The 72089-nt window shown below is 38.0% G+C and overlaps 1 protein-coding gene and 1 pseudogene across 1 annotated transcript; both read left to right on the forward strand.

The window, feature by feature from the left end:
* The first annotated feature begins 12714 nt into the window (after nt 1-12714).
* On the forward strand, nt 12715-24056 carry RAD50 (DNA repair-recombination protein (RAD50)). The gene is made up of 27 exons (XM_079054852.1): nt 12715-13068; nt 13308-13394; nt 13742-13909; nt 14142-14317; nt 14429-14543; nt 14619-14847; nt 15894-16072; nt 16177-16347; nt 16585-16689; nt 16763-16870; nt 16980-17191; nt 17263-17355; nt 17770-17897; nt 18472-18586; nt 18675-18804; nt 18885-19094; nt 19177-19385; nt 19507-19708; nt 19786-19955; nt 20036-20360; nt 20543-20668; nt 20760-20812; nt 22901-23051; nt 23168-23230; nt 23323-23456; nt 23533-23661; nt 23825-24056. Exons 1-27 carry the CDS (start codon nt 12946-12948, stop codon nt 23862-23864), a joined length of 3951 nt encoding a protein of 1316 aa, XP_078910978.1. The 5' UTR covers nt 12715-12945; the 3' UTR covers nt 23865-24056.
* A 19359-nt stretch (nt 24057-43415) lies between these two features.
* LOC145119308 (UDP-glucuronate 4-epimerase 6 pseudogene) lies at nt 43416-45452 on the forward strand (annotated as a pseudogene).
* Nucleotides 45453-72089: the final 26637 nt, after the last annotated feature.

Consider the following 72089-nt stretch of genomic DNA (forward strand, 5'->3'; position numbering starts at 1 on the left):
GAGGATATTTCTAGCATCTGTCAGGATATCACTGACATCCGCACCGATATCGGCCATATGAACACCAATTTTTGGAATTTTTAAACCGCTTTCGACTCATTCCAGTAGGAGGTGCTCCGCCGACTTCCGCCTCCACCTCCTCCTTAGCAGACGTTTCTTTCTCCTTCCCAAGCATTGAGGACAAACCTTTATTTTAAGCTTGGGGAGGGGATTTCATCTTTTTGTATAAAATGTTTTATTTTCTTTGACTTTAGTTTTTTTTTAATAAAAAACAAAAACAACAAAAAAATCAAAAATTAAAAAAAATCCGAAAAGATTTTTCGTTTATGTTATTGGTTCAATTTCTTTTCTTAGTTTTTCTTCACAATATATATATATATATATATATATATATATATATATATATATATATTATCATTAGAGTATTTTCCTCAGATAATAGTGATTTTATTTTATAAACAATCACCTATTATTTATGATAGTCGTGATTATTATTTTATCTTATCAAAAATCACCTATCATTTACGAAAGTCATGATTATTAATCCATTAGTCAATTATTTATTGATGTCTAGAGGGGATAGATTACTTATTAAGATTTTAGAGTGAGAGTGATCTCTAAGTACTACTGATACCAAGAGTGAGCGTGAGAGTGATCCTTCAGTCAAGTACTTACTAATACCAAGAGTGAGAGTGAGAGTGATCCCCCAGTCAAGAACTTACTGATACCAAGAGTGAGAGTGGAAGTGATCCCTCAGTCAAGTACTTACTGATACCAAGAGTGAGAGTGAGGGTGATCCCTCAGTCAAGTACTTACTGAGACTTTAGAGTGTCTATAATAACTAAATTGTTTCTTAATAATTCTTTTCAGAATTTTCAGAGGATCCTAATATTACCACAAGGATCCTTTTACCTTTAATTGTCATTCGTTCTAATGTTATCTAATTATCTGATGAATACCATCACATGATCCTAAAATTAGATAGTTTTTTCGGCCGTCTGATTCCTCCTTATTACGGTTAGACTAAGACGAGAGCTATGCAGTAGGGCTGAACCATACTTTCTAAAACTATTTAATTCTTGAATCATATAACCTATGTATCCATACTAGAATTAATAACATGTGTTTCTTAGATTTATATTTTAGCATGTTTTTATCTAATGTTTATAAAACTATATCATTATCTAGTTTGCTCATAAGTTATGAAAAAGGACTTACTAACTCTTAGGGGAAGATTTCGGGCAGCGTCACTCGTGCCAATGACAAATGCTCTTCCTTGAGCATTACTCCTTTGATTTTCCAACCTTGGGAATTCTCTTTTGAAGTGGTCCACTTCTCCACATTCACAACAGTTGTGGTTCTTGCTAATACCAATTTCTTGGGTAGTGGTGAGTGGCAGACTCCTACAAGACTTAGTTATATGGCCCTTCTTGCCGCAGTTATTACAGATTAACTCTCTACATGCACCTACGTGATGGTAGTTGCACTTATTACATAATAGAAGATCTCCTGCATACTGCCTTAAAGGAATGGGTGACGGAATGTTTGCTACAAAGACTTTCCCTAAGTCTTGCTTCTTGCTCTGAATATTCATCAGGATTTCTTTTGCTATTTTCTGATCTTGGGAGATCAGATTTTATAACCATGGTGCCCTGGCGGATTACCTGATTGGTCAGGGTAAAGGCCAGTCTCTTGGCACTATCGTAAGTAGTTGGCCTGGAAGCCGTAACCAGTCCTTGGATAGGCTGAACTAAACCCCATATGTACCTTTCTACTTTCTTGTATTCTGGGGTGACAAAATTGGGACAGAAGATGGAGAGATCATTGAAGCGACTAGTATAAGCTGCAATGTCTATATCTTACATGGTAAGATTCCAGAGCTCTTGTTCTAGCTTTTGCATCTCTTCTCTGGGACAATACTCTTCAATTAGGAGTTTCTTTAGATCATACCAGGAGATGACATTAGATGTCCTAACTCCCATGGGCTTGGCATTGCCATTCCACCATGACATTGTTGCATCCTTGAAGGTACAAGCAGCAAACCTAACTTTTCAATCTTCAGCGCAGAAGCTGATCTCAAATACTGACTCCATCTTCTCGATCTAGAGAGTCAGTCCTACTACTCCTTCATTTCCTAAGAAGGGTTTGGGCTTGCAACCATGAACTCCTTATAAGTACATGCTCTTGGGCGGCTTCCACTACCACCCTGTGTACTATCTCCTACGGTTCCTCCACCGTGTCCGGATTCAACATTCCTATCGGCTAGGGCTTCCGTGACTCGTTAAGTGACCAACGCCTCGATAGCTACTGCACCAAGGTTTGGCTGTGCCCTAGGGTCTATTCTGACAAATCTTCTCTAAGGCATGTTTGGATCCTAATACAGTTATTGAAAGAGAGTGTGTTAGTCGCTGACTCCTTGTACGAATGCGAGTGGTAATGGCTAAGCACATTAGTTAGTGTTGAAAAAAATATCACAAAAATTTCTACGTTAGGATGGGAATGCTTTGATGTACTAAAGGGATATCGATGATACACCTTTCTTGTATAACCGAACTTCTTATAATCTGTAGACTTAGGGCATAACTTGGAAGCCTACCATACTAGGTTAGGGATATATTGCTAAGCGGATCAAGTTCTTATCTTTATCGCACAAGCACTCACCTCTGCGGCGATGACTTTTTCTCTGCAACTTATGCATGGAGCTTCAATCCTTCTATCCAATCTTAGCTCCTTATCTAACCTTTGGGTCATATTAGATCGACTTACAAATCTTATTTTGATGATTCCCAACTCATCATTGACTTGCGATACGTGTGGCTAGGTATGGCAGAACTAAATGACATTTCGAAGGACAGGAATAGGTAGTGAATCCTATGTTGATTTATGACCTCTTATCCTCATGATTCGAGAAATCAACTTCCTACTTGGTGGGATTTGTCTCCTCTTCAACAAGATCGTTCACCTCAAAGGACTTTGAAGGGTCCTTGGAGGGCTCTTATGATGATTTAGCTGGCTCTCTAATTATTTCTGATAAATCATCCTTCTTGTGGGGTTCCTCGTCAGGGTTAGGGAAAAGTATGGGCATCTTTGGTCTTAAGAGGGGATGTCATAACTTGATCTTGCTCTGGAAATGGTCTCATTACCCTGTTTCCAATATATGTCATTCTTGCATGACGACAGTGCTATCTTCCCTAGATAGTACTGGTCTATATCGTTGGGTTTCTAAGCTCTATGGGATTCTCAAGAGTTTAGTCCATCAACTGCCATATTCAAGATTAGTTATATGTCGGTCTAACCAAAATTAAGCATATGTGTACATGCTATGCCTAGTTGTGGTTCGGCCCACATTTCATGCTAATCTTAAATATTGTATTCGACCTAAACTCTTGAGTTTGGGTTCCTATATATTTGGTTGTATATATTTAGGTGTTTCACATTAAGGGGATGAGCTTATAAAACTCTTTATTATAAGTTTTTTTTGTTTATTTTATTAATTCTTGTTTTGTACTTCAATACTATTAAGTAAGGATCGGCCAGGTAGGAAAAGTCGGAGAGCAGAACCATTTTGGTGTATAGCTGTTTTGAAATCCAGCAAACCAAAACGACAATTTCCATCCTAGGCATCTCTCCCATAAGTAGTCTATCAGTAGGGTAATTAACAATAATACTTTTTATTTGTAGGTTTGAGGACAAACCTAATCGGAGTATAAGCCCCTAGGCTGTAGTCGTATTTCCTAAGGAAGTACTAGTTTGCTATAGCCAAAGCTATGATACCAATCTGTCACACCTTCGGCCAGCGGCGGAAACGCCGAGTTGTGCAACGTAGGGATATTGGATCATAGTTATTGAACAATACAAAACAATATAAAACATAAATGTCACTTTATTGATAGGCATAACGATAAAAGTGTTACATCGGATTATCATAATTCCAAAAGGTGTCTTAAAAGGTAGGCATAATGATAACCGATAGACGACTTCCAGTTGCTTCCTCGATCAACTGCCGCTTTAGGGAGTACAAGCTTTAGTCTCATGGTTTCCTAGGGATACATGTGGTTTTGAAAATGTCAACATAATGTTTATGAGTTCACAGGTTTGAATGTTATATCTTTGAAAATACTTTTTATACTTAACTTTATTGAGTTATAAAAATATCTTGATTTATATCGTTAAGGTATCTTCTAATAGTATTTTACTATTTCTAGACACTAAACTTTTAATGCTTTACTTTTTATCACATACTATCATTCTCTTTAGGTTTTCTCCTATCAAATTGAGTATAATATAATCTTATCCGTTGTGTTATTATCTTATAGACACATACCGCCTATACTTTATATTCCAGAAGTATGCCCCTTAAATACTTCTATTAGAGTGATTATATCTTTTATATTTCTTATTGAGTGATTTCCTATAACTATTATAATATAGACCCCTTTAGTTTTATATTTGATAATTATGTCTTTTAGATCTCATGATTATTTTGTGTGTGTGTGTGTGTATATACATATATATATATATATATATATATATATATATATATATATATATATATATATATATCCTAATCATGGTTATTTGGAAACAAGATATTTGGGCAGAGTAACAACTAGGTACGGTGCCTTATCCTAAATTTGGCTAGTGCTACAGCCGAGTATAATGTTGCCCTAGAGGTTTGTCCAGAGTAAAAATGATGTATACTAGATATCACTATTTATACGGGCAGAGTATCGACGACGTATATTAAATATCACTATTTATACGGGCAGAGTGACGACGACGTATAATAATTATGGATATTTATACGGGAAGAGTATCGACGACGTATACTAAATATCACTATTTATACGGGCAGAGTGACGACGACGTATAATAATTGTCACTTAGAATTGGCCATCATAACGAGTAGGCATGATAGCATTGCTTAAAACTAGGCAGAGTAACTACCGACATATTAACCTAACGTATTTATCGCATAAAATACTTAATATATTGCAGATAATAATATTTTGTTACATCGATAAAATAGTTTTATAACATATATGCCCCCAATATTTTATAAAACGAAAGAAAAGGGTCGTGAACTCACTTGTAAAGTGTGAAACCACTAAAGTAGGGTAGAATCGGGACTCGAAGATCGCCTCGGGATTGACCGGGCTCGAGAACTAACTTACTAACAACTAGAATACATAAATAATAACTTTTCTAAGATTTTGGAAGGAATTCTCGAATTAGCTAACGAGAGAAAGGAAACAAGTTTGGGGTGAGGAATAAATGAGCAGCAACAGGCTCTATTTATATTGAGAAAGCGTGCTGCGCAAGGGAGGTGCGTGTCACGCTCTTGCGACGTAGCTCTATTGCTTGTCTGACACGTGTCTATTTCCTATTGGTGCATCGTACCTTCTTCTAGAAGCATGTGCGCGCCTTGCGTACCTCTTGCGCCGGGTGCTCTTCGTGAAACTTTAAAAATTCTTATCTTTGTCATACAAACTCCGTTTTCGACGTTCTTTATATCCACACATAGCTATCGACGGGTACTACAACTTTCCTTGAGGTTGTATTGGCTAATCCCAACTTCTCGTAAGGACTCCGATCTTGGCGTTCATTTTACCACAATTCCTATTTTAAAGAGTACTACGATTATCGTTTTGGTGACTTTACCTAAAAGTCAATCATTCTCTTCGTACCTTTTGACGTTGATAACTTTTACTACACGACTGATTTTTACATCTTATAAAATTCATATACCCTTCATATGAACTCATATTTTTACAAAGTTTATATTTATGAGACCGGGAAGACACGTACTTTCTAAATATATAATAAATTATATATTTTTCGGCGCACTAATTTTTACGACTTATGGACGTTTTGTTTATTTTTTCCTGTTTTTCATACTACGAAACTTTATATTTCTATCATATGTTGATATATATATATATATATATATATATATATATATATATATATATATATATATAATGTATTAAGTATATTATATTTGAAGTTGGTCACTTTTCGTAGTTAACGATCAATGCGAAAAGTCACAATTGTTATAGGAGTCTGTCTCTGCTCCTCCACCTGGGCTCCATCTCAATCTTCTGCCTCATAGCGGCCTCCTGTAGGTCCACAAGTGTACCATAACACTGAGTGGACACAAACTGGCGGATGTCCGTCTTGAGAATGCTCAAGTATCGGGTCATCTGAGCTTGCTCAGAAGTAGCAAACTCATGACAAAACAGATCCCTCTAAGTAAACATCTTGGTGTTCTCAGTCACTGAATCAGTCCCCTGCCTCAGATCCAAATACTCCTGGGTTAGCCTCTCCCTCTCCACCAATGGAACATATCACATGCGAAACATCTCAAAAAACTGCTCCCATGTCACAACAAACCTCTGCTCAGGGCGTACGAACCAGTCACCAATTTCCACCAGTCCTTCGCTCCTGACTGAAGAAGGTTCAGGGCACACTTGACCTATTGGTCAGCAGGGCAGGAGCACGTAAATAAACACCACTCAACATCGGATAACCACCTCATTTAAATGATTGGATCTCGAAATCCATCAAACACCCGGGGATTCGTGTTATCGAAGTCCCGGTACTGGAAGGCTCTCTCTCCATGAACCCCAATGGTTGCAACAGTCGTGGTAGCTACAACAACAGCAGCCTCAGAAAGCACCGCATAACGATCGTCGAAAAGCTCAATCATGGTAGTCTTGATAGACCCAAACAACTCTGGTATCGATCCCCGAACAACAGTAACAACCTCAGCAGAAATCAACTCCCTAATCTGATCCCCTCGTGAGCACCATACTGAAAATAAACCACAAAATATCAGACAATGCACATTTCATACCATAAGAGCTTTTCTAAATAATGAAATCCCAGGGGTTGTGATTTCCATGCTATGCGTACGGGTCCTGTGCTTCCGGTAGTACGGGCCCATACTACCTTCCACACATACCCGTATTTGTCTCAGAAGATCATCACAATAACCCTAACAAAACACACTAGAATATGCAAACATCCTATTCTCACTCCCTAGAGAAAGGTTAGACATTCCTCAATTGGTCGGTTGCTCACACATAACCCATCCATGAAACTTCCACCAACCCTGCAGCACTCGCGTATGCTAATCATACATAACACTGTATCATGTAGACAGTCGAAATCTTGATTCTACCCTATCCCTTCATCAAACAAGAACAAGAAATAAGGCCAAACCAAACATTCTCAGGCTATAGAATCTTAGTTATGTACAACTATGATGCATACACTAGGCAACTACAGTAATGATGTCAACTCCATACAATAAATAATTCTAGGCTATCAGGCATCACATATCAGCAAATTCTATCATGCAATTCCTGAAGATCCCTAGCCTACCACTAGCATGTGGTTCTAACATAAACATAATATCAATAACAATGTGGGTAATTTGGGGTATACTTTCTTGCTCCAACTGATCGTACACATCACATCCTTCCTTGGTCACTTTTGAAAACAATTTTGAAAACCAGTTTAAAACTTTTGCACTTCCCTAGTTTGAGTTTTGATTCACACGAATGTTCATCCAATTCTCTCAAACCAAGGCTCTGAGAATCTTTTGCACTTCCCAAATCTTTTTTTCTATGAACTTTGACCAATAGACTCATAAATGCTTAGTTTAATTTAGTAGAGTTCACCTCTAGAATCATCTTAACCTAGTAAAATACAACAAAAACACTTAAAAATTTGAGTTAATATTGTTAATAAAAAGAATGGATGGTTTACTTTACTTACGTTGTATTGGGTTAAATCCATTTTAGCCGAATTAGCTAGAAAATGGTTTTCTTTGACCACACACTTAGTACCCAGTTGCCCAAATCCAGGTCTTCGATGAAACATGAGTCTTCTTCCAGAAGGAAAGTCGAATCATGTAAAATCACACGCGTTTTTCCCAACAATTTTCATTTCCTTTTTCTCCTTCCATTTCTTCTATTTGAGATCATATGTTTTCCATCGTCTCTTTAATTAGCTTCAACTGGTGCATGATTAACGATTCTTCACCTAAAATTGTTTCAGAAAATATGAAAAATAAAAACTCTATGCATATGTATAATCAGCAACCCAAAGTTACCAATGATGCATGTATTGTTCTCATCCATTAGAAAAAACCTACTTGGGGGGGGGGGGGGGGGAAGACAACAAACATTCAATATTGGATTTACCAGTTCCCTTGTTGATCTTGTAATGATGAAGAATTGGTCGGTCTGTTTTTTGATAAAAAGAATATCCAAATAAAGAAATCACCTGATCTAGTGTTTTTGATGGTCGTGGTTGCGGTGAGCCATGATGATGGTGGTGGAAACTTTATAGCAATTAGCATGGTGATCAACATGATGGTAGCATCGATGGTGAAGGTCGATTTGGGTGGCAAAAATTTAGAGAGGCGTAGAAGGATTGAATTCCATGAGAGAGAGCATGAAATGGCTTTGTTCAAAACGAAGACATTGAACCGTGGTTGTATGATCTGCGTCTATGAGTTAACGTTTTCCAAATGGAGTGTGAATTCTCAACACTCGCGACAAGTATTTCCATGTACTATGCTAAAACCCTTCTCCTTCTACTTATTGGCATCGTCTTTAGAGATTAAACTTCTTAGAGAGGGAGATGCATAATGGAGGAGCTTGTCGTTCCTTTCAAAACCACATTATAGAGAACTGTTGGAGCGATTCGACCTTATCAGCAGTGAGCGACATTTGCGATGGTGTTCACCGTGTGGCAGCAGCAGTGGTGGTTCGGTGCAATGTTGAAGACAGAGGTTTTCTAGGGTTTTTTTAGGAGAGGTGGGGTACATACGATAAAGACTAAAGAGAAAGAGATACGTTCTTGAAAAATAGTGAGCGTGTATGTACCTCATTTTCAAGCCCATACCACCATCCTATTCCTTTGATAAAATAAAACAACCTAAATTACCCTTGATAATCCTGTAGAATGAATTGACCTTAGGAACATTGTTTAACATTTTGTAAAATGTTAGTGTTTATAATAACATCGACCCACTATTCACTAGGTAGGTAAAAGTGTACTATGCGAATTTATGAAAACAACTCTTTCTTTGTTCCCTCTTACGCCTAGTTCCCGAGTGTAACAAAATAAACGAAAAGAAGAGAAAGGAAAGGGAAACAAAAATTTCTTTTGTGTTCCCGAGTTGGAGAGAAACGGAAGGAAAATTAATCATTTTGTTATTTCTTTCATCCTCCCAAATCGGAAGAAAAATTAGGAGGGAAAGTGATCATTTTATTTCCCCCCACTTCCTTCCTTTAATGAAACTCGGGAACACCAATTTTTTTTATTTTCTTCTCATTTCCACCAATTTCCTTTATTTTCTCGTTAATTTGATATCGGGAACAGAGTGTTAGTGTCGTACCATTTTATGTATGCAAGACATGTAACAATCACTTGCTATTGGGTAAGGCCTTGCCCATCATCACCTCTCATATTTTTGCTAGACTTTTTCATGGACCTGCCACCCGTTCGATGAAATACCTAGGAGAACTCAAAGCTTTTGTGTTGTTGTTTTTTTTTTTTTTTTTTTTTTTTTTTTTTTTTTGTTTTTTAAATTTCATTTTGAGTTATGTAAAGTGAAACCTGATTTTAGAATCTCCCCATTTCCACGTCTCTTATTATAGCTTGTGCACGAGGACATTATTCTTCTTCTTTGACACTTGGGAAAAAGCCTTGTAGATCAATTACTACTATTTAATTTAAAAAAAGCCACATAAACTAATTGTAACCATGAAGTCGGGATGAATTTTGATCTTTCCACTATTTGAGAGCTAACACTTTAGTGATCTATTGTAGAAAAAAAATTAGTGACCATATCGAACAAATTACAAGATTTTATTATGCTATAGCAACATTTTTCCATTTTAAAAAGTGGCTAGATTTGATAAAATAATTATTATAGACTATTCTAAAAAGTTAACGTAATGACTCTATTCACAATTTACATACCATCCAAATTTTAATGTCCCTTTATAAAGGTCGTATGTATGCTCCACAAGCTACAACGTTGTCGGTCACAATAGCCAACAATTTCACAATAATGTTATATTAAAATCCGATTAACCTATCAATTTGAAGTCTTTAATAAATATAAGATCATCAACTTTTATAATCAATGTGATGAACGATGCATTAAACCTATCGATAAAATAATACCTCGTCTCACCAAGTTTGTTCACCATCCGAACAATATAGGGCTCGAGGTAGTATCTTTTAGTTAACGCGAAAGAAAACATCAATCAAGCATATATTGTGTTGGGCCATCGACCAAGTTTGAAACCGATGACTAGGCCTTATAGTCCTAATCCGAACACCATCAAACTTACAAAACATTTCTTTATAAAATGAATATCACTCATTTCTATCTTTTCGATTCCTATAAGGTTTTCTAAATGAGGTTTTCTATAAGTACCCCCATCATTTTCCAATTCCACACCCTATTTGATTTTTTTGTCTTTTATTGTTTTTTTTCCTATTTTGTTTTTTTGTTGTTTTTAATTCTTTTTTAATTTATTATTATTATTATTATTATTATAAATTTCGCATAAAATTTTAACATTCGGACGACATTATAAATTCGAACGGCTATATAAAATCGTTTTTTAAATATTTTTTTATATTTTATTATTATTAAAAATTTCGAACAACATTTTATAAATCGTACATTATAAATTTGAACGGCTACATAAAATCGGAACAAAAGCAAAGTTTGTCCCTATTATTTATGGATATTAATTGGTACGGTATTACAATTGCATGATGTGTTATGCAGATTGAAAACATTTAGACGAACATTATACAATACTTCCGATTTTATATAACCGTTCGAATTTATAATGTCCGATTTATAAAATGTTGTTCGAAATTTATAAAAATAATAATATTAACATTAAAATATAAAAAATATTTAAAAACCGATTTTATATAACCGTTCGAATTTATAATGTCGCCCGAATGTTAAAATTTTGTGCGAAATTTATAACAATAACAACAATAACAATAATTATAATAATAATAATAATAATATAAATTAAAAAAGAATTAAAAATAACAACAAAACAAAATTGGAAAACAAAAAAAACAACAAAAGACAAAAAAAGAAAAAAAAAATAATGTCAAATCAAATGTCAAAATTTTGATTTGATTGATTTTTGAAGGTAAAAATGATTAAGATACTTATAACACAACCATTTTTAAATATTTTTTTTTCAATAACCAAGCCCATTATCAATCATGAACCTTGCAATTGTTTTTTCTCTTATACCCACCCACCATGGACACTTTTGCACCATTTTCTCTAATCCTTTATAGTTTCCTTTAATATTTTAATCCTTTATAGTTTCCTTTAATATTTTAAGTTTATTCTCGAACTTCACAAATTGCCAAAAACCACTGCTCTATGTTGGATTCAACCCACCCTTTCTAGACCATATCACCAAAGTCTTCACAATCCACCCAACATTTGTACAATTTAATTTGTCATTATTATTTAAAGCATTAAAGTAGTTGCAAAACGCCCCTATAAATATCGAAATATCGAAGACCATATTTTTCAATATTATGAAATTTACAACTAACAAATTACGATATTGGTGATTCCTAATGTAAGATTGTGCGACTATTTTTGTTGACAATTCGTAATGTAATAAATAAGACCCGTTTGATAGACATCTTTCCAGGTCCAAACATATCTTTCTGGCTGAATGGACCGGAAAGACTGTTTGATATGCACGAAAAAATAGGTCTTTCCCGGTAAGATATGTCTTTCCCAGAAAGCTCCAAGACCATATCTTTCTGGCTGAATAGACTGGAAAGACAATTGTGCCCCAAACTCTGCCTCTTTTTCTTTCTTGCATTATTAATTTCTTTTAAATAATTTTTTAATTTCTTTTTTATTGAATTATTATATATTAATAAATATCATTTTTAATATATAATATTTATGTATTAATTAATATTATTTTATAGGATTATTAAATTCTTTTAAATATTTTTTATTTCTTTTTAATGGATTAATTCTTTTTATTGGATTATTATATATTAAAAAATATTATTTATAAATATATAATATTTATATATTAATAAATATTACTTTATTGGATTATTATTTTCTTTTAGTTAATTTTTTTAATTCATTTTTATTGGATTAGTTCTTATTTTCTTTAGACAACACTACCATCATCCTAATATATTTTGAAAAAATTCATCCATCCCACCACTATCGGACATAAACCGAGTCAAAAATTGCATATTGAGTTATAAAAAAAATTAAAATTGCTAGAAAGAATAACGACATTAACTTGAAAAAAAAAACTAAAAACACTTAATCGGCATTCTATTTGGATTTTAAATGATTATTATGTAATTTGATTTTGTATGACAATTTGTAAGTTTTTATAATTATTCAGCAACTTCATCCATCACAGTATAGAACAGCAGGGTAATATTGTCATTTTTCATCATTCAGCACAGTCAATCAGATGTACAATCAAACAACATGGTTTATTTCTCAGTCAGAAAACTTTCTCATGCAGCACTTTCCCACTTTCCCAGACATCACTTTACCGAACACACACAACCAATCAAAGGGGCCTAAAAAAAAACTCGCGGACCAATATCATTTACAACAAGCCAACAACTGTTTACAACTATAAATAAGTAAAATCGAGAATTTTTTAAAAATAGTCAAACACCCGCTTCCTTCACCGGAATTCCTAAACCCTACCACCACCTTCAACCTCCATCACTCTTCGCCGGCGTTAGCGAACTCAATCTATTGAATCACACACTCGGATGCCCTATCATGTGCTCGTGTAGTATCTTCTGTTGATTCATTTCTACTAGTGAAGCCGTAAATCAACCAGAAAGAGGGAAAACGAAAGGAAGGGTTTCAAAATGAGTACGGTAGACAAGATGTTGATAAAAGGTATCCGAAGTTTCGACCCGGAGAACCGAAACGTCATCACCTTCTACAAGCCGTTAACGCTCATCGTCGGTGCTAACGGTGCCGGAAAAACTGTAATACGTTTCTTCTATTTTAACGCCTTTGTATCTTCCCCTCTCGAACTGGATTAATTTGTCTAGGTCTTAGTTGATAGAGTGATTGAAACCTTTATACGTCATACTCTTTGTATTTAACTTACCGGTTGATGTGTTTTGGTTATTTACTAAGTAGGGTTCATCGAAAGTTATGTGTACTTATGCTGAAGTGTGTTTGTTGGTGATGTTCGTTTGTAACATGTTGGTTTGGTTTACAGACTATTATTGAGTGCTTAAAGCTATCCTGTACGGGTGAGTTGCCACCAAATGCTAGGTCTGGTCAGAGTTTCATCCATGATCCCAAGGTTTCTCTCTTTCTATTTGTCTCTATGCATACACAAACATGTTTATTAATACTGGATTCATGTATGTTGTTTTTTGTAAGCTGGTTTTCAAGCTGTGTGATGGTTTCAAAATTGACTAACAAGCGAATTTTTAATCAAATCCAACATACCGAAAGCTTTGCAAAGGCATCATATACAACCTCTTAACATGAAAACTTTGTATTCATTGTTTGTCTGAAAAGAGAAATGAGAATAGCCTGAAGATGATTTGAAGCTATGCTAAATGGGCCTTGAAATGCTTATATACTTATGTAGGTGTGGTTAATGGTTATGAAATGTTTTTAAGTGGATGAAATGGGGGGTTGTAGGTTGCAGGGGAAACAGAAACGAAGGCCCAAATAAAGCTGCGTTTCAAGACAGCAGCAGGTAAAGACGTGGTGTGTATAAGATCGTTCCAGTTGACTCAGAAGGCTTCAAAGATGGAGTACAAGGCAATTGAGAGTGTTTTGCAGACAATAAACCCTAACACTGGAGAGGTACTTTAAATGATCCCTCAACACTTGGAACTGTAGCTGTGTATCTTCATAACTGTTTTAAGGTCTTTATTTGCTAGATTTTAGTCAACCATGTCATTTACTAATGTATTGTTCAACTTCCTCAAAGTTGCTTGCTAATAGAATTTATTTTGGTGTTATGTGAACCACAGCTGGTGCATGTATGTTGATAATTATATGCTCAAAACAGTCTTCTATTATTGTGTAAATGCAGAAAGTTTGCCTTAGCTATCGTTGTGCAGACATGGATCGTGAAATTCCTGCTCTTATGGGTGTCTCTAAAGCCATTCTTGAAAATGTCATATTTGTACACCAAGATGAGGCCAATTGGCCACTACAAGATTCTTCGACTTTGAAAAAGAAGTTTGATGACATCTTCTCAGCTACAAGGTACTTCCTTGAATTACATGTTTCTAACTTGGCTCTTTGTTTTCATTGTTACTACAACTGTTATCTTGAGTAATGATTTACACCTCTTTCTGTTGTAAATTCCGTGTAAAGATATACAAAGGCATTGGAGATTATTAAAAAGCTTCACAAGGATCAGGCTCAAGAGATTAAGCTTTCTCAGAAGGATTTAGAGAAGCTTCAAATTTTGAAAGATGCTGCACTCAAGGTTTATATCTCTTCTTCCCATGTTTAAGATAGCCGATTCAATGCAACAACTTTAGATTTTGGTGTCTTCTTACAGCTTCGACAAAGCATCACTCAAGATCATGAAGAATCAGAAAGACTGGGGAGTAAAATGCAGGACTTGGATAGACATATTCAAGATGTGGATGCGAAAATTCGTCAAACTGAAGCTATACTGAAGGAAAAACGTAAGCTTGAAGACCAGGTTGCCACCAAGACTGCTGAAAGAAGCGCTTTGTTTAAGGAGCAACAGCAGCGTTTTAAAGATTTAGGAGAAGAGAATGATGGTTTGTAATTTAGCATCTTAATTATATCAGCAATCTCTAAGACCATATCCAACCCATATCACCACACCATTTTGCACCAAAATCGTGTAATATTGAGTGCCAACAGTTATTCATCTCTAACCCAATACACCATTTTTACACCAAAAAGAATATTCCTTTTTTTAACTTATATATATATATTCTATAATTCTTGTTATATTTATTAGCTTCTAACATTTTTTTTCTTACATCAGTGTAATATATAACATAACATTACAAGTAATAATTTAATATATATGATTATTACAAAAGTTTTTAATATAAAACATGTTAAGTTATTAACAAAATATTACAAGTAACAGATATTACATATAAATTATAAAAAAACTAGTAAATATAAGGGGAACTATAGAAAATCTATATAAGATAGAAAAAAAGGAATATTCTTTTTGGTGTAGAAATGGGTTGGAGATGAATCACTGTTTGCACCCAATAGTACATGATTTTGATGCAAAAAATGGTGTTATGGGTATTTATTAGCTTTTTACAAATTTGTCATGCATCCGTTTGATATATAACATAACATTACAAGTAACAATTTATTATATATGTTTATATTAAAGCATCTAATATATACCATAATATTACAAGTAACAAATAGTAAAAGGTATTTAAAATTTTAAATACATTTAAAACATAAAGATTAAATTTAATATATGTGATTAATTAATATCCGTTTAATATATACCATAATGTTACAAATAACAATTATTGCATTTAAAATATAAGTATCCGTTAAAAGTAACTAGAAATAAAATCAAACTTGAAAGACCAATTTGAACACATGAAAATTCAACACCAAATGTGGTGTAAAGGAATACCAAATTACCAAATTTGGTGCTGTACTATTCCTTTACACCATTTTGGTTCAACAAATGGTGCTGGGTTGGATTAAAGTGGTGTAAAAAATGGGATTTGGTGTTGTGTTGGATATGCCCTAATTGGCTCTTTTACGAGTTATATATTTTCTCTTTGTTTGTTCTAATTATGTGGTAAATATTTAATAGATACTGACAAAGATTTAAAGGAATGGAATGACAAGTTTAATGAAAGGATAGCAGTTCTTCAAGATAAAATTAACAAGTCAAATAGGGACATTGAGGACTTAGAGATAAAAAGAAATATATCTCAGCAACAAATCAATAAGTACAATGGGGAAGTCGGCAAGCTTAAGAAGGAAGCTGAAGTATCTTCTTATCCTACACTGATACTGCTTTTTTTTTTTTTTTACAATATTCAACCTCCAATTTTGGTCATTGTTACTAATTGGTATTGCTCTTGTTGCCTTAGATTTATGAGTCCTTGAAGAAGGAGAGAGACTCGACAATCCAAGAGCTTTACAGACAACACAATCTGGGTTCTCTTCCAAAAACTCCTTTCAGCAATGATGTTGTTTCAAATCATATAAGTCGCCTAAAGTCAAGATTGAAAGATCTTGAGCGTAACTTAGATGAGAAGAAGGTATATATAAAGCTATAAAAACATTTCTAAAATAGAGGATATTTATAGAGCACATGATTTAGAAACTGAGAGACCTTAAAACCCATGATTCTTGGGACACTTGTTTTCTTTTATGGCAAAAGTTGAGTTTTAATTTCCGAAGCCTTTGGAATTTCATCTTTTTGCAATGAATTGATCATATTCATAATTGTCATCGTATGTTGTAATTAATATAATTTGGAATGATTGTTTTCTCAGAAATCTATGGATGAAGAGCTTAGGGTAGCATGGGATCTTTACAGTGATTCAAGTGACCGATGTAAAAATGTTGAGGCTGAAAAGCGTGCTAAGTCAGAGATACAGGTAATGCAATTCTTTAGGTGCTGTTTTATTCACTAACATTAAAAGGATTTCACTAATTTGTAACTTGATACAGCGTGGCACAATGGCCCGAAAAAAAGAAAAAGAAAACGAGCGTGATAAATTGGAGCGTGATATTTCTGATGACAAATTGCGTCTGATTGATCAGAAAGAAAAGAGCCTTGTAATACTTCAATTCTCTTTCTTTCACATTTCAAGAATCAAGAGATAGTAAAAGCCAATTCCATTTTTTTTTAAAACTTTTTCACTTGTGGGTTATTTGGAATTGGCAGAGTATTGAGGTTGAAAGATTGAGTAAGCAGCTTACCGAAGGAGATTTTGAGACTAAAATACAGAGAAAGGCAGCAGAGGTACAATCTCTTGCAATTGCAGTTAAAAAACTTGTTGATGAGAAAGACGAAATGGCTGCGGATGCGGAAGAGAGATTTTCACTATCTATAAAGAAAAGGGAGTTGGAAAGTCACAAGAAAAAACACAAAAAAATGTAAGAAGTCTATGCTCCTCATTTTATTTTATATAAACTCATTGATGATATCAATGTCTTTTGCTTTGTAGTCTAGACGAACACAAGAATAAAATCAAAGGAGTCTTGAAAGGGAGGCTACCTCTGGACAAAGATTTGAAGAAAGAAGTCTCTCAAGCTCTAAGGTTACGTTGTGTTTCCTTTACTTTTTCAATTTTATAATCATCATCATATTGAACATTGATACAATACACAAATTAGAATATCTATCTATCTATCTATATATATATATATATATATATATATATATATCATTAATAATTGACAGAAATATAAAGTATGTTGCTATACGTCTAAAATGATGAAAATACACTGCCTTGAATTATGTTACAACTGTGCACAAAAAACACATTACCTAAATTAAAAATTGGGTTTTGTGAGAGTTACCTACTATATTATATCATTATATGGTTTGCTTAATATGAATGAGTACCCAACCCAACATTTTAATGACCCCAAAATTCCAATATTATGGTACTTATAACATTGATTACATTTATTAATAGTCAATTTGTATTGATGATTAGCTTTTAGTGCAGGGCGCTTACAACTGAGTATGATGATTTGAACTCAAAGTCGCGTGAAGCTGACAAAGATGTTAGTGCAATGCAACTAAAAATACAAGATGTCAGCAATAACCTGGCCAAGCTTAACAAAGATAAAGACTGTAAGTCTTCATAAAAGCTTTAGAAGTTATATATATATCAAAGGAAAATTTCTCCATCAGCACTTAGTTTTGCTTCTAGTGAAATAACGAGTTAAATTAACTATTAATTTTAAGTAACGATGTGTGGTTTTAAGGAGTAAAATCTGTTCAAAGGAATTGTAATTGTCATGCTTTTGTTTGGCAAGAAATGGACTGAAATTCAATAATCAAGATTGAATAGTTCTTAAGTTTTTTATTTTTATTTATTTCGTTATATAGAACATGTATAATGAAGGTATTTTGGTCTTCCAATGAAAAGAACGAAAGAATGTAATTGATTCCTTCCATCTTCCCCTAATGATGGTGAAATCTATTAAGCATGGAATTCAACGGAATTGAATTCCACCAATATGGCAATAAAACACGCCATGGAATGGAATCTAAAACTCCAATTCCCTCGGATTCTGCCAGAATCCACTAGAGCTAAACATGCCCTTAAGAGTTTTCTTGTAGAAACCAGGTGCAGTAAACAAGGATAAGTCTTTGTAACACCTTTTTAGAAACTTAATTGTTAATGATTTCGGTTATATTGCAGCTAGAAGGAGAGTTATTGAGTCAAAGCTTCAAACTCTGGGTCAGAATTCTGCCAACATTGAATCATATGTCAAAGTCTTGGATGTAGCTAAAGAAAAAAGGGATGTCCACAAAAGGTTCTCTTCTTTCAACTTTTTTTTTCATTTCAGAAACTACTAACTCAAGATATTAATTAATTACTATAATACCCTTGACTTGAGACAGCAAGTACAACATTGCTGATGGTATGCGACAAATGTTTGATCCTTTTGAACGAGTTGCTCGTGCACATCATATTTGCCCTTGCTGTGAGCGTCCTTTCTCAGCTCAAGAAGAAGACGACTTTGTTAAAAAGGTTAGAATGTTTACTTGAATGAGGTATCAGTTCCATTGTCTTTTTACCAAAACACCCCTATTGTTGGATTCAATTTTCAGCAAAGAGTCAAAGCTGCAAGCTCTGCAGATCGTATGAGATCGTTAGCTGTGGAATCTTCAGAAGCAGAATCAAACTTCCAACAATTGGAAAAACTTCGATTAATGTATGAAGAATACAACAAAATTTGCAAAGAATCAATTCCCCTTGCAGAGAGGAGTTTAGTCGAGCTGAAAGAGGAGTTGGACCAAAAAACTCAAGCTCTTGATGATGTAATTCTTTTTTTTTTTTTTTTTCTTTTTTCTTTTTTCTGATAATAATAAATTGAACTTATTGTTAAAATAAACAATGTAGGTCTTGGGTGTTTTAGCTCAAATAAGTTCTGATAAGGAGTTAGTTGAATCTTTGATGCAACCCGTAGACACGTGTGACAGAATTCTTAGTGAAATACAACAGCTGCAGCAGGAAGTTAATGACTTGGAGGAGAGACTTGATTTGTGTGGGGTAGGTGTCAAATCCAAGGAAGAAATGCAACGTGAGATTCGTACTGCTGAATTTACAAAGTATGATTCTGCATATACAAACTCTATTATGTAGTAAGTAAGACATGGCATAAGGGTTTTTCTTTCATGCATTAAATTATAAATAAATTCTATGTTGCTTTGTTGGTTTAATATAATATAGGGAAAACTCAGAAAGAGAGTTGGAAAAGTTACGAGAGGAAAGAAGGGATCTGGAGCTTAATTTTCAAAGGGTTTCTTCCAGATGGCATCTTGAGCGAGAACAAAAAACCAAATCGGAGATGGGCTTAAAGAATCTAGTGAAGTTGGAAGAGGAGCTTGAGCAAATAGCTGAAGAGTCAAATCAACTTGACATTGAGATGAAGGTAATTTGGTTTTATAAACAAATCAAGTACATTACATTGCTATATTTCTCATGTTTTCTCGTTGTATCTGGTTTCAGCATTTACAAGAGTCTGTTGGCCCTTTATCCAAGGAGATGGAAAAATATAGAAGTGCTCATGACAATAAGAAAAAAAAACTCAGCCAAGAATACGAAGAAGAAGCTGAACTGAAAAGAAAGTTTCATCAGGGTGTTGACATGCTTGATAAACTGATCTCCAAGATTGAATGGCAAGTTCCGTGATCCTCAAGGGTAAATTTGTCATTTTGTTGTTACTGTCTAATGTCTAGTATTCTTGGATTCCTATCAGGTATGAAAAAGAAAATATCCTGGACAAACTGAAAGATGTGGAAGAAAAACTGCATGTAGAAAATTCCAAGCTTCAAAACTACAAAATGAGAAATCAGGAAATCTCAGCTGAAGTGAGCAAAACTGAAAAGCTGGTGCTAAATCAAGATAATTTAAAACGTAATATTGAGGACCATCTGAGGTATAGAGAGGTAAAGGCGAAAGTAGAGGCGTGTACTCTTGAGATTGAATCCCTGGAGGAAAGAATACTAGCCATGGGTGGCATTTCTGCCTCCGAAGCTCATCTTGGAAAGCTTACTAAAGAAAGAGAGAGGCTTCTTTCTGAGGTATGTTTCAGTTACCTACCTACCTACCTACTTCACTTCCATTTCTTCTTATTAGGACATTGCTATAATTGGATGGCTCTTTTAAACTACATACATTATCAACAAATGAAAGTAACATGCTATAATATAGTTTGAAATGGAATCATATAATTGATTCTAAAATTCTCTGCTTTATTTTGCAGCTGAACAAGTGCCATGGTACATTGGCTGTATATCAGAAGGCTATCTCAAAGAATAAACTTGATCTTAAAAATCCTGAATATAAAGAAATCGACAAACGGCATTTTGATCAGCTACTCAAGCTCAAGGTGATAATACCCTTTTGTCAACAAACTTCTCTTACTTATCATTGTGCCATGAAGATAATACCTTCTTTTTTTTTTGTATTTTTTTTAATAGACTACTGAGATGGCGAACAAGGATCTGAATAAATATTACAATGCACTTGACAAGTGAGTTTTTCTATTCATAGCTTGTTTTTTGTTTCTTGAAGCCATAATATAAATTAGGGTTTAGGGCATAGTCACATAGTTCGCGGTACGGTCCGATACGGGAACGAGATTCGGCAGTTAGGACGTATCGGATACGGCGGGGGTAGGTTCATTTCGGGTGGTCCTGGTACGTTCCGATACGGTGTATCGTGTATTTCGGTACGTTGTACCCATGGTTAATACAAAAGTTCCAGCCATATTTTACTTCAAAACACATTAACAGGAAACCAAAAAACAGAATTTTAATATTTCCCAGCAAAATTACTTTAAAAAACAGTTAAGTAATAAACTAACACTTCAATACATCAAAACAGTTCTCCAGCAACACATCAAAACAGATTCCAAGTTTCCAACACTAAAAAACAAAAAACAGAATTCCCAAAAAAACAATTTAACAGAAAAGTTTTCTTCAATCCACGCGTTGTCTTTTTCCTTGCCCATTCTCCACGTCTTCATCTAAGTTCTCCCAAAGCATTTCTTCTAATCGTGAACTTGAGCCTTCAATGTAAGTGTTTTCGGGATTCATGTCCCACTTTTTGTATGGGCCCGCTCTATATGAATCCGAGAAACGAGATAGGAGTCGAATATTAGAGTGAATGAAAACCAATTTGTCGGCTCTTTTGCAATTTAACCTATTTCTTTTCACATTGTGAATGAAAACCAATTTGTCGGCTCTTTTGCAATTTAACCGCAAGAACATTGATGAGTGGCTTATGTTTGACATTAGACCACCCATCGGAAACAATAGAAACCCCTTGCGTGTACCAAGTATCTTTGACTTTGACTTGGGTTAGGTCTTGCTCAACATCTCTCATGCACTCATCTAACAATACGGTTCTTCCTTTTTCACTAGACGGAGGTTTGCATCTCTCCGGTGCCTTCTTGAGTGCATTGAGCATTTCAATAAATTGTGGATTCCGCAAGATGTTAAACGGGATACCATTAGCACACAATCCTCTAATTATTTTCATGTCAACCACATTTCGCTCCATAAGACCAAAAGATTCCTCAATTCCTTTTCTTGATGTTGCTTTTTTCGAAAGTATAGAATTCTTTAAAGATTTTGAAACACCTCCGCTCTCGGCTTCTTTAACCTTGCTCAAAAGTCTTTGTAGCTTCTCCTGGTCCTTAATCATAACCGGACATCTTCTTATTTCCGCGGTCTTCCCAGGTTGAGCCCCAAAGAAATGTGTGTGAATTCTGGTATAGGAGCTTGTGTACTGGACTTTGCAGTGGTTGCAAATCCATATCTTTGTCCCCCTGCATTTTTACCAGTTCCAGAACCAGTAAAAGTGACTTCTTCCAACAGAGGCTGCTAGCATCCTTATCATTCGTTTTCTTGCTTCCTGATGTACCTATATCTGATGCTCTTTGGTCCTCATTCTCAAGATCAACAAAAGCTTAAGGTGGTGGTTGTGTTTCACTATCTTCTGTGCGGTTAAAAGATTTGCCAAATACCATTTTCACACCAAACAAATCAATAAAGAAAGAGTATATTGGAAAGGGTCTGTGATGAAGAAGCGTAACAGAAAAAGAACCGAGCAATAGAGAGAGTAATGTGGGTGAACCGGTGAGTAGTGATGTGGGATAAGAGGCATCTTAAATAATTATTGGAATCGAGATTCACTGGAAGAATCGGATATAGGAATCGAAGAAACATACCAGGAATCGATGAGATCGATAACTTTATCGTAGCGTCAAACGTTTTTTCACAGATAAGCAAGTTCCCGCTCAAACCAAAATCGGCGACCCCAAGTCCAAAATTGGCGATCCTAATCACGTTTCTGAGCAATCCGGATCGCCGATTTCATGGTTCCATGACCGAATTGAAGATTAAACGGGATCGCAGGGTACCCGTATCGGACAGCGAATCGGCCACTGACTGGAACGCAAACGCACCCCGTTTGGGAACGGGACGTTCGGAACGGGGATCGTGAGTCATATGGCGATCTATGTGATTATGGTTTAGGGATTGTTATGTTTACTTCTAAGTTCTAACTAACATAGGCTTTGGTTTGATACTTTGATGTTATTTCATCATCCTAATAGGGCACTCATGCGGTTCCACGCGATGAAAATGGAAGAAATAAATAAAATTATAAGAGAATTATGGCAGCAAACGTACAGAGGGCAGGATATTGATTACATTAGTATCCATTCAGATGCTGAAGGTGGTGCTACAAGGTCTTATAGCTACAAGGTAAATTCCTAACTTTTTTTAAAATAAAATTAAATGAAATGAAAGTATGTTGCTAAGTATATCTCATTTTATTTTTAACCCAACTCTAATGTTTATGGGTGTGATTGTAAGTTCAGGTTGTTATGCAAACTGGTGACGCTGAGCTTGAAATGCGAGGAAGGTGCAGTGCAGGTCAAAAGGTCTGCCATCATCTCTAATTGCCCATTCCCATTGTATTTTGGAATGAAGGGTAAACCCGTAATTTCACCAATCCCCTTTCATTCGGTCTCAGGTGCTTGCTTCACTTATCATTAGATTGGCATTAGCAGAAACCTTTTGCCTTAACTGTGGAATACTTGCACTTGATGAACCAACCACCAATTTAGATGTTCCAAATGCCGAAAGTCTTGCTGCTGCTCTCGTAAGGTACAATTTTATTTTCGTTTAACTTTTGAATTTTTTACTGCAGTAATTGGATTATATTATAATTTTTTTTGTCCAGAATTATGGAAGATAGGAAAGGGCAGGAGAATTTTCAGCTGATAGTAATTACTCACGATGAGCGATTCGCTCAACTTATTGGTCAACGCCAGCATGCAGAAAAATACTATCGGGTTGCAAAAGATGACCAGTAAGTCTAAACTATTTTTACCTTTATTCTTCATTTTATAGGGTCAAATGAAAAGAAATAGCAATGTACTTTCATTTTTTTCTGTTTATTATATTCATATACTACTTCCTAATAAAATAATATAAATAAATAATAGATGTACGTTGGTATTTCTTGTTTTCAGCCAGCATAGCATCATTGAGGCCCAAGAGATCTTTGATTGAACCACACGAATGTTTTGGTGGTAATGGGAAACTGTGAAAAGTGAAAAGCATCCAACCATCATGTACTTATTACTATCATCATTAGAAAAAAAAACCCAATGACGTCAGCATGACTAATTTAGTAATGGAGTAGAAATGGGGTAAATATAAAACCCTCCCGACATATTTATCGCATATCAATCATTTTACGTACGATTCTTGTTCAATTCAGAAGGGAGATTTTGAAAAAAAAAACATGTGCTTTTCAATCAACACCCTATACGCCACCATGTGCATAGGCCCACCATCAACACACACTCTCTTTCTAATAATGACAACCATGTGGTGGTGATTACTGATGATGGCGGTGGTGTAGAGGGTTCTGGTGGTGGGGACCGGTGGTGGTGGTATAGGATCCCTATACGTCCCCCTTTGCAACTTGACATAAATCATTTAGCTCTTAGTCTTTAGATCTTATGACTTATGTCCCTCCATGTCTTTTGGCTTTATGCTATCTTATCCTTTCACCTACTTAGTAGATGGTAAAATTTGTCTTTTCGGACAAGTTGGGTAGCAGATCAAACATTTTTTCATAAAGATTTTTTGATGCCATGTCATTAAAAGGAGAGCTTGTTTATATACATACTCGTCGAACTGATTTATATTATTCTATTGTTTTTGTATAAGGTGGTTAATGAGAAGAGAGTTTTTTCAAAATGAAAAATCTTTAAGAAAGCGGAATTAAAAAGCTCTCATAATAAGAAGCTTTCTTGAAAAAAGTGGAATGTAAAAGCTCTCATAATAATTCAGGGTTTTTTTTTTTCAAAATGAAAAATAAAAAACTTTTATTATGAATTCTGCAAGTAAAAAAAATGTTTGGACCATTTTTAGATTATTCATCAACATTTAGTATCTTATATACCATGAGAAATTTTAATAATAGAAAAAATGCAACTATTGCCACTTTCTTTTTTAAGACTAAACGAAATAGCAATTTTATTATTATTATTATTTTTTATAGAAAAAGAAAATAATTGCTACTTTTCTTTCAAGACATTTCACAAAAAAGCCATTTATTTTATATATTTTTATTAGGTCGTAACCCGTGTGTTATAGTGTGTTATAGACGATTAAACGATGAAAAAAAATTCTACAATAAAAAATAAATTTTAATAATACATATGTAAATAATTTATTTTATAATAATTGATGTATATTGATAAGTTTACGATTGTTATGTATAAATATATTTAAATTGGTTATTAAATTTAAATAATGTTATTTAATTCTTAATTAATGAGAAAAACATAAAAAATATAATGTGTAACTTGACATATTAAATATGAAAATAATTATACAATATAGAATGAAATAGTTGTTAAAAAACATCTAAAGAAATAAGGATTATGCTTAGGGATTCGAAGTTTAATATGAATTAATAATTAATACTGTTAAATATAATAGAAAAAAATTAATTTCTATGTAGGAAAATCTTAAATGAAAAAACAAAGAAATAAATATGAGAAAAGATCGACACATGTACAACTTGTTTAATAGAAGAAGAAGTGACAATTTTAAATTATATTTATTAGAAAGGTAGATTTTTTTACAACAAATAATGGTTTCACAAGTGGCTTCTCACAAAAATCAGCGGTTAATTAAGAAAAAAGTAGTACCAAAAAGTATCATTTATCCATTTTTGAAACCAAGTTACTGAGACATGTGAAATTAAAATGATTTAAGAGTAGATTAAAATTATTGTTTTGAAAAAATTTAAGAAAAAAATGAGAAAACGACTATTTTGTAAAAAAGCTTTAAGGAAAATGTTATCTATTTATTATTTTTAACTATATAGCAATATTATAATATAATTTTTTCTATAAAGTGTTTTCGCTTGAATTATTTTCTAAAAAATTAATTTTATTGGTTTTCGATTCAAATGAATGGTTTTGTTAAATATAGTATATAGACTCGTTCGATAATTAAAATTACTCGAGTTTCTATTAGGGTTAGGCCATTAGAAGTATCCATCAGCACACTGCAAGGTGGTGAGCTATCAACGTGGTGAGCGGTAAACACCTCACCGACCGATGTGCGGTGGATCGGTGTCCACCCGAGGGCGACATACCTTCACCAAATACAATTCTTCTTCATTCCAATGGTTGTATTCTAAAACAGTTATTAGCAACTACTTTTCAGTTTTATTTTATTTATTTATGTATTTTTTTTTTAAATTAACCGCTATAACACAATACAACCTAATACTTTATCTCACACAACTAGTATACTTTCTACTATTCATTCACACAATACACTAAACTTTCTACTACCAAAATGAATACAAATAACCCTCTTACTAAAGTCACTCTAAGGTCCGACTACTAAAATGAATATAAACAACCCTCCTATCAAATTTACCATAATATTCGGTTGAAATAAGTCTCATGTGAGTGGTTAAACAACTCTGGCTCAGTCAGTTTTACACATAGTTCTAAAAAGCGAGTCATGGCGCGCCTCAAGGCGTGCCATGGTGCGAGGCGTGACGTAGCTGTTACGAAAATGTCCAATGCGGATTTAGTAAGCATGTTGCCCAAATAACGTGTCAAGGTGCGCCTTATCGCGTTATGACGCGTTTTTTTCAAGACGCGAGTTTTTTTTTTTTTTTTTTTTTTTTTTTTTCTAATCGGCTCTAAAATAATTGAGTTTTTGTTAACCTTTTGATACTAAATATTAATATAACACTTCTAAAAACTTGATATGTTTGATAAAATTCAATAATTGTATGATTTATCTTTTTTAATTTATATAAAATAGTCACGCCTTGAAAAACGTCATGGCTCACAAGGCTTGTCATGACTTAACTTTGACCTTGCCGCCAAGTTCAAGCCTCACGTTATTCTTGGTTTTACATACTACAACTTGATGCTCCTATTTTTTCACCCCTCTTCAACCCAAACAATTTTACTATAAAAAAATACCACAATATTACTCTATGCTACCCATTAGCCCAACCTATTTTCACATTTTTTCGCTCTCCTAAAATATATCCCCGGAAGCCCACCCCAACCAAGCCGGAAATCGTATTGTTCGGGAAACAAAACTTGAGCCGCAGTTCCCTTACCATCCGACTCTAAAGGAAAAGGAAATGGAAAAAACCAGTCTAAAATAGGAAAAGCAGTCCTCGACAATGGGCACCAAAAGAAGAAAAAATATTAGCAAAATCATGGAACGACATTTCCAAGGAACCCATGTATGGAAATGCGCAAGAGCAAGAATATTTTTGGCGACACATTACCGAGCGGGTTCACAACGAAATGGGTCTTGGCGAGTACCGTTCAAAGCATGAATGTACAACCAAGTTTTGTGAAAATGAACAAAACAATCACAAAGCTGAACAGGGTGTACAAAAGCTTGATGAGCCAAAGAAAAAGCGGGCAAAGTGATACAAATGTTTTTGAGATGATGCTTGAAATATTTAAAATTTAAAATAATCGGAAGTCGTTCAAAGTTCTCGATGTTTGAAAAGTTTTTATACGGTCACTAAAATGAAAAGTTTTACTGAAAAAGAACTAAAAAATCCGAAACAAGTTTTACAACTTCATCAGATGGTCGTTTCGGGTTTAACTTGAACCAAAATGACGAGTTTGATCTCGGAGAGATAGTCCGCCCAATTGGTAGAGATAATGCAGAAAAAGAGGGTCTTCGTCTAATGCATTGAGAGCCAACAAAGGTGATGACATACGTAAGGTGACAAATAGCTTCGAAATATATAGTTTGAATAGTCGTTTGCAATTTGAAAAAAAAAAGAAATTAACTGAGAGAGAAAAGCGCGAGAAGAGAATCGAAAAGCACGAAAAGAAAAACAAAAAAGTCACAACATGTAATTTTTAACGCAAAATATCGATCATCTTTCGGGGAAATCGTGATGAAATTTTAATTGTCGTTTTTATGTAAGTAATGGTTTTTAATTAATTAATGAAACATTCCTTTTTTATTATTTTAAATATATTTAATAAAAAAAAAAGTGAGTGAGTGAGATGTGTCAATTTCCTATAAATTAAGGAGTATAAAAGAAAATGAGGTGACAATGATATACAAAAGAAAATAGTAAAGTACCAGCCCTTAACAGAACATTGCATGCCCACCATGCGGTTAAAATTTTGTTGTTTTTAGAATGTCATTAGCTAATTTTGTTATTTTGAATGATATGTACACATTTCTTGAATCATTAATTTATGTTGAAACTCTAAAGCATGTTCAAAAGATCAAATCTTGCCAACTTGAAAGTATAATTTTTTTTTTCTTTCTACTGTGGTCTCAAATCAAAGTTGGTATAAGGGAGATATTGACAATGACTCCTGATTTGTAGTGTTATGACTTTCTTTGGAAGCTCGCTATCTCGTCATTCACTAAAACTAGCGACAATTGAAGGAATAAAACGTCTGTTCATACAACATGCTTTTGAAACTAGCACATGGAGAAAAAGTAAACTTAAAGCGACCGGTTGTAAAGCTAACTTTTAATGAACAATGTCATAGAAAAATTGGTCCGAATGCACCATATTTGTGGACATAAAATGACTTTTGAAGTAACTTTTTTCCTTAATCCCTGATCATTAGTGTTTTAGGTTGCATTTTAACGACTAAACCAATTAAAATGGGTATAAATAGTTATATATTAGAATTGAAGAAATTTTGTAATTGGGCTAGAGGTGCACAAAGTAGATAGTTTTTTTTGCAAAATTCAACATATGATCTTAATCAGAGCTTTTGAAACAAGTCTCGCCTATTAATAAAAAAATAATTTTGTTTGTACATGTGTCATTCTTCTAAAACTTCGTATTTAATGTTTGCCAAATGCTAATATTATAGCTCTTTTAAGAGTTTTCCGTATGTAATATTTGTCGGGTGTTATTATATTATAGCACTTTTAAGAGTTTTCCTGTATTTAATGTTAGCTACCTATCTTTATGATTGATTTATGCAATATTTTAACAAGACATTGAATTACCATTATATCTTCCGTTCATACCATAATTACCTCAAATTTTATTTTTACTATTTAGCTTACGACGACTTATACAATCCCTGCATATTAGACATATAATTAGTTCATATATAATATCAAATTTAAAAAATTAAATGTATTTACGATATAAATATATGTTTATCTTCCTTTTTTAAACCACCGTTTCTATTTTCTGTGTAACTATATCACGTAAATGAGGAGATTTTGATTTCCATTTCATTTTTTTATCCTGTTAAAGGAGATTTTTATTTCTACGATAATATAAACTATCAAACATTGAAGTCCCTCAACCATTCTTCATCTCAGCTTGTACTCTTTCTAATTGACGATAACTTATGCATCAGTTTCATAAACACAAGTACATGACTTAGCGTATTCTTTTCTTCTTTAATCTTTAAAAACGGTTAATCCAATCTTTCTTATTGCATCTGTAAACAAATAACCATTTTTTAGTTTAAACCAAATTGATGAAAATATGTTCTGAAAAAGTAGTAACACATAACAGTCGAAATTAGTATACCCATTTGAGAATAAAACAATTTATGTTGCATAGTTGTTAACACAGTTTCAACTTTATACACATACTTTGAATTAACAGAATTAATATAAGTATTTTTTTTTCTAGACATCTATCAAAATTAGTACGTAATATGCAAAGTATATAAGTCGTTGCTATGTTAACCTATTTGCATGATTGTGTATTGATTAGATCAATCCAACGGTCTTTTTATAAGTGTTTTATTCACCATTATTTATGGTAAATTCAAACATAAGAATTTTTTATGTCACGACGACGTGGCATGTCGCCTATGTGCACTCAAATTATCTTGGTTTAATAGTTAAATCATGGTTAATTAAATGTTTCTATTTATGTAAATCAAAAGGTTTTTACAAATGTTGGTTATTCTTATTTATTGATATGTTTTGTATGTCATGGTTGTTTATATGCTCTTTTGCATGTGTGAACATAGAAACAATTGCATGTATACTTGTTTTTGATCTTATGGTTGTTGGATTTGGTCAATGATCTAAAGATTGTAATTCAAGTTTAATTGTTTTTTTGAATCATATGGGTACGGTACACCTTGCTTTTCCCAGACATATGTTATGTTGATTGTGTTTGGGTTTTGAGTTTGTAATTTTCATGATCTGCGTGTCACTTTAAATTTTGGGATCATGTAATATATTTTTCCTTTCAATACATATAATAGTTTAGTTAGGAAAAATGTATTAGATTATCAAAACTTTGTTATAATCCGAAGACCGAAGATTTCAAGCTAAGGATAATGTAGAGTTAAAGTCCCATGGAGTTGGACTTGGACTCAGCATCAAGAATTGGTGGTAGATCAAGTGGGCACTTCAAGTGTCCCATTTTATCCTTATTTGACATAGTCTTTCCTATGTTGGCTCATGGGAAGATGCATATGAATGGGCATGTGTTACCATTATTGTTTGTATATGTGTTTATATGATTGTTGTGATTGTTCTATTTTTCATGATTGATAGTATATAATTGGAATAAAAAAACTGTTACAAGTTAATAAAGAAAAAATTAGAAATGATAAAATTGTTTCTATAACATGAATTATAAAGGTTAAAAGGATCATCTTACCAAAAAGGAAATGTTAAAATTCTTTTTACTAAACAAATGAAAACAAAAACCTATTTTATAAAATATAAATATCATGTTACCCATGAAAAACACACACTTCTTTATAATCTGTTGGCATAGGGAAGTGCTTGTAGCCAACAAGTATATTGGATTATAGTTGAGGTGATGTGATACTCGTGATAACTCATGTGTAACTTGGTTCGGGGACCACATGATTTTTGTAGTTGATTTACCAACCAAGTTTATGATCCACAACAACCCTATCATGAAAAAGGATGTGATAAAAAGTACAATCTTAGCTTCCCTTCCATAACTAAGGGTCTGACCAAAGTCAATGCAAGTCAAAAGTCAAAGTCAACGGTCAAGGTTGACCCTCCATGTTGTGGCCATCCTTGGCCACGTTCTGGCCTTCAAATGACAAAATAGACGTGTTTTCCCCGGTCACCACGTCGTGGCAACCTAGGCTACACCGTGGGAAATGGATTCAAAGTGTCTTAATCGGTTAAGCCGAATCCTTTAATCCTAGAGGTTCTAAGGTCAAAATCTGATCATTATTATGGTCGAAATGGATAAAGTTTCCAACTTTATCCCTTAAGACCCACCATGAGGTCTAGATCTCAAGTCTATAGCCTATAAAGCAGAACTATGGCATAGACTTAATCAAGAAGCACTTAAGCCCTTAAGTCTTAAGCCTATTTTCTCCAGAAGATCTTATGCCACTAAAACCATCCTAAAGATTGGTGCTTTTTATACATGCATGTCCAATGCATATCTTGGACTCAACTTAGGTCAAAATGGGGGTTTATGGCCAAAATCTCATGCATGGCTCAAACAATCCACCAAACTTCATATCTAAATCATGAACTACTCCAAATGATCTAGAGATTCATAAAGTTGCAAACTGTATGAAATCTCACCATCCCATCTAACAAGATCAAGAAGAATATGAGACAAAATACAAGATCTAGCACTCTACAATAAAAAATGTGGAACCTTGAACACTTATAAGGGTCCATAATTGAGCTAGGAAGGGAGATGGGGACTCTCTTACTGATCCTTGGCTTACTCTTTCTTGCTTCTTCCTTCAATACCTCTCAAAAGCACTCAAGAAAGCTTCAACAATGGATGAAAAGATTTAGGGTGTTCTTCTTGATAAAAGAGGGTGGTGGAGGCTAAGGGTGAGCAAACCCTAGCCTCCTCATTCCTTTAAATAGGGTGCAAACCCAAAAATTTAAGGTTTAAGACATCAGTGGCGGCCATGCCGTGGCCTTCCTTGCCACGTCGTGGCGAGTCAAAAAGACTCGCGACTAAAAATGCTTTGCCATGTCGTGGCCATCCTTCCCACGCCGTGGTGACTCCCTAAAGTCAAATCAAATTAATACGTACCTCAGAACCTGATGCTACAAATATTTTCTTTGAGTTTGAGTCCAAGTTAATGAACTTGTTTGAAGATCATTTCTGGAAACTTTGATGTGAAAAGAGAGCATGTATGAGCTCTTTTTGAATCATGCATGAAGTTTTATTTTTTTAGATTCATTTTGGATCTAGGGTTAGTGTTTGTAATGTAGAGGCTTACATGTGGATAAAGTTGGAAACTCTATCCGTTAAGAACCTCACTAGAAGGTTTCTGAAAAGTTATTGCCTCTGGCTTAAAGTATTAATGACTTATTAAAAGAGGTTGGTTTGCAACTAGATGAAGTACATAGAGGAATATCACAATTGTTTTAGCTGTAGTTGTCGCGACGCGACCATTTGTTGGTCGCTGAGCATTTGGCGTTGACCGTTGACCATTGACTTTTGAAGAGTTTTACTTTTGTTCAAAGTTTGGTGGATATGAGTATTGGATTGGGGAATGGTTTCTAATATGTATTAGGTAGTTCGTGCTAGCTATTTCATTTGTTGAGCCTTTAGACTTGGGTTGCTAGCTTCATGTGGCTTTTCTCACTATACTATGTGTGACATTACCTGTCCTTTGTATTGTAAAATGTTTTGTGGATTATTAATATACAAATATGTGATTAGAAGATAATAGTCTTTTGTGTGTTGATCAGAAGGTTTTATAGAATGTTGGTGAAATAGTGTGAGTCTGTGACCCCTCAGGCTTAATAGTTGGTAAGAAGGAAGGGTGTGAGGTTGAGATCCTATAGGTGTTATGGTGGAACGGTGTGAGGTTGTGAGTCTTGAGGTGTTTGGCGAATCAGGGTTAGGTCATGAGCTCGCAAGGTGGTATGCGCTGTATGTGTGATGAAATATATATGGTATCTTAGGGAACTCACTAAGCTTTATGCTTACTCGATATATTTAAATGTTTTAAAGTTATTATGGTGAGAAAGGTTAGGGCACAGTGTGACTGTACTCACATCGGTGTTTGATTTTTCTTTTGAAACTTCTGGTGATATTATGATATGACTTTGATTTGATACTATGTTTTTTACGACGTTTGAACAAATTATATTTTTTTTGTACTTTTTAGAATATTGTTTTGGTGTTTCTTAATTATATTTAAAAAAAATGAAAACTTGGTTGAAAATTTGAAACGTTACAAATTAGTCGTTCATAATCAAACTTCACTACAATCTAAACATGGCGCCATGAAATCAAGTCAAACTAGAAGTTTGTTTCAATTCGTCATGAACACTTGTTTAAGAAAGTTGATGCATTCAATCATTGGTTTACTTTCAATTTTACAAGATGGGAATCTCAGGTGGTGGTGCGAGTGTATCATCGATGAAACAAATCATATCATGTAACACCCAAAAATTTTCAAGACAAATTTGAACTTTTAAAACATTTCAAACCATTAAAATCATTACAACTTTGTTTTCAAAATGTATAATATCAGAGTTTTCCCAGAAACATAAACAAATCATGAGGAGCTGTACGATCATGCCTTCGCCTTGCGGCGATCCCCCGATGTACCTGAAACAATAAACTAAAACTGTAAGCCCGAAAGCTTAGTGAGTTTCCCCCCAAAATACCAATCGCATATAACCATAATCATATCACATCCACAAATACGAATCAGCATGCATAATGAGCCTTCAGTCTGATTGGACCGCCTCGCAGGGCCTACCGCATATCTGGACTGCTCTCGAGCCTTCGGCATGACTGGACCGCCTCGCAGGGCCTACAGCCTATCCGGACCGCTCACCGGGTATGTTGGCCTTCAGCACAAAGCAGGACCGCCTCAACCCAACCCCCAATCAAACCAACATGTGCACATAAATATCATACGCTAGCTCATATCATATAACAGTCAAACCAATCTAACAGATCATAAATCATAGCAACATCCCAATAATCGGGATACAGACCTAACCTGTCACTAACATAGCATCATCCTATAACCAGGACACTGACCTAACCATATCACTACACATAAGCATATCACCATCCTAACTACCCGGATGTAATCAATAAACATATCATGCCATAACCAAATACAATCCATAAAGGGCCGGCCTTGGTGCCTTAAACCCTATTGATATAGTGAGGATAACTCACCTCGCAAGTAGCTCAGAAGGTAGTGTCAAACTCTTCCAGATGTAGCTCCAACTCCAACACCTATATTCACCAATTTCCTTTGCTATCAATATTCAATTTACCAAAATACCCTCAGAAGTCAACTGGTCAACCCTTGGTCAAAGTCAAAGTCAACTGCCACAGTCAACAGTCAATGTTGACCTCAACTCGTCGGGTACCCTTAGCTACTCGCCGAGTTCCTTGCATAACTTGCCAACTCGCCGAGTCACTCGTCTGACACGCCGATCCTAAGGTAATCTTCATCAGACTCGCCGAGTCACTCTACTGACTCGCCGAGTCTACGACAATCTTCATCGGACTCGCCGAGTCCCTTCGGTCCTTCATCCATACAGATGCTTTTTAAGCCAGGCTAAGGCTCCATACTGCAGATCCAAGCTCCTAGGGCATGTATATCACGTAAAGTTGCAAACTTTACGTGCATGCAAGGTGCTAATGACTTAAATCAAGCTAAATAAGAGGTTCTAGGCAAAAGAGCTTCACCAACATGCTAAAGACTGAGACTTTATGATGATTAGAGCCAAGATGAGCCTAGATCTAAAGTTGCAACTTCAGATCTTGGTTCATCACTCGAAATGCAACACCAAATGCCCAAAATGGTCCCAAAACTCAAATATAAAAGGGATCTAGCTAGAAGAAATTCAAGGTGATGACTTGATACCTTCAAATGATGATAAACTGAGGTAGATTTCAGATCCCCAACTGTTCCTTGCTCAAAGCTTCTTGATCTTCAAGCCTTTCCTCACCAAGATCCACCTTTCAAGCTTAAACACACAAGTATGGAGAGAAAATGGAGATTTAGGGTTTCTAGACTCACATGGGCTGTAAGGGAAGGCTAAGGGGGAAAAGGATCCTTTAAATAGGGTGCAAAACCCTGGGGATTAGGATTTCACCCTCCAGCTCCAACTTGTCGAGTCACTCTTCCGACTCGGCGAGTTGGTCACTTAAATACGTGGCCCAATCCCGCTCCTACTCGACGAGTCAGGGCACCCACTCGTCGAGTAGACCTTGAAACTTGAAATTTAAAGTCGTACTATCAATACCCGAGAATCGGGGCGTTACAATTCTCCCACACTTGAACTAGACTTCGCCCTCAAAGTCTGCTGCGGTGAACAACTCCGGATAGTGCTCCCGCATCTTAGCCTCCGGCTCCCACGTCCATTCGGATCCCCTCCGATGCTCCCACTGTACCTTCACCAAAGATATCTCCTTGTTCCGTAGAATCTTCACCTTCCTCTCTAGTATGGCCACGGGCCTCTCAACATAGTTCAGACGCTCATCGAACTGAATGTCATCCAAGGATACCACCGCCTCCTGGTCCATAACACACTTTCGCAATTGCGAAACGTGGAAAGTGCTGTGAATCCGACTAAGCTCCTCCGGAAGCTCTAGCCTGTATGCCACCTTGCCAATCCTGACAACAATCCTGAACGACCCAATATATCGGGGACCCAATTTTCCCCTCTTCCTGAAGCGGATCACACCCTTCCAGGGCGAGACCTTCTGGAGTACCATATCACCGACCTGAAACTCTAACTCGGATCGGCGCCGGTCGGCGTAACTCTTCTGCCGACTCTGAGCGGTCTGCAGTCGCTGCCTAATCTGCTGAATCTTCTCGGTAGTATGCAAGACTACCTCCGTCCGTCCCATCACCCTGTGTCCGACCTCACCCCAACAAACCGGGGTGCGATATCTCCGCCCATACAACAAATCGAAAGGCGGGGCGCCAATGCTGGAATGATAACTGTTGTAGTAGGTGAAGTCTGAAAGGGGTAGGTGGGAATCCCAGCTCCCACCAAAGTCAATGACACACGCCCTCAACATATCTTTGAGGGTCTGAATGGTCCGCTCGCTCTGACCGTCGGTCTGCGGATGGAATGCTGTGCTAAAGTGCAACTGCGTGCCCAGTTCCTCGTGGAACTTCTGCCGGAAACGAGAGGTAAATCTAATATCCCGGTAGGAGACAATGGAGACTGGAACCCCATGGCGAGCCACGATCTCGCGGACGTACACGTCGGCCAACTTCTCGACCGATGAACTCTCCTGTATGGCCAAGAAATGGGCACTCTTGGTCAACCGATCCACGATGACCCATATAGCGTCAAACCCCTTCGCCGTCCTCGACAACTTGGTAATAAAGTTCATCGTGATCTGTTCCCATTTCCACATGGTAATCTCCAGGGGTTGCAGCTTGCCATGCGGCCTCTGATGCTCGGCCTTGACCATCCTACAGGTCAAGCACCTCTCAACGTACCAAGCGATTTCTCGCTTCATGCACAGCCACCAGTAGCTCAAACTCAAATCCCGGTACATCTTGGTGGCCCCCGGGTGAATAGAGAAGTGAGACTTATGAGCCTCCTCCATCACTGTCTGTCTGACCCCTCTAGACATTGGAACCCATACCCGACCGTATCGGGTCGATAATCCTCGGCTATCCCGCACAAACCGGGTGTTCTCACCCCTAATCCTTTCCATTTTCCAGTTCTCTGGTCGCATGCCCTCCACCTGAGCATCCCTGATCAAACTCACAAGCGGAGAATCCACCGCTATCCTCATACATACCGCTGGGGTGGAAGACCCAGCGGACTTGCGGCTTATAGCGTCCGCCACCACATTCGCTTTACCGGGGTGGTAAAGGATCTCGCAGTCGTAGTCCTTGACTACGTCCAGCCACCTGCGCTGCCTCATATTCAGGTTCGGCTGATCCATGATGTGTCTCAAACTAATGTGATCCGTGTATATGGTACAACAGACCCCATATAAGTAATGTCTCCATATATTGAGAGCGAACACCATCGCTCCCAACTCTAAATCGTGAGTAGGATATATCGTCTCATGCGGCTTCAGCTGCCGTGACGCGTAGGCTATCACCCATCCTCTCTGCATGAGGACCGCCCCCAAACCTGTGATGGATGCATCACAGAACACCACAAAATCCTCCACTCCCTCCGGGAGTGTCAAGACTGGAGCCTTGCACAAACGCTGACGGAGGGTCTCAAATGTCCTCTGCTGCTCAGGACCCCACCGGAAATCCACCCCTTCCTCATCAGACGAGTGAGGGGTACTGCAATCTTAGAGAAATCCCGAATAAACCTCCGGTAGTACCCTGCTAAACCCAGAAAACTCCTGATGTCTGAAGGTGACCTCGACACCTCCCACTACATGACTGCCTCGATTTTGGCCGGGTCGACCAAAATCCCCTCCTGGTTAACGAGATGTCCTAGGAATTGAACCTCTCGCAAACAAAACTCGCACATCGAGAACTTGGCATACTGCCGTTCTCGTCTCAGAACTCCCAACAACTCCCTGCGGTGCTCCTCGTGCTGCTCTCGGGTCTTGGAATACACCAAGATATCATCTATGAATACGATGACCGAGCGATCAAGCATCGGTCTGCAGACCCGATTCATCAGGTCCATGAATATTGTTGGCGCGTTGGTGAGCCCAAATGGCATCACCACGAAATCGTAATGACCATAACGAGTCCGAAACGCGGTCTTCTCCACGTCCTCCTCTCTGACCCGGACCTGATGATACCCCGACCTCAAATCGATCTTGGAGAACCAAGATGCACCCTATAACTGATCAAAGAGATCATCAATCCTAGGGAGTGGATAACGGTTCTTCACCGTCAACTTGTTCAACTCCCTATAATCAATGCACATCCGGTACGAACCGTCCTTCTTCCTGACGAAGAGGATCGGTGCTCCCCATGGAGAACTGCTAGGTCGAATGAACTGCTTGCCCAACAGTTCCTGCAGCTGTGAAGACAGCTCCTACATCTCGGGTGGCGCCAACCAGTACGGCGCCTTGGCGATAGGAGTCGCACCCGGCACCAGGTCGATCCGGAACTTGACCTGTCTCTCCGGAGGTATCCCTGGCAACTCCTCCGGGAATACGTCGGCAAACTCTCTAACCACTGGAACCTCTGAAACCGAAATCTGATCCCTGACCCGCGTATCCACCACATACGCTAGATAACCCGCACACCCGTGCTGAATATACTGTCGAGCCCTGGCAGCCGAACAAAACCCTGATCCCACTCTGGTGCCCTCACTATATACAATCAGTTCTCCCCCACTTGGGGTTCGAACTACCACTCGTTGGCCCTCACAGTCAATCATAGCACCGAACCGACTAAGCCAATCCATCCCTACAATCACACACACCTCCCCCATAGGGATCAGAATCAAATCTATCGGAAAGGGCACCCTGAAAATCTCCAACTCACACCCTCGGCAGACCGAAGAAGCAGAAACCCCGTGTTCGTTGGCGATAGAGACTCTCAAAGGACACTCTAACTCGCCCACTGGCACACTGAACTCCATACTAAATGACTGAGATACGAAAGACCGACTTGCCCCCGAGTCAAATAAAACCAAAGTAGGCAAGGAGTTCACTAAAAACGTACCTAATCACAGGTACAACGGATAAGCATAAAACAGATATAATAAATGAGATAAAGGATAGAAACATACCAACAACCACATCTGGTGCTGCCCTGGCCTCCTCCGCTGTAAGTTGGAAGGCACGCCACTGAGCCTTCGGAGGCTCTGCCTTAACTGGCCTCCCATCTGTAATCCTCAATGTAGCCGACGCTGGAACCTGCGCCGGCCTGGCTGCGAGCTGCGGACAGTTGGTCTTCACGTGACTAACCTGATGACAATGATAGCATATCCTCATATCCGATGCAGGGGCGGACTGGCGACAGTCCCTAGCATAATTCCCCTCCTTGCCACACTTGTGGTACCCACTACTCGCTCGACAAGCTCCATAATGACCCTTGCCGCACTTTCCACAAGTGCGGCTCTGCTGACCCCCGGTCCTAGAATCAGCGTCTTAGACCGCTTCGGCGCCGACTACGACTGCGCCGGGGCCTGCCGCTGCTCCCTCATCTGCAGCTCAATCTCCAACTCACGCCGCCTACCGGCCTCCTGCAACTCCAGAAGAGTATCACATCGTTGGGTAGACACAAACTGACAGATGTCAGTCTTGAGCATGCTCAGATAACGGGTCATCTGAGCCTGATCGGAAGCAAAATCTGGGTAGAACATCGCCCTCTCAGTGAACATACGAGTGATCTCCGTCACCGACTCCCCCTCTTGTCTCAAACTCAAAAATTCCTGAGCCAATCGTTCCCGCTCGACCCGTGGGACGTATCGGGCGCGGAACATATCCCTGAACTGTTCCCAAGTAATAGTAGCTCTCTGCTCATCAGTGTACGACCCTGTCGTCAACCTCCATTAGTCCTTGGCCCCGAGCCTCAGCATGTTCAGGGCACACCTGACCTTCTGGTCAGTAGGAGATGAACGCGTGAAGAAACAGCCCTCCACGTCAGATAACCACCTCATGGCTCTAATCGAATCCTGGGTACCATCGAATATCGGGGGCTTCGTGTTGAAGTCCCAGTACTGGAAGCCCCGACTGGCTCCACCTCCTCCTGCCGCTGATACGGCCGAGGCAGCTGCAGCGGCAGCAGTCTATGCAAGGGCTGCGTAACGCTCGTTGAAGTACTCAACCATAGCGGTCTTAATAGACCCAAACATCTCCGGCAACTGTGCCCAGAACATAGCAGCAACCTCATCATGCAGGAACTCCCGAATCCTGGCATCCAACACCTCTGTACCCATTTGCACCACAGGCTCAGGTGCTGTTGGCCCCTCCTGGCCTCCGTCTCCTGATCCTGATCCCGAACCGGATCCAGTCACAAAGCGTCTCGTCATCACCATTCTGAAACATACCACAAGATATCAAATAATCCACATAAATAATTGGGAACCATCTCCCGACTAAACCCTAGGGGTTGTGACTTCCTTGATACGCGTATGGGTCCTGTGCTTTCAGTAGTACGGGCCCATACTACCTTCCACACCTACCCATATTTGTCTCAAGTATCATCACAACACCCTAACAATATACATAAGCATAGAGAGCACTCGATCCTCACTCCTAGAGGAAGGCTAACTGTCTCACAACTGACCTACCGATTCCACACAACTCACTCATCCATGAAACTTCCACCAACCCTGTAGCACTAGTGTATGCTAGCCATTCATAACGCTGGACCCTATAGACTTTTGAATATCCGATCCTACCCTAATCCCTAATCAATAAGAACAAAACATAAGGTCAAATCAAACATTCTCGGGCTATAAGATCTTAATTATGTACAACCGTGATACATACACAAGTAACTACAGTAATGATGTCAATCTCATATAAAGAAACCCTAGGCTAGCAGGCATCACCTAAGCAGGTGATTCTATCATGGAATTCCCGAGGATCCCTAGCCTAGTACTAGCATGCTGTTCTATCATATCATAATATCAAATAACTGTATGGTATTTTGGGGTCTACTTACTGGCTCTGGCTGATCGTACACTCTGCATCCTCCTTTACTTATTTTGAAAACAATTTAAAACTATTTCGAAAATCTTTTTCCTTAGTTTGAGACTGGATTCACACGAATGTTCCTCCAATTCACTCAAACCAAGGCTCTGATACCAACTTGTAACACCCAAAAATTTTCAAGACAAATTTGAACTTTTAAAACATTTCAAACCATTAAAATCATTACAACTTTGTTTTCAAAATGTATAATATCAGAGTTTTCCCAGAAACATAAACAAATCATGAGGAGCTGTACGATCATGCCTTCGCCTTGCGGCGATCCCCCGATGTACCTGAAACAATAAACTAAAACTGTAAGCCCGAAAGCTTAGTGAGTTTCCCCCCAAAATACCAATCGCATATAACCATAATCATATCACATCCAAAAATACGAATCAGCATGCATAATGAGCCTTCAGTCTGACTGGACCGCCTCGCAGGGCCTACCGCCTATCTGGACTGCTCTCGAGCCTTCGGCATGACTGGACCGCCTCGCAGGGCCTACAGCCTATCCGGACCGCTCACCGGGTATGTTGGCCTTCAGCACAAAGCAGGACCGCCTCAACCCAACCCCCAATCAAACCAACATGTGCACATAAATATCATACGCTAGCTCATATCATATAACAGTCAAACCAATCTAACAGATCATAAATCATAGCAACATCCCGATAATCAGGATACAGACCTAACCGGTCACTAACATAGCATCATCCTATAACCAGGACACTGACCTAACCAGATCACTACACATAAGCATATCACCATCCTAACTACCCAGATGTAATCAATAAACATATCCTGCCATAACTAAATACAATCCATAATGGACCGGCCTTGGTGCCTTAGACCCTATTGATATAGTGAGGATAACTCACTTCGCAAGTAGCTCAGAAGGTAGTGTCAAAATCTTCCAGATGTAGCTCCAACTCCAACACCTATATTCACCAATGTCCTTTGCTATCAATATTCAATTTACCAAAATACCCTCACAAGTCAACTGGTCAACCCTTGGTCAAAGTCAAAGTCAACTGCCACGGTCAACAGTCCATGTTGACCTCAACTCGTCGAGTACCCTTAGCTACTCGCCGAGTTCCTTGCATAACTTGCCAACTCACCGAGTCACTCGTCTGACACGCCGAGCCTAAGGCAATCTTCATCGGACTCGCGAGTCACTTTACTGACTCGTCGAGTCTACGACAATCTTCATCGGACTCGCCGAGTCGACCATGCCACTCGCCGAGTCCCTTCGGTCCTTCATCCATACAGATGCTTTTTAAGCCAGGCTAAGGCTCCATACTGCAGATCCAAGCTCCTAGGGCATGTATATCACGTAAAGTTGCAAACTTTATGTGCATGCAAGGTGCTAATGACTTAAATCAAGCTAAAGAAGAGGTTCTAGGCAAAAGAGCTTCACCAACATGCTAAAGACTGAGACTTTATGATGATAAGAGCCAAGATGAGCCTAGATCTGAAGTTGTAACTTCAGATCTTGGTTCATCACTCGAAATGCAACACCAAATGCCCAAAATGGTCCCAAAACTCAAATATAAAAGGGATCTAGCTAGAAGAAGCTCAAGGTGATGACTTGATACCTTCAAATCATGATAAACTGAGGTAGATTTCAGATCCCCAACTGTTCCTTGCTCAAAGCTTCTTGATCTTCAATCCTTTCCTCACCAAGATCCACCTTTCAAGCTTAAACACATAAGTATGGAGAGAAAATGGAGATTTAGGGTTTCTGGACTCACAGGGGCTGTAAGGGAAGGCTAAGGGGGCAAAGGATTCTTTAAATAGGGTGCAAAACCCTGAGGATTAGGGTTTCACCCTCCAGCTCCAACTTGTCGAGTCACTCTTCCGACTTGGCGAGTTGGTCACTTAAATATGTGGCCCAATCTCGCTCCTACTCGACGAGTCAGGGCACCCACTCGTCGAGTAGACCTTGAAACTTGAAATTTAAAGTCGTACTATCAATACCTGAGAATCGGGGCGTTACATATCATGACCTTCGATGGAAGCCATGGTTTTCAAGGTTTCAGAAAAAAAAAATGCGGAGGTGTGAAGAAAAAGAGACGAGGGTATGTATGTCGACTAATTAGGGTTACTTCGTCTTTTTTTTTAAAAAAAAAATTAAAAATAATCACAATATCTACGTGCCTATGACATGGCCCATTTGTCGCCACATCACCGTGTCAACTAAGCAGGGTTAACATGGAAACCAACCAATTTTGGTGTCGATCATCTAATTAACATGTAGAATACAACTATAAGGACCTATTGTGCAAAAAATAATACTAATAATTAATGATTAAATCAGAACAAATCATATAGTTAATTGTGTTACAATGTTATTTTCTAAATTTCTTAAACAAAAAATTAATATAATTTATATTTACATGGGAATCTTAAATGAAATTAAAAAAAAAATTAAAAAAAAAATGTTTTCCATATATCATTATAAGTGTCTATTTATTAAGAACCAAAGATTATAAATTTTGGTTCCTTTGTTTTTTTGTTGGTTATCTATTTATTTTTTCAAAAATATCACATGTAGCAATGTTAAATATAAATTATTATTATTATTTTATAATAAACTAAAGATTAAGTTTAAAGTTCAAAAAGTAATTTGTATTATTAAAACATTAACATATATAATATTAGTAAACGGTATAACATCTTGTTTATTAATCAATACCAAATTTATTATAAGATTTGATGTTCGATTGGAGTTAACTTTAATACTAATACATTGTTTTAGGTGGAAATAATATATAGTTCCCAATAACGTGTAACATCACGCACAAGTAATATTCATTGATATCATTTAATAAAATCCCAAATTTGATTTATCATATAATTTAATAGAAATACATAATTATCTATAATTAAATAACATTAAATTAAATAGTAGAATAAAAGATGTCGACGCAAAAGAAACAATTGTTTTTGAGATATGTTATAATAATAAAAATGTTTGTATTTGTTTCTTTTGAATGTATAGTTTTTAAAAGGGTATTTCCTTCTTTTCTTTAAATGTTTCAACGAGAACCCTTGATCACTCTCAGGGCCAAGCAGAAACAAACGACCCTCCAATCCATTCAATTTATCATCCATCATCTTCTTCCAAAAGCTGCAGAAAGACTCTTACTTTCTTCCATTGATTGCTTCATCATTGATGGCGTCCCCGCCGGACACCAGCAAAACCACCAAGCTCGAGCGATACAACACCTACATACGCAAAGTCAACACCTCCAAGCTCTTAGCTGCCTCCTCTAAGCTTCTCTTTCGTCTCACACTTTTAGTCGCTCTCGTTCTCATCTTCTTCTTCACCCTCAACTACCCTCCACTCTCCGATTCCACCACCACCACCGCCTCCAACCACCGCGTACTCACCACCTCCCACCTCATCTCCTCTGCTTTCTACGGTAGCGGCGCGTCCTGGGAAAAGCAAGTTCGCCGCTCATCCACCCCACATAGGCCAAATGGATTCTCTGTGCTCGTCACCGGCGCCGGAGGATTCGTCGGAACTCACTGCTCCCTGGCGTTGAAGAAACGTGGAGACGGTGTTGTGGGTCTTGATAACTTTAATTCTTATTATGATCCGTCGTTGAAACGAGCAAGACAGGAGGTTTTGAAGCAACATGATATTTTTATCGTCGAAGGTGATTTAAACGACGGCGAGTTGTTAGCGAAGCTTTTCAACATTGCGCCGTTTAGTCATATTCTTCATCTGGCGGCGCAGGCGGGTGTTCGTTACGCTATGCAAAATCCTCAGTCATACGTTAAATCCAACATTGCTGGATTCGTGAATCTCCTCGAAATCGCGAAAAACGCCGATCCACAGCCGTCGATCGTTTGGGCGTCGTCGAGCTCGGTGTACGGACTCAACACCGAAAACCCATTCTCGGAATCTCACCGGACTGACCAACCGGCGAGTCTTTACGCCGCCACGAAAAAAGCCGGCGAGGAGATTGCGCATACTTACAACCATATCTACGGGCTTTCCATCACCGGACTCCGTTTCTTCACCGTCTACGGCCCGTGGGGGCGGCCGGATATGGCTTATTTCTTCTTCACGAAAGACATTCTTCAAGGCAAACCGATCAACGTTTACCAGACGCACGACGAGAAGGAGGTGGCGCGTGACTTCACGTATATTGATGACATCGTGAAAGGGTGCTTGGGAGCGTTGGACACAGCGGAGAAGAGTACCGGAAAAGGTGGGAAGAAGAGAGGGCCGGCGCAGTTAAGGATATATAACCTGGGGAATAAGTCGCCAGTGTCGGTGGGAAAACTGGTGTCGATATTAGAGAGTTTATTGAACGTGAAGGCTAAGAAGCACGTGATCAAGATGCCTCGAAACGGTGACGTTCCGTATACTCATGCTAACGTGAGCCTGGCGTTCAGAGACTTCGGTTACAAGCCGACCACCGACTTGTCGACTGGCTTGAGAAAATTCGTCAAATGGTACGTTAGTTATTACGGGATCAAACCAAGGGTAAAAATGGGAATTACAGGTGCCAATTGATCATATTATTAAACTTTCATACTTTCATTCTCCCTTCCAAAGTTCTTCTTTTTTTCAAAATTACCCTTAATTTATAGTTTTCCATTCAAATCCAATCCGTTAATGTTTCGACATTGAGGGGAGACTTAAGAAGCAATATTGAGGTCGGCTCTACGGACTATGAATACAAAGTTTACATCGTTGAAGAATCAACTCGGAAAGCAGCTCTCCAAATGATAATTACAAGTTTATATTAACGAAGGATAACATTCGAAAATAATAATAAGGATTTTCGATATTGGTATATGGTATTTCATATAATATATGTATACATGAAAAAGATCATAATGATAAGAAAGAGGAAGAAGTGTAGATCTCAAGAATGGAGGGATTAGATTTATAATAATGTTGTGCTAAATGTAAATTTGAAGATAAATTGATTTTGTGCCCAAAAGCAAGGAAGGGTAAATTTCAAGTGTGCATTTAAAAATTTCAAGAAAATTATGACTACGCATTGCATCAAGATTCATAATTTGGGGTAAACATTGGATTTGTATATTTTATTTATTTTTATGTAATTCTTTAGAAGACTTGAAAGAAACCCTGCTAACTATTGTTATATTTTTAATGAAATATTAATCAAGAAAAAATTATACTATTAATTTGTATAATATTGCTTCAAGTTAATTCACCCGATTAAATAGATTTCTCATATCGTGCAAACTTATCTCATTTCCGTATCATAATATATAGTGACGTATTGATATTTGAAAAAAAAAATATCAGATCAATCTTATTTATTATTTGATAAAGAAAAGTAAAAGGTTAGTCAAATATAAAAAATAGTCACTATTTCACAAATATCATCAACAGAATTTTATATTGGCCGTGAAATCATCAATTCCATCAAGAAATATAGTGGGTTGTCTTGTATAACGTTAAAAAAAGAGAAATTAAATATTTTTTTACTTTTTTTTTCCTATTCATCAACCTAAGTTTTTTTTCCTATTCATCCACCTATTGTTTATAAATAATAACAAATATAATAAAAATTTATTAATTTTATTAAATATGACAAATATCATAATCTTAAATATATAAGGAGATATGTATGAAAAGAAAAATTAAAGGATATTTAATTTCTCTTAGACTTTCATTTTCTTAAGAGTAAATTACACGAATGGTCCCTATGGTTTAGAGTAATTTGCACGTTTGGTCCCTAACTTAATTTTTTAACTCAGAAGGTCCCTACTGTTTGTTTTTGTTACGCGCTTGGTCCATGTCTTACCTAAAAAGATGATTTTGCCCTTGATTTTTTAATTTATTTAAATAAACACACTCCCAACCCCACCCCTCACCTTATCTTACCTACCTCACAATTTTTCCCTATTTAAATAATAGTCTTTTTAGGTAAGATAAGGACCAAGCGCGTAATAAAAACAAACTGTAGGGACCAAGCGTGTAACAAAAACAAACAATAGGGACCTTCCGAGTTAAAAAAATAAGTTAGGGACCAAGCGTGTAAATTACCCCAAACCATAGGGACCATTCGTGTAATTTACTCTTTTCTTAATTTTTATACTTTCCTTTCAAACCTAAAAAAGTTTCATAGGAAGAAAATGAAACAAGACGATAACAATCTACCTATAAAGTATGTTTTTTCATCGTTTATACGTTTTATGTTGTTTTTTTTTCACGTTTTTTGTTGCATTATACCTTCCAAAACAACATTTTCGCAAGTAGAGAGAAATCTTGTATTCATAGATGTATTTTGAGATTTCACCTGTGAAAACATTGTTTTTCCGTGTTTTATATGCATTTTGTAGTTTATTTGGTTTGGATAATACGTACGAAAACAACATTTTTGCAGATAAATTGGACATTTCAACATATGTTATCAACAAAAATCACATATCTTCCTGCAAAAATGTTGTTATCGCATGTATTTCAATATAAAATTTTAAGGTTTTCGTTGTTATTTAGTTTTAACATGTTATTATTTTATTTGTTAATGTGGCATACGTACATACTATTTAATGGGAGCTGAGTGTCAAAGCAAATGTTGGTAAACTAGGATAAACTATGGACCATTTACAATGAAGAGGGCTAATGTTATTTCAGTCAATGACCTTTAGATGTCGGGGGAGCATGACATTTAGAGACTTTTGGCTACAAATCGACCAACAACTTCTCAACCTACTTCAGAAAATTCGTCAAACGGTACATTTTTTATTATAGAATCAAATGGATCAAAACATGGGTAAATATGGGAATTACATGTACCAATTTATCAAAGCTAGGATTTTGCCAACCGCACATGCAGCGGTATGTAACATTCCGAAAATCACAACAAAATTTTTCATTTTTAAATTATATAAAAACATAGTTTCAAGGAAAGTCAAGTCAAGAAAATCATAAGTATAAAAATACAATCATCCCAAAATCAAAGTATCACAAAATGCGGAATCATGAAAACTATCAAGGAGAGTGTGGAGTCAAGCCTTCACATTCCCCCAATCATCTGAAGTACCTGAAACACATTTAAGTCCACAACTGTAAGCACAAAGCTTAGTGAGTCCCCCAAAATATCACATACAACACAGCATAAATTAACAGTTATGGGTTATCAGCAACCATGGGGACTATCAGAGTCCCAATGAGCTAACAGTATGCATGTGAGCTAACAAGACACTATGTGGGTTATCAGTAACCCTAGGGACTATCAGCAGTCCTAATGGGCTAATAGCACGTTGTGGAGCTATCAGCAGCTCGGTAACACATAACATCAATTATCATGTAACACCTTGATCCAGGTATTTTCCATTTATACCCTTAGTATGAATTTTATTTGCAAAATTGGTCTTTTGGCTCTTTAAGTGAAAAATGTGTTTATGCCTAGTACGTTGGGCGTACTTCAGCTTATGTTGGGTGTAAGTGGATGAGGGTCAAACCCTAATTTTTAGTGTTTGGGCCTTATTTAAGCGTCATTATCTCTTCAAGACCTCTTCCATCATCAGCCTCCATCTCCCAAATCGTCCCTAGCAAACCCTAATCCTTTGTGTGTGCATTTTGAGCTTGAAAGTGTGCTTTTGTTGATCTTGAAGGAAGAAGAAAGGATTGGAATCAACTTAGAAGCTCAAGGCATCTTGGATCCAGAAGTATCTTTCCCTCAAGCTTTATTTGGAGGTATAAAGCTTGGACCTTGATGTGTTATTTGCTTAGATCTTGTTAGTCTATAATTTGTATGCATTTTGGTCCCATAGTTTAGTCTAATGGAGTATGAGCTACTCTATGTCCTTGAAATGTGGTTTCTTGTAGTTTGAAGCTTCTATATTCATAAAAATAAAAGCTTGGACACTCTCATTAAGCCATGCAAGAGTTTGGGAGGTTTGGATGACTTTTGGAACAAGGGTTTGAGTTTTTACCCTCCTGAATGCATGTAAATGGATAAAGTCAGAGAGCTTATCCATTAAGATGTCCCTTTTTCACCTGGATCTGAAGTTTGGTGCATTGGCTTAATTAAATAAGAGCTTAATGGAAAAATTGGGGTTCAGTTCTGGTACGTTGGGCGTACCTGGAGATATGTTGCGCGTACCAGGGTTCGAGCCCGTAATCTTGCGAGGCACCCTCTACGCTGGGCATAGAGGGGAGTACGTTGGGCGTATGTAGCCCGGAAAGAATCTTTGACTTTTTGACTTTGACCTTGACCAGGATTTTGACCAAGTCAGACCTATGGGTATTTTGGGTATTTCGAGCAGTAGTTTGAGACTAGGTCATTGTTTGTTGTATATGTAACCTGTAGAATCAGTAGTTGGATCTGTGATATGTTCAGCTATCTTTTCAGATTGTGAGGTGAGTTTTCCTCACTGTACTTGTGGGTCAAAGGCACCAAGGCCGGCCCACTGGATTTTGTATATTGGTATATTGGATTAATGTTATACTGAGTATGTGTTAGATTGTAGATCTGCATGATTATTACCTATGTTCAGTAAGTTAATCAAATGTGGCAAAGCTAAGCAGTGCATCGTCCAATTCTGTGGTATGTCTGGACCGGGAATCGTTGGCTTAAGGATTATAGGTTCCAGAGTCTATCTCCAACTTTAGCCCAGCACGATCAGACTCTCCTCGACAACAAAAGCAACATGGCTAATTCGGCTAACCCCACCAATGAACTCTGGATGCTCAATCAACTTTTCCATGATGTGCACAACCCCCACTTGCAGAAGCCAATCACGATCCAAGCGTAGGGTCTCCACCTCAGCCCGAGCCTCTTCAACTAGCATATCGCGATCAACAATGTTTCGTTCAAGGCTCTCATTTTGGATCATCAATCCTTCCTTGGCATGCACCAGAGAATCCACTTTAGCTTCCAACGACGCTTGAACCTCTTCCACAGATGCCTTTTCCGAAGCCAACAGATCATGCCTCTGGTTGAAGCCGCGGATTTCCTTCTCAAGCTCTACGATTTGCAGTTAGTATTCTGATTCATGTCCAACAAAATCATCTTGGACGTGCTCCAGCTCATCAAGGCGTTGAATGCGCCGAGAGCTAGCCAGCAGATAAAACATGACCTGAGTAGTAGCATAAGGCATGTTATGACAAACGGTAATGTTCGCCATGTCATCCATATCGGCAACAACAGCCAGAGGAAATGCATGGCGGGCAAACTCCACCGCGTTGGCTCGAACAGATAGCTTGGAGTCATTTCAAAGATTACACTTTGGCACAAAGGGACCTGCGCTAGGACCCACGAGACCCTGAGAAACCTCTCGTGGAGGAGTCTGATGGCACGAAACCCTAGATCCTCTCAGATTTGGTTCGGTAATGGAGCCAAGTTTGAGTGGTTATTGCGCTGGCAAAATGCACATTTGGCAACAAATCTTGCCACATCGCGTCTCATTCGCACACAAAAGAAATCTCTTGCGAGGTGTTGATATTTTTTTCTGTTACCCCTCCGGGACATTCTTAACAAAGCTATAGTACCCATTTGGACGTTTGATGGATAACTAGGCGGCCCTTGTATCGTACGTGCCCTTGATCGATGTTATACCCGAGCATTTCCTCATCTGAAATCTCTATCTTTTTTCGAATCTCCACTAACTTTGGTTCATTGAGCAAGTCGTCCAAGATCTCACCTCCATGACTTACCTGGGAGATTGTAAGTTCCACCAAAGTGACACCTCCCCCTCACCTGGACAAGGCATCGGTTGCCCTATTTTCCTTTCCCAATCGATACAAAATCTCAAAATCGAAATCGGAAAGCTTTGAGATCCATCATTGATGCTTACCCGCCACTAATTATTGTTCTAATAGATACTTTAAGTTTTTCTAATCAGTTATTATCATGAACCGGCGCCCCAACAAATACGGACTCCATTTTTGAACTGCCATCACAATAGCCATGAGTTCTCGTTAATACATCGACTTAAGTTGCGCCCGATTACCTGAGACTTGGCTAAAACAAGCCACCGGTTTATTTTGTTGCATAAGAACCGCCCCTACTCCGAAACCTGATGTAACATCCATAAAATTCGAGCTAATTTAAAACTTTTCAAATCATTTTAAAACCATCCAGTTATCACAATTCGTTTTCAAATAGTTTAAACATCAGAATTCCCAGAAATCATGATCATAAATCGAGGAAGTGTACGGTCACGCCTTCGCCTTCCCACGGTCATTCGCTGTACCTGAAACAATAATCGATAAATGTAAGCTCGAAGGCTTAGTGAGTTACCCCCAAAATACCCATACACACAACAATACTTATACAATAACAAACAACATACTAGGGGTCCAATCATCCATCGGGATGGAATACGCCAGGCCCCTCAACCATCGGGTTGGAATGCCAACATAATATGAGTCCAATCATCCTCGGGACGGAATACTCACGGCCCACAACCATCGGGTTGAAATGCCCACACACAATACATATATAACAGATACTATGGGTCCAATCATCCATCAGAATGGAATACCCCAGGCCCCTCAACCATCGGGTTGGAATGCCAACATACTATGGGTCCAATCAACCATCGGGTTGGAATACCCCCAGGCCCTCAACCATCGGGTTTGAATGCCAACATACTATGGGTCCAATTAACCATCGGGTTGGAATACCCCCAGTCCCTCAACCATCGGGTTGGAATGCCAATATATTACGAGCCCAATCATCCTCGGGATGGAATGCTCTCGGCCCACAACCATCGGGTTGGAATGCCCATAACCAATCAAACATATGCACCTATATCAGATAATCCTATAACAGTCTATAAAGACAACATACTAGGGTCCTATCATCCTCAGGATGGAATACCCTCAACTACCAATCAATCATGTGCACATATAATAGGAAATCTCCTACCAACATATAGACAGTCATACCAAACTACAGGTCACTAAGCATAACCACATCCTATCTACCAGGATACCGATCTAACAGATCATACCAGCATATAACCATCCTATCTACCAGGATACCGATCTAACTGATAGGTTTTGAGCACTACATCATTCCTATGGTGTACATGAAAACCCTAAAGCTTTGGATCTAGTTTGTCTAATGAACATGCAATAATCATCCAAAGCCATAAACCTTAGATCTAGCATGTGATAATCAAATAACATATGAATTAGGGTTTAGATTTTACCTTGATTGTTATGTAGCAATAACAATCTCAATTCTTCCTTGTAATTGGTTTATGAAAGCTTAGTGTCACAAATGTCACACCTCTAATGGCTCACAAACACCAAGAGCAAAAGTATGAAGAAGGAGAAGAGGACAGGCACTAAAAAACGTCTAGAAACCCTAAGGAAACTCTTAGCCACGTTTTTGGTGCCCTAGGGGTCCTTCAATAGTGAGGCTATTAGGGTTATCTAACAAGGAAACCCTAATTTGACTGCTTAGGCCCTAAGCAGCCCATGGACTCCCTCCTTAGAGGCCGTGGATGATTTCTAATGGGTTTCCCCATAGAATTCGTCCACTCCTCTAATATGGAGTCCATTAGCCCAATATTCAACTATCACACAATTGATAGTTCTAGTCCCCCAAGTTTAGTTAATCTCTTTTAGCCACAAAATTGATTCTTAATTAATTATTGACTAATATTAATTAAACAATATGATTTCTCCTTTAATATATTATTCTCATAATATATTAATAAATCATAATTAATCCTCTTTCTCCATAATTCATCCTATCAAGTTGCTTTGGTGAAGGCAACCCAAAAGGACCATGCACCATCGGGTCAAGTACATACCAAAATAATTATGGACTTAGACATTAATCCAACAGTCTCCCACTTGGATAAGTCTAATAACTATTCTGCGTATGACTTCAGATCCTGATCCGCAATCGTAGCTTTCAAAAGTCGCTGTCAACTCTGATCTTATCAGAAGCGTGTCCTTTAGATAAGGGATCATATATTCCTCCATTCTACATATCGTATAGACGTGAGACATGGATTTAAATCATTCTCTCAGTCTATGTGTTGTTTCCCGATTTCCGATTTATGACGACTGACAACATACTACAATTGAACACATCAACTTAGTCCCGGCTTGGCCAAGCACTTTAGGTGTCATCACTAAATCATCGAGGGGCCCACAGATATCGCTTTTATTCCACTTTGGGTAAAAGGAACGGATAAACTTCGATTCAATGCTCGCTTGTACTCACTCACCGAATCACACACAACAATACGTTTTATAACACCAAGTTACTGGTGCATTTACATATTATCAATGTGTAACCGATTTGCAAGATACAACTCACACATCTCGGTTTCAAGAATATAAGATATTATCGTCTCACCAATCACTCGTGTTAAAATCCATGAAGCGATTCAAGTGAGCGTGGGTTTTAATCCAATGCTCAAATCATATTCATAAGCACTGATGAACGTTGCAGCAAACCTTTGCTATGTCTAACACATTTTAGACAATCTACACACCAATTCATGACAGTCTTCATTCATACCTACTTCCAACATATGAACGACTGTGGACCGTTCGAATAATTTGATTATTCTGAAATAATTTAATTATTCAGGAAGTCAAAACATGCAAAGTGAAACACAAGAATAATACTAATCCTATATGGCCTCAAACTTTTGAGTATAAATAAAACACCTTTTATTTATCACCATTTTGATTACTCATTATTTGTTGTTTCGGGTAATCAACTTACTACTTGAATTATAACTATAGTTGTCCCACGCTCTTAGCATGCACACTATGTTTTCCTATGGTCCTTACTTTGTGAAATAGATCAATTGAACATATTTTCAATCACACTCATTTCACAATTCCCAATCCTTACCTCAAGTGTAAGAATATCAAATTCTTGCCACTTATAGAATATATTAGATTCTAACATTTTATGCAATGATTCTTTCGTAATATCACAACGCCAAAGTCACAAAGACTTTGCCAATGAAATTACAAAGTCATCTATTGGAAATTGTTGCAAGACAATTCCATAGATACGAAGTCTCATATTCAAAGTACATTCCTTTGAACATCCTTCTTGCATAAAAGGTTCTAATCTAGACATATAGATTCTTAACGTCCAACTCCCAATATGGAAATATTTCCATATTTGCCATATGACAACTCATTCTAAATAGAATCCTATCTATTTATAATAATGTCGATATGGCCCATCTATTACTATACTTCCAACTGCTCATAAGCGACCAATCCTTGGTGAACCTTAGTTTGTCCTTTAATAGTTGTTTAATAAACTTAGTCATGTCCGGTTCCAGTCCTTTTTCCCTCTTAATGCCCTAGGTATTTGGAAAAATTTAAGAACGGTCAATTATTATAGCATATGCGATTGATCCTATACCCGAAGCATATGGAACACGAAGCATAATTTCTTACATAAAGACGTGATACTTTACCAGTCTTTTGCCATAATATTTCTATTTGCCAAGTTCTCAAAACTCGAATTATAAAAAGGGATGCCGTAATCATAATCGAATTTTGAGAATGCAATTCATATATTTGACTAAATTTGATTAAAATTTCTCGATCTAAGCTCTTAGATTTCGAAACGAAGTATAAAATTCTCTCCCTTAATAACTTTTCAACATTGCAACTTTGCAAATTGAAACTTTTGTTTTCTATAATTAATATTGCCAACTTGCAACTTACCATAATTACCATGCTCCCACTAACATGGTGATTATATCCATACTAGCATAACACTTATGCTCTCACTAGCTTGACATGTATTCAGAAATCATCTGAACTTCTAGAAAAACAATGCTTATTGAATTTATTAAGTTCATATTTCTAATACTAGATGCTTCGATAAGACTTTATCTAAGCTTCTTACACTCATACACCTTTCCTTAGATAACCCATATGTGTGTCTAAACAATTCTAGAACTTATAACAATAAGTCTCGAATGTTCAAACTGATTTGCCAAATCTCACAATTCGAACTATGAAGAGGGATGCCGTAGTCATAATCGAATTCGAGAAATGCAAATTACATACTGCTATCTTCAAAATCTTTCTTAGTGAAAGCATTTCCTCACAATCATTTTCATGAAGGAGAGAAACCTTATGACACTTAGATTTTGTGGTGTATGCGTTCCTATCCATGTGCATTTTTCATAACCATAATCATAAGATAATGATTGTGACAAATCCAACTCATATGGACTGAACTTATTTAATCTTTGATTTCTTGCCATCAAGGGTCCCACCATAGCTTCCAAGTTATTGAGCAGCTCACCCCTATCTTTCAATGCACTTTCCATTGATCAAGGTGCCTTGCTCCTATGCAACCCATTGAGAACTCGTAGAACTCATATGCATAGTTAACCAAACTGGAATGGCACAGAAACGAGAATATGTCAACACGATAGGTTGTAAACTTCAAGTCGTATGCTAGTGATCATTGATTAGGTTTATTCTTGATTTGTTCTTGAAGCTTTTCAAGATCATTTATACTCCCACTGACCTCTTGACATATATGATTCTCTTGTCAAGAAACATTCCTTGACAAAACAAATATTCAAGAGTTAGTGCGAAATTCTATCAAGACTAACACTTAATTTAATTTGTTCTAGTTGGTCTTTGTCTTTTTCAAGACATCACAACTTACAAATTCCAAATGTATATGTATAAGAAAACTTTCTCTATTCCACAATTGATAAGTGTTACAAACCTACTTAAGATGTGTCACTTAATGTCACAATCTTAATTTTAATATTCGATATTGGAACGAAGTATGATTTATCTTAACGACTTAACCACTATAGCATTTCCCGATTCCTCTTCTTAGCCAAACTAGGGCACCAAGGTGTCCTTAGAGGATGAATTGTAATATGGTTCTTTACAATTAAGACGATCATAAAACCTGATAGAGAAGTACTCTCCCTTCTTCTTAGATTGGAGAAACTTCTTATCTTTCTGCCTAATTGATTCTTCTTATTCGTTCTGCCATTCATTGAAAATTTTCAATGGTTCAGAATCATGCTTAATCCTATAAGCATAACCACATTCACTAGTCCTTTAGTAAATATGACGAATAATCTTATTGTTATTTATGATGGACTTAACTGGTGCACAACATTGTGAACCCGTTCTCCTAGTCCTTCACTTGACTCTTTGTCAAGGAATTTGTCTTAAAATTTCTAAGTATCAAGATTTCCATACATCACATGATTCAAATCATATGATTCCAAGATTCTGTCCAATTGAAACTTGGGTGATGGGAATCTTTCCTCACCAAGAAAATTTCCATAAATAATATAACTAAGAATCACATCCATTTATTATAGAAATACGCAAACATCAATTTTCCACAACGATTTCATTGCAAGGATATAAATAAATAAGTCAAACCAAAATTTATTTTATTCATAAAAGCAGCGGAAAACATGTCCTTACAATGCAAAATCAACTGGAAAACTATGTAATCAAATATTCCTAACAAATCTATCATAACTCTCTAAGTAGCAGCTCTAAAAATCCGATCATGAATCATGCGATCGAAACCCATTTCTTCGTGATCAGACTCAGCATGCTTCTTCCTTTCTTTTCTTCAATCCTACAAATACAAAAAATGTATTCTTATTATATCATGCATTTAGAATCAACGAATAGGAATTTAACAGAGTTAGATAATGGATAATACCTGAAGTAGAGCCATTAGTCTTGACTCTCCCATCTCTTAGATCTCTCAGGTATATAGGGCAGCTTCGTCTCCAATGCCCCTTCTCTTGGCAATGAAAGCAAATTGACTCTTTTGGAACAGCACACGCAACTACCTCAGACTTTGCCTTTCTCTTATGGTCAAACTCTTCGACCATGGCATGCCTTTTGTTGTCGTCGCCTATGTCCATGGAAGTTTGGAAGGCAGATCTACCAATCAACTTTGCTTTTCCAGTGCGCCAAATCATTTCTGATTCAGCAACAACAAGCATATAGGTGAGATCGATGAGGGTCACGTCGTGGTCCATCATATAGTACTCTCTTACGAACTCACTATATGAATCAGGGTACGATTGAAGAACCCAGTCAACAGCCAGCTTCTCACAGAAAACGACTCCCAACATTCTTAACCTGTCAATGTGCAACTTCATCCCTAGGACGTGTGCACACACCGACTTTCCTTCTTCATGTTTTATCGCCAACAGGGCTCGAGTGAGCTCAAAATTTTCAAGCCTTTGAACTTGTGGGTTAGGGAGAACAATAGGAGGAGGTGGAGGAAGTGAAGAATGATTTCTTGTTCCTTGATCGAATCGTGGAATATCGTCTTCATTTGGAAATCTTTTTCCAATGGATTTAGGAAGACCATAGTTGTTAGATTTTGACATCTACAAAACGGGAGAAAATTCAAGTTAGTCGATTGAGTCCTTAATAAAACACCCAAATGAGATATTAAGGCTAGGACCCAACAAAATATCCTACAAATTGGAAGAGGGATGCCGTAATCCAACTTGCAGAACATTTGAAGGTAAGTGAATGACGATTCACTAATTTTCCACCATGAAAACGAAAAAGAATTTAAGTTTTAAATGTATTGAAAACTCCTAGATCTTTTGAGATTCATCGAACTTTTCAATGGCATGTTTAAATCTCTATATGCCCCTCGATTTGTGAATGGGATGTCGAGGATCACAAAACAGGGTGTGAATAACCATGCAAATATACATGGTGCCCCCAATGTTACAGTCACCTATTCGATGTGCCGGTTAACCACACACGCTCCACCAAACTATGAAAAACATTGAGTCACCCTTTGCCACCTTTGCTTAGCATCCAATTAGTGTGTCGGTTAACCACACGCTCCACTAACGTCTTAGCAAGGGTACAAAGTGTAATTTCATGGAATTGCATCAATTCACTTTTACCTAAAGTAACTAGGATTGGGAATTTTGTAAAAACATTTAGTTACTTTATAATTCATTATACTTTTAATGAGGAGAAGATTTTCCCTATCCTACCCGTTCGGCTAACGACCCTCCACTAGTCAAGAGTGCGGTGGGTAAGAGTGGATACCCATTCAATCGCCATTTTATAGGCAATTTCCTTAAACACCCCTTATAGACCAGCTTCGTGAATGAGGCCTACTAACGGTAAGACTAGCAGTTTAAGTTATACATATATAATATTATACTTTTAATGTTATATATAGTACAAGGGTGTATTTTACACTTTTAAAATACTAGGTGGTTTAATTTTATAAATTACACTTTTAATTTAACTTAAATATAAACCATATCATTTTTGGATTTAATAACTCTCTTTTAATTACACTTTTAATTAACTTAATAAAACCATGAGGGTGTAATTTGAACTTTTCAAAAAACTAGGGTTTAAGAATTTAAAATTTCAAAAATTAAACTTTTAATCAAACAACTTTAAATTCCAAAACTTGAGGGCAAGTTTTGAAACCTTTCAAAACATTTGGGTTTAAACTATTTAAATTTCAAAAACTATAACATTTAAGTTCAAATTTAAATTATAAAACCTCAAGGGTGTAAATTGAAACTTTTCAAACTTACTAGGTATTTATATGACTAATAATAATCCTATATTATCCAAAAATAACCAAATCCATCAATTTTGATGAAGATAACCATTCCAAACATAAAAAATCAGTTTTAGGCAAGAAAAACGAGTTTTGGAAGTAATCCTCAACAAAATCTGGCAGGAAAATCGAAAAATCCGGCAACAGACCCTTGGACTCGTCGAGTTCACAATGGAACTCATCGAGTAGGACCTACTCGTCGAGTCCATTCATGGACTTGGCGAGTCTGCCAGTCAGAAACCCAAAAAATCGATTTTTAAGCAAGCAAAAAACAATTAAGCATCAAATACATCAAACAAACAGCCTAGGCTCTGATACCACTGATGGGTTTTGAGCACTGCATCATTCTTATGGTGTACATGCAAACCCTAAAGCTTTGGATCTAGTTTGTCTAATGAACATGCAATAATCATCCAAAGCCATAAACCCTAGATATAGCATGTGATAATCAAATAACATATGAATTAGGGTTTAGATTTTACCTTGATTGTTATGTAGCAATAACAATCTCAATTCTTCCTTGTAATTGGTTTCTGAAAGCTTAGTGTCACAAATGTCACACCTCTAATGGCTCACAAACACCAAGAGCAAAAGGATGAAGAAGGAGAAGAGGAGAGGCACTCAAAGACGTCTAGAAACCCTAAGGAAACTCTTAGCCACGTTTTTGGTGCCCTAGGGGTCCTTAAATAGTGAGGCTATTAGGGTTATCTAACAAGGAAACCCTAATTTGACTGCTTAGGCCCTAAGCAGCCCATGGACTCCCTCCTTAGAGGCCTTGGATGATTTCTAATGGGTTTCCCCATAGAATTCGTCCACTCCTCTAATATGGAGTCCATTAGTCCAATATTCAACTATCACACAATTGATAGTTCTAGTCCCCTAAGTTTAATTAATCTCTTTTAGACACAAAATTAATTCTTAATTAATTATTGACTAATATTAATTAAACAATATGATTTCTCCTTTAATATATTATTCTCATAATATATTAATAAATCATAATTAATCCTTTTTCTCCATAATTCATCCTATCAAGTTGCTTTGGTGAAGGCAACCCAAAAGGACCATGCACCATCGGGTCAAGTACATACAAAAATAGTTATGGACTTAGACACTAATCCAACACTAACATATCACAACAGTAACAATTCCAAATAACAAATCAAAGGGCCGACCTTGGTGCCTTAGACCCTTGAGTATAGTGAGGATAACTCACCTTGCAACACCGAACTGAACCACGGAATCAAGCTCCCGAAATACAGCCACAAACACCAACACCTATAACCACCAATGATCCATTTCCATAAATACCCAATTTACCAAATACCCTCTTAAGTCAAACATGGTCAACCCTGGTCAAAGTCCAAGTCAAAGGTCAAGGTCAACAATCCATGTTGACCCAACTCGTCGAGTCCAGCTACTGACTCGTCGAGTTCCTCATAAACTCAGAAAACCATAAAAACCCTAATTGACTCGCCGAGTTTCCAACCCACTCGTCGAGTCCATGCGTGTCCAAATTTCGGGAAGAACCCTAATTGACTCGTCGAGTCTTCTTACTGACTCGCCGAGTCCATGCAAAGCCAATACGAGCAATTCTTCAACCGACTCGTCGAGTTGACCATGCAACTCGTCGAGTCCCAGGCCCGGTTTTAAGGGGGGGCGAGAAGTGCGGCCGCACAGGGCCCCTAAAAAATAGGGTCCGAGTTTTAATTAAATTATATATTTAATAAGTAAATATATATGAATTTATTCAAGATTTTGCACAGAGTGAGGGTAGCCCAAATGGTATAAGCGCATCTTCTATTTAGTATCCTCTATTTAAGGTAAGTGGTTCGAATCTTGTGCCCAACATTTTCATATTTTAAATTCAAGTTATAGTTTTAACCCCTCCTTTCAATATATTTAACAAATCAGTTTTCAAAAGTTACATAATTAACCCTTAAACTTTTTATTAAATTCCACATGTTCCTTTTTAATTAATTTATTTACTTTTAAGTCTTCCGTAACGACGATTCACCGTCTTAAGTTTGTTTTCATTATACATTAAAAAATTGTATTTAGGGCCCCATTTTTCTTCTTAGAACAGGGCACTTAAAATCTCGGAGCCGGCCCTGTCGAGTCCCTTCAGTCCTTCACTCAATCAGACGATTCTAAGCTGCTCCAAACAGTAGATCTAAGCTCCTAGGGTGTTGTTATCACGTAAAGTTGCTAACTTTACGTGCATGCAAGGTTTTATGAAGCTAAAACACTCATAACTAACATTAGAAGATGGTTTTGGACATGAAGGAGGGCTAAAGCTTCATAAAGCTTAAGGCTTTATGTCCATAAGGCCTTGGGAAGTTAAGATCTGAAACTATGCCCTTGTAACAAGCTCAAACCCGGATGTGACCCCATCTTGCCCTAGGAATGACCATTTCTTTTGAAAAAAGGGAGATCTAAGCAATGCAATGTAAAAATGGTAGCTTTATACCTCAATCTTGCTGCCACAACACTAGAAAAGATGGATCTACAAGCTTTTCCTTGTTCCAAGCTCTTAACTCCTCAAGAATGCTCCAATGCACTCTCTTTTGGTCGCACACACTCAAGAATGGAGGATAGCTAGCTATTAGGGTTTCTCTGGACGTGAAGGTGACAAGGGAGGTTGAGGAGGAAAGTTAAGGACCTTTAAATAGGGTGCAAACCCTAAAATTAGGGTTTTCACTCTCCGGCTCCTACTCGTCGGGTTGGGTCCTCCAACTCGTCGAGTAGGGTCTAAAACCCATGCGGCTGATTTTGTCTCTACTCGACGAGTTGGCCTATCAACTCGTTGAGTCGCCTTTGAAACATGACTCTTGAAGCTTTAAACATATATCTGGAAATTGGGATGTTATAACTCTTCCCCACTTAAACTAGGCTTCGTCCTCAAAGCTTGCTGTAGTGCACAAATTCGGATAATGCCCTCACATTGCCACCTCCGGCTTCCCAGTCAAGTCAAATCCCTCCAGGCGCCACTTTGCCATTCCTGATAAAAATCCTGACGACTCGAAGAATCGGGGACTCATCATCCCCCTTCCTTCATGAAGTGAATCCTCTTATGCTGACAGGATATTGCATCCTTCAGCTCCCGAAACAACTCACATGAACAACCAGCTAACAAGTACGAACACTCATACCTGGCCCAATCAGCCTCGGGCTGGCATACCAGGCATGCCTACGACGGGTCCAGTTATCCCTAGGATGGAATACCCTCGTATCACACACACACATGTTTGGCCCAATCAACCCTCGGGTTGGAATACCAAACATGTTAGGTCCAATCAATCATAGGGTCCGGTCATCCTCAGGATGGAATACCCTAGATTGGAATACCTTTATGAACATAACTGGGGTCTACTCATAACTTGAGATCCAAGGATCTGTCCTTGCGTCCCATCCACAATCCTATGATTCGTCACAATCGAACACAACCCACCCGAATCTCAACAATACATCTATTCCGAACGCGCTCCAATAAGAGTCATAATCTTCACAATCTCTATGCCCACAACCTATGACTGGAATACCCTTACATGGTCCTCAAACTAGGTCTGGATTGCTTCTGAGCCCACAGCATGAGTCTGGTATGCCCCTCTTCGGCCCTCGGCTCATGACCAGAATGCTTCCAACAACCAATCAACACTGTTGTCGTCACTTCAGTTGCCTAAAACTCCATCCTGGAGATACTCGCCTCCTCCATTGCCCAAGAAGGCGTAATCAATGTCCTTCACAACATCAACAAGTGCCACAGTACTGAAATCTCACCATATACTATCCACTTATAGAACAAGTTGCTACCCCAAGAGTTTCCAAGCTCTCATTCATAACCACCGACAATCCCCAAGGACAATCTATAATCAGCGAGCATAAATAACATATAGTCCTACGGTTTATTGTCACCAAGAAACATGCTCAATACCCGACATAAATCTAACAAAGTACATACAGAGTCTTTAGCATGACTGGACCGCCTCACCGGGCCTACAGCCTGTTTGGACCGTTCTCCGAGCCTTCGGCCTGACCGGTACGCCCCGCGGGCCTTCAGTCTATCCGGACCGCTCTAAGTCTGTGGTGCATAAATCTGGATCCATCCTGGTGCCCTTTCCTATATAGCCAGTTCTCCCCCACTTGGGGTTTCGAACTCCTGATCCAATCCGTAGACTATAATCCCGGCCTAACTCTGGACCTCATGTTGATCGTCCATCCTCCGTGGTCTGATCCCAGACCCGCGCATCCACCACATATGCTAAATAGCCTGCACACCCGTGCTGAATGTACTGTCGAGCCCTGGCAGCTAAACAAAACCCTCAATGGCTGATGCTTCATCCGAGAATTCCCAATTCTCCCCCACTTGGGACACTAACCACTACTTATTGGTTAGAAGTCAACTTGAGCATAGCAGAAAGTCAATCTGGGATATAACTTACCCAATACAACAACGTTCCATCACAATACAATTTCCTGATATCGCCCCAAAGAATACAGGAGATGTCACGCTCTTAAGAGTATTCGAAGAAGTCCCGACTTCTTCATACTAGGTTAATCTGACCCTCCTGAGGGTACGCATGAAAACTCCCCCTTCGATCCCAGATGAGATGAACTAATCCTTGTTTTCACTCTAACTGATAATGTGGCATCCGGCCTACCTGAGGATATGGTACCTACTTGCCTCGCAAGATGCTCACGCCACATCAACTCACATGTTCTTACCAACACTAAAATACTATTGCCAACCCTTGCGACCAACGAACCCCGGGTTGGAAATACCACCTGACCCTGGGTCACAAGCATTCTTACTCTGGTGAACTCGGAAGAACTGAAAGGGTACAACCTTTGCAATGGATGATAAAATTCCACACCACCAATCAACCATTCTACTTCCCATCCTCTAAGGAAATCCCTGAACTCTAACTACCTACAATCCTTTAATAATAAAATTCTCCTGACACTTCAGTGACCTAACAACTCATGAAGTTCCGCCACACATAGATCAAACATAATAGGTAACTAACCCGAAGTTGTTGTTTACCCATACTCAATGAGATTCCAAGGCAAGACCGATACCGATCAAAGACAGTTTGAACATGATATTATTACAGGATGAAGTTTCCGATTACATACCTGAGATTTCTTGCGGCTCGACTTTGACCTCCTGAGGAACGATGACCATTGGAATCCGCATTCCTTCCATCCCCAGTGTAGGACAGTTGGACCTGAAATGACGTGGATGGTGATTGTGAAAGCAAATTTGATCCTTCTTACAATCCCGTTGCACATGCCCTCTCTCTCCGCACTTGTAGCGCCTGAATTTGTGACAAGCAAATATGTGGGTTCCCCCACACTTGCCACACACCTCCTGACTACCAGGACCCAGGTCAGTAGCCCCCGACTCTTCATCCTCTACTGAAAAGTTCCTCCTCCTCTTTCCTAGTTGTGGCCCATCAACCTGCACTCCCTTAGTAGTCATCCCACTAGCAACGTCTCTTACAGTTTGCAGGGCCGCAATTTTCTCCTCGAGCTTGGCGATCACCCTGGAGGTGACCCGGTTCACGACACCGAACAATTCTTCTTGCAAAATCTGAGATACCTCCACGGGAATCATCTCCCACCTGTGATCAATGGACAATACCGGCCAATCCTGGCCGCTAGCTCTTCCCCCTACCGCCTTTACAGTTGTTGAAGCTGTCGCGGCAGCCGTCTCAACAATGGCTGCATAGCGCTCGTCAAAGTACTCAACCATGGCGGTCTTAATAGACCTAAACGTCTCCAGAATCTGACCCCGGACTATCTCGATCACTTCCTCCCAGATAATCTCCCTAACACGATCCTCTGTCAATGCTGGCCTATCCTGGCTGCCAGCTCCTGATCCTGACCCGGATCTGGCCTCAAATCGTCTCGTAACCACCATACTGGAATTACATACCAGGAAGATATCAGACATTCCGTGCAACAATGGAAAACCAACTACCAACAAAACCCTAGGGGTTGTGACTTCCTTGCTACGCGTATGGGTCCTGTGCTTTCAGTAGTACGGTCCCATATTGTTGGATAAGGTGTCTAAGTCCATAACTATTTCTAGTATGTACTTGACCCGGTTGGCATGGTCCATTTGGGTTGCATGGCATTGCAACACTTGGATAGACTAAATGAGAGAAAAAGGACACTTAAGGATTATTAATATATTATAAGTTCTAATATATTAATAATATTATTTAATTAGTATTGATCAAAGAATTAATTTGGAATTAATTAAGTGATCAAAAGGAGACTAATTAAATATATGGGGTTGATTGTGTAAATCATCTATTCTTTTATAGTGGGCTAATGATCCATGGTTTATTGAATTGGGCTAAAACCCATAAGGTGCTCCATGGATAGTCCATGGAGGTTATAAACCCATGGATCATGGAATATGGATAGCCATGTCAATTAGGGTTTACATGTTGTAACCCTACTTGTGACACAACTATAAAAGGACCCCATGACTAGCAAAATCGGGACTACCAAGTAAAGAACTAGAGGGCTAGCCGATTTTGAGTGTTAGTGAACTTCTCTCAAGGTTATTCCAAGTGTTGTGGTGTTGTGTGAGACATTTGAGGCATCACACTTGATGTGCTAGGCTCACAAGGTTCTCAAGGAATCCAAGCAACAAAAGGTATGTTTTTCTACTAGTGTTTTATGATTCAAGTACCTCTTAACATGCTAGTTAGGAAGTAAACCTTGGAAAATTATTATTTGCATGTATCTTAGAGAAAACATAGATCCAATGTTTCTAGGGTTGCATGTACACCATAGGAGTGTTAGAATGCTCAAAAGCCTTCAGTGGTATCAGAGCCTAGGCTTGTTTTCTTGATACTTGATGCAAACTTGTTTTTCCAAAACCCAAATCTGCCCAGACTGGAAAACTCGACGAGTTCTGGCCAAAAAATCGCCGAGTTCATGAGTTAATACATGAACTCGACGAGTTCCTTAGAGAACTCGACGAGTTTGTCTTCCAGTTTGCAGTTTTTCGAGTTTGGCTGCTGGAAATGGACTATAAACATTACCCTAAACTGTTTTGGTCTTATAAAGCTTGTTTTAGATGGTGTAATGTTTATGCTAATCCATTTTCAATGGCTATATTATCAAAATTTCAAGTTTTTTATGGTTTATTTATGATTCTTGAAATTGTTGATATGCATGTTCATGAACTTATGAGTTTAGAAGATCATAGGAATTATTTGCAAAGTTGTTTGTTAATTAATTCTTGATCATTATGTGTTTTAATGGAATCCATAATTTGTCCTCAAGTTATGGATTACCGAAAGTCATTCTTTTAAAGTCCATTAAATGAACACATAGGTTACATAAAATTAAGAGCCTCTCATTTTAATAAACAATTAACTCATAAGTTATGAAAGTTGAAAAGTTTTGAAAGTTCCAAAACTTACCCTCAAGTTTTGGAACATGTAAAGTCATCTTAAAAACTTTAGTTCCAATCACTAGAATTTTAAAAGTTAAAATTCAACCCTTATACTTTATAATAATATAAGTTAATTATATATATATATATATATATATATATATATATATATATATATATATATATATGTATAAGAACAAGTCGTTTTACCATTAGTAGGCCTCATTCACGAAGCCAGTCTATAAGGGGGGTATAAGGTTGTTGCCTATAAAAGGGCAGCTTAATGGGTGTCCACTCTCACCCACCGCTTCCTTGACTGGTGGAAGGTCGTTAGCCGAACGGGTAGGACAATGACTTTAATCCTCATTAAAAGTATGATGAATGTAAAGTAACTAAATGTTTTATAAATTCCCAATCTTAGTTACTTTAGGAAAATGTGAATAAGGTGCTAACCCATGAAATTACACTTTGCACTTTGCTTAAGTCGTTAGTGGAGCGTGTGTGGTTAACCGACACACTAACCTGGACTTAACAAGGTAGGCAAAGGGTGGCTTAAGGTTTATCATAGATCGGTGGAGCGCGTGTGGTTAACCGGCACATCGGTTGAGTGATAAACATTAAGAGTACCAAGTAATTTTCATGGTTACTTCACACCTTGTTTTGTGATCCTCAGCATCCCAGTCACAAAACTTGAAGGGCACACTCGAGATTGAAACATGTCATTGAAAAGTTCAATGAATCTCAAAGAATCTAGGAGTTTCAAAACCAATTAAAACCTAATAATTTATTTCGTTTTTCATGGTGGAAATTGGTGAATCGTCATTCACCTACCTTCAAATATTTTATAGCTTGGATTACGACATCCCTCTTCTAAGTTATAAAATATTGTGTTGGGTCCTAGCCTTAATATTACATTTAGGTGTCTTATTAAGGACTATCTTTATATCTAATCTAAACTTGTCTTTCTTCCTTTTCAGATGTCTTCCAACAATGTTGCTTCTGGCTCAAACCCTATCGGCTCCTTCTCTCTCATGAACCTTTGTGGGAGAGTCATCTTCGATGGATCTAACTTTATGGATTGGATCAGGAACATCAGGATGGTCACTCATTATGAGGACAAGGAATATGTCCTCCACAAGGAGCTTAAGGAACTTGATGAGTCGTCTGCTACTCCAGAGGAGATCGCTGAATTCTGAGCACATGAGAGAGATGCTACCAAAGTGGCATGTATCATATTGGCCTCAATGACAGCCGAGCTCCAAAAGTCCTATGAGGACTATTACCCTTTTGAGATGCACCAGGACTTGATGGACCGCTACCATCAGAGTGCTCGTCAAGAGCGGTATGAAATTATCTCCTCCATGATAACAACCCGAATGAAGGATGGTGAACCCATCACGGGCCACATGCAGAAAATGCAAAGGTATGTGGATCGTTTGCTGAAACTAAATGTGAACTTCCCCGAGGTGTTGGCAATTGACATCATTTTGCACTCCTTACCTTCGTGTTATTATCAATTACGAATGACATACCACATGAACAAGGAGGAAGTTACACTCAACAATCTTCAAGGACTCTTGAAGACCGCCGAAAGTGGTCTTAAGGGTAAATCGGTTGTTACCACTCCTACTCCTACCGCAGCCCCTGTCTTGGCAATCGGGCAAGGCAAAGGAATGAAGAGGAAGAGCCCTTCGAAGGGTACCAAGGGAAAGTCCCTTGATGGATCCTCTTCAAGTGGAACCAAGAAAGGTTTTGTCATTCCTTCTGCCAACCCTAAAGAGGATGAATGCTTCTATTGTCATGAAAAGTCACACTGGAAGCGAAACTACTCGAAGTACCTACAAGATGTTAAGGATGTGAAAGTGAAACCCAACCATGCAGGTATTTACACTATATTGTCTAATAACTCACCCTATTCTAATTCTTGGGTCCTTGATATAGGTTGTCGTATTCATATATGTTCTGATTTGCAGGAACTAAGAAGTGAGAATGTGGAGCATGGGAAGATAAACTTGATCATGGGGAATAGGAAAGTTACACCTGTCACCAAGATTGGATTTTATTCTTTGTTGCTAAGTAGTGGGTTAACATTAGATTTGAATAAGTGTTGTTACTCGTCTGAAATGGCAAGAAATATTATTTCATTTCATGGTTTGTACAAACAAGGTTTTACCTTTTGATTTGATAATGAATGTGGTGGTATTAATGCTTTCTTTAATAATGTTCTTTATTTTAAAGCATTACATTGTGATGGTGTGTATGAAACTGTGTCGGTTGTAGATAACCTAGGAAATAATGTGTTGTGTATCGATTCTTCCACTAGCTTGAATAAAGCATCATTATGGCATTGTCGTCTTGGACATGTAAGCAAGAAACGCATAGGCCGACTCCAAAAGGATGGAGTCTTGGAGTCATTTGACCTAAAGTCAGATGATAGTTGTGAATCTTGTTTGCTTTGGGAAAATGACAAAGTCACCCTTCACTGGTTCTTGTGCTAGGGGTGAGGGCATGTTGGACCTCATACATACTGATGTGTGTGGACCCTTCAGAACCGCCACAAGGGATGCTAATCGCTTCTATGTGACTTTTACTGATGATAATAGTAGATATGGATATGTCTACTTAATCAAGCATAAGTCAGAAACCTTTGAAAATTTCAAGGAGTTTAAACAGGAAGTGGAGAATCAGTTGGGCAGGAACATTAAGATGCTTTGATCCGATCGAGGTGGTGAGTATCTTAGTACAAAGTTCCTCGACTATCTTAAGGAATGTGGGATTGTCTCACAATTGACACCTCCCAGGATACCACAGTTAAATGGTGTGGCTGAGAGGCGTAATCGGACCTTGTTGGACATGGTTTGTTCCATGATGAGTCGAGCTTCGCTACCAATCTCATTTTAGGGGTATGCCTTAGAGACTGCTGCCCATATCCTTAATCTAGTCCCTACAAAGAAGGTTGCCAAAACACCTCATGATATGTGGACTGGGAAGGTTCCCAATATAGATCACATCAAGATTTGGTGTTTCGAGGCTTTCGTGAGACACAAGACTCACGATAAGCTCGAACCTCGAAGTGAGAGGTGTATTTTCATCGGCTACCCACAGAAATCCTTTGGTTACCTCATCTACAGACCTAGTGATAATGTGGTCTTTGCAGAAAGGAGAGGAGTCTTTCGAGGGAGAGAGAGAGAGTTCATAAGCCAAGGAAACAGTGGGATGCAAATTGACCTTGAATAAATTCAAGAGTCAAGTGGTGAAGGAACCTCAAACCCTAGCAATCAACCTGAGGAGGAAACTCCTGTTGATCCGACTGACGAGTATGTACCTCTAAGGCGTTCCATGAGAGTTAGGAATGCACCTGAGCATTACTATGGTTTCCATATTACTGCGGAAGGTGATACACTTATCAGTGATGATACACTGGTAGGTCTGGATGAACCTAACAGCTACACGGAAGCCATGGCAGGCCCTGAGGTTGCTAAATGGAAAGAGGCTATGGACATCAAGATACAGTCCATGTATGATAATCAAGTTTGGAACTTGGTTGACAATGTACTAGGTCGTAAGACAGTCGGATGCAAATGGATCTTCAAGAAGAAGACCGACATGGATGGTAATGTACACACTTATAAGGCGCGACTGGTTGTGAAGGGCTTTTCTCAAAGTCCGGGAGTTGATTATGATGAGACCTTTTCACCAGTAGCGAAGATTAAGTCTATTAGGGTTATGCTAGCCATTGCTGCATTTCATGATTATGAAATATGGCAAATAGATGTCAAAACCGCTTTCCTTAATGTAAGGTTGGCTGAGAATGTTTACATGAGTCAGCCAGAGGGTTTTGTCAGCACAGAGTACCCTAATACAGTGTGTAAGCTTGAGAAATCCATCTATGGATTGAAACAAGCACCTCGCAGATGGAATCTTTGTTTCGATGAGAAAGTCAAAGAGTTTGGCTTTTTGAGGACCGAAGATGAGTCCTGTGTATATGTCAAGGCTAGTGGGAGTATAGTTAGCTTTTTGGTATTGTATGTGGATGACATACTACTCATAGGAAATGACATCCCAACTCTGCAGGAGGTAAAGTCCTGGCTTGGGAAGTGTTTCGCTATGAAGGACCTTGGAGAAGCTGCCTATATCCTAGGGATAAGGATTTTGTGAGACAAGAGTAAGAGATTAATTGGACTTAGTCAGAGTACCTACTTAGATAAGGTGTTGAATAGGTTCAGCATGCAGAATTCCAAGAAAGGAGAGTTACTGATCCATAGTAACGCCAGATTGAGTAAGACTCAGAGCCCGAGTAAAGAGGCTGAGATAAATGAGATGAGTCGAGTACCGTATGCTTCCGCTATAGGCTCGATCATGTATGCTATAACTTGTACTCGTCCTGATGTGGCCTTTGCTTTGAGCATGGTCAGCAGATATCAGGGGAACCCTGGCAAGGCTCACTGGACTGCGTTAAAGAACATTCTCAAGTACCTGCGGAGGACTAAGGACTGGGTCCTTACCATCGGTGGGAGTGATGACTTGAGAGTAGTAAGGTATAGTGATGCTAGCTTTCAGACTGATAGGGATAATTTCCGCTCTCAGTCAGGCTGGGTCTTTACCTTAAACGGAGGAGCAATTACTTGGAAAAGTTCCAAGCAGGAGACAGTGGCTGATTCAACTTGCAAATCAGAGTATATAGCAGCAAGCGAGGCAGCAAAGGAGGCTATATGGATAAAGAACTCCATTGGAGACCTTGGAGTTGTACCAGCTATAAAGGAGCCTATGGAGATTTTTTGTGATAGTGAAAGTGTGTTGAGAGAAAAACTTTGAGACACACTTGAATAAACGTTAGAACAAGTATATTGCAGAATAGTTAATCTCGAAGGATCTAAAAGCTCAACAATAATATTAATAAGTTAGAGTTAGATAGTTAGAGAGTTAGTTGCGGAAAAGTAAAGAAATGGAAATGACAACAATTGTTATATCAAGTATACACATAAGTTGATTCATAACGAGGAATGCATTCAAGCCAAGTTAATAAGTGAGATCAAACTTAGTGATTAAGTCACAAGAGACTTGCTCCAAAGAGAGATTGTAATCAGTTATATTCTAGTAAAGTTTGAGAGTAAGGAGAGATGCGTAATCAGATAGAGATATAGAAAAGATAGCTTCAGAGTTGTATTGAATAAGTGAGAATGAGCTCTATTTATAGAGACTCAAAGAATTACATTTGATTTACTCTCTAAGAGTAGCCATGCAAGGCATACTGGACAATAGAGAGTATTACAGAAAGATAGATAAACTAAGTAAAGTTAGAAGACTGCGGTTGGCTAGATGACTTCAGATGAGGCTGCTGATGGGAGCTTGACTGCGGATGCTTGTGGGCTAAGTTAAGAGGGTCACTTCATGTTTCAACAATTTCCCCCTAAGTGACCTCTAACTTTTTCTTCACTTATCAAGTTTAAGAAACTTGATTAGAATCCACCAAAACTTCCTGATATTTTCCAACCAAGTGATCCTCCTTAAAATCTCGAACTTGACTTCGGCAGTTGTATGTTTCAATTTTTCTACTGCGGTTTGACAGATTTCAAGTTACTTCTTTGTGAGGTGGTTCATGGAGGTCATGGAAATGAAGTACTTGACTTGATCGGTTTTCCTTTTGAAGATGACTCCAAGTTCAGGGAAGTTAGTTGCACATAGGGATCTTTCTTCATAACCTTCGGTAGGCATCGGTGCAGGATCAAGTGGTGGTAGATCGAACTTTTTGGCAATTGTGGGGTAGATGTCTGCGTCGATTTTAGCAAAGTCACAGACAGTTTCCCTCAGAAACGTGCTTGCCCTTTCAAGTGCTATCTTCATCTTCGGATGCTTTTCACACTTGTTTTGGAACACCTTTGCTATAAGAAAAACTTCTTCTAGGTTCATACAGGGGAAGTCAGCTTGGGTGCGGACATAGTCCTGATTCCTTCTTGTGAGTGTGTATTGAATGAAGTCAGCTTTCATGAATTTCCGGGGCTTAAAGTTCTTGACTGCTGATGGTCTATCGTTAGACCAGATCTTCTCAATGGGAGAGGCATGCTTTGCATAGAATCGGTTAAGTCTCTCGAATTCCATTGGCAGTCTTTTGTGGTCTGGAAGGCTACGGTCAATCTGCTCAAATACTGTAAAGTATTTAGCATTTGGGGAGATTGGAACATCCCAGTAGCCATCAGAGGGGGGTTCAGCATAGGTGAGATATGGTTTGTAGTCGTCATCCAGCAGTCTGCGGTGGGGATTGATCCAAGAGTTTATCAAGGATTCATCCATAACAGTGTCGAAACCGTATTCTCTCCATATGAGCTCAGCAAGTTTAGCCGCTTTCCAGTCAGCTTTCTTCTGTTTGGTAACAAGGGAGTCATTTAAGCTTGGAGAAGACATGTGATCCACCCGATTCTTAAAGTAAGGGGAGTCTCTGGTCGCTCAGGAGTGATCTCCTTTTGCGGTGAAGTCTGATGAGATGGTTGCGGTGAAGGAACTCTTTCAGTAATGATGGGGGACTTTGATGGTGTGAGATGCTGTTGGAATGATTGGAGTGATGGTATTCTTCACTTCCTCCTGTTGAGGAGTTCAGACCCGGAGCCTCCTCAAGCCATTGTTTGAGACCATCGACCTTGGCACACACCTCCTGGAAATGGGCTTTTAGAGCATCAACGAGTTGCTGATTGTCAGGAATGGTG

The sequence above is a fragment of the Lactuca virosa genome, chromosome 6 (assembly GCF_052849685.1).
Source record: "Lactuca virosa cultivar CGN04683 chromosome 6, Lactuca_virosa_CGN04683_v6, whole genome shotgun sequence".
Classification (NCBI taxonomy): Eukaryota; Viridiplantae; Streptophyta; class Magnoliopsida; order Asterales; family Asteraceae; genus Lactuca; species Lactuca virosa.

Bases quoted from the DNA above. Each gene is read 5' to 3' on its own strand.
- RAD50 (XM_079054852.1), top strand. From the start codon at position 12,946: ATGAGTACGGTAGACAAGATGTTGATAAAAGGTATCCGAAGTTTCGAC. The intron at 19,386-19,506 runs GTATGATTCTGC...AATATAATATAG, and splicing joins CGTACTGCTGAATTTACAAA to GGAAAACTCAGAAAGAGAGT. The intron at 20,813-22,900 runs GTGAGTTTTTCT...TCATCCTAATAG, and splicing joins TATTACAATGCACTTGACAA to GGCACTCATGCGGTTCCACG.